The 72,089-nt window shown below is 36.5% G+C and overlaps 1 protein-coding gene, 1 long non-coding RNA gene and 2 pseudogenes across 2 annotated transcripts; 3 read left to right on the top strand and 1 right to left on the bottom strand.

Annotated features, from left to right (window-relative positions):
- Nucleotides 1–12,342: 12,342 nt before the first annotated feature.
- LOC141684143 (uncharacterized) lies at nucleotides 12,343–12,932 on the bottom strand. The gene is made up of 3 exons (XR_012560556.1): nucleotides 12,835–12,932; nucleotides 12,683–12,739; nucleotides 12,343–12,426 (listed from the first exon to the last, which is right to left on the bottom strand). It is a non-coding gene; the product is annotated as an uncharacterized LOC141684143 (long non-coding RNA).
- A 7,055-nt stretch (nucleotides 12,933–19,987) lies between these two features.
- LOC141684565 (glutathione S-transferase T1-like) lies at nucleotides 19,988–23,612 on the top strand (annotated as a pseudogene).
- A 139-nt stretch (nucleotides 23,613–23,751) lies between these two features.
- Nucleotides 23,752–28,163, top strand: LOC141684564 (uncharacterized). The gene is made up of 6 exons (XM_074489602.1): nucleotides 23,752–25,467; nucleotides 25,613–25,765; nucleotides 25,898–25,981; nucleotides 26,182–26,229; nucleotides 26,574–27,004; nucleotides 27,440–28,163. Exons 1-6 carry the CDS (start codon nucleotides 24,957–24,959, stop codon nucleotides 28,049–28,051), a joined length of 1,839 nt encoding a protein of 612 aa, XP_074345703.1. The 5' UTR covers nucleotides 23,752–24,956; the 3' UTR covers nucleotides 28,052–28,163.
- A 741-nt stretch (nucleotides 28,164–28,904) lies between these two features.
- LOC141685301 (uncharacterized) lies at nucleotides 28,905–32,336 on the top strand (annotated as a pseudogene).
- The last annotated feature ends 39,753 nt before the right edge of the window (nucleotides 32,337–72,089 follow it).

The following is a 72,089-nucleotide window of genomic DNA, read 5'->3' as shown; positions in this document are numbered from 1 at the left end:
CCTAATCTTATTCCTTGTGGGGGCATAATACTTGGAAAATTTTTAAGAATCTCTGGATATTTGTCTTACTTACTTTTCTTAAGTCTTTCCCTCGTTCAGTCCTTGCATGATTTGCAAATTATGAATTCTCAAGTTCTATAAACTTCATGACACTCTCTTAAGTGTTAATAGTGCAATTAACAATATGATCTTATCACAAACAAACTGATCTGAACTGAAATTAACGAATATATACATAACCATTTGTTCGAGGGTACAACAACTGAACACATTAAAGAGAATTACATCATTTGATCTGATCGCTTCTATCCCAAAAGTACTACCATAGATAATCATCTAGTCATTAAAACTAATCATTCATAACTTAGGCTAATCCTCCAAAAGCGTTGCTACATGAAACCCTTATCTGATCATTCTGGCTCTGTACACTACCATGGATCAAGAAATGCGGGCACACACGACATCCCTAACCTGCTCCATCACAGAGGTGATGAGGTCTAAGATAGTTGCAAGTAGAGCTGGATCAATCTGACCCTCAAGATGGCCTCTAAATGTAATTCGGGTGGTAGCCTCAATCCTTTCCATGCTATAAGCTAATCCTGCCGGAAGTACCCCGCCCTCAATTCTTGGTGCAGTAAGTCGGTCCAACAGATCACTTCTAACATTACGGGCCTCAGACAGGCCACCCCAAGTCATATGATAATTGGCGATAAGAGAAGCCTGAGTGGTAGCATCTAGCAGTCCATGGGTGCAGATGGTGCAGACCCAGGAGATCCAAATGGATAACCAAGCACGGTATCAGGTGACAATGGTGCAGGAGATAAAGGTGGCATTTCCTCAGTAGGTGTTGGACTCTGTACAGGGGAGGGAACAGGAATTGGTGGAACCTCATGGATGTCTTCCGGAACCTCTGGAAGAGGGTCTGATACTGGTATAATTGGTGTCGTGGAAGGCCCCACTCCTCCTGTCCTCATTAACCTTTGTGCCCTTGGTAACTCTTCATCCTCTAGTGCCACCCTCGCGGCCATTCTTGCTCTGGTAGTCGCCCTGACTACGGTCATTAATTCGTCAGCGGTCCTCTCTTCATTCTCGTCAGGATCCTCCACGAGATCCTCCTCAGCAACAATCCCTTCTGGGATAACATCCTCAACCGCAACATTCTCAATATGAATCTCATTCGGTCCCTCGTTAGGGTACTCTATCGGATTCACAATTTGATCTCCAACATGCAATAAAACATCCTCATGCTGATGCTCCTGAACCTCAGGGTTCGGTGCCCCGCTGCCCTATACGAGAATGAACTATGTTACTATCATAATATTTATAAGGTTCCCGTAAGGGTTTTAACTGTCAGTACTACGTTAGGTAGCCTGACTATGAACTTGGAAAGAGTTCTTATTATCTTAGTGAACTTATTATCTTAACGTCACATCATCTCGGAGGTTTATAACGCTTGGCTCTGATATCACTTCTATAACACCCCCAAATCCGGGGTCGGGGATTCGGGTTGTCACGAGTTCTATTTCCCTTAATAATACTTAACCTTAACAATCAATCAACTGATGCGTACTGTGACCCCACAATATACACACACACACCACAAGTTATAGTCTCAGAGATGAAAACCAAAAAGAACACAAGTCATTTTATTCAACAATTATAAACCATTTTACCTCAAAAGGGGTTTCTGAATAATTTACATATTCCTTGCCATTATTACAATTCATATTATACATAAGTCTGGTTCATCAATAGTTGAAAACCTAGCCTATTGGTAGCTCCTACCTCAGCTACGGCGGCATCAATGCTTCTAGAAAACTGCGGAATGTTTTCTAACCGCTTGCGAATTGGAAGCTTGGTCTTGTTCATCTTGTCTATCTGATGTTGTGTGATGAAAGAAGAAATCAAGGGTGAGCAACAAGCCCACTGAAATAATATGTATAATAATTAACAATATATGAGCATTCTCATAGTACTCATGAAAGTCTTGGTCAAGAAGAAATGAACCAAGCTGATATCTTAACGCGACCAAGTCGCAAAATATTCAGTATATATATACATATACTTTTCACAATCTTCGAAATCCTCTGACATGTATAATATACACAGAGTTCCAGTTTATAACTGTATAAAAAAATATCGTTGCAAGGTGATCTCATATATCTAACCTTGTCTCAACGTTTTTCTGAAAATCTTGGACATGCATAAGATAATCATTTACTAGATATAAGTTTAAAAGATGAAGTTACAAGATACTTCAATATACTTATATCTTTTCCGAATACTACTTGAACTACCACCGTTCAATGTATAAATAGTTCATCCCATAGATTAAGCTACGAGACAAAACTTGTATAAAATCAATCTTTAAAATATCATCAAAATCAAATGAAGTTACGAGATACTTCATTTGATGCAAACATCATTTTGAAAACTTGACCCTGCCAACACTCAACAATCGCCCAACCGTAGCCTTTCTATCAAAGTGCTCTGGGTAGTGTTGCAGAAATATCCAATTGGATGATGAACTCATAACAGGAGTTTACCGCGCCAGGAAGACCACTTACGATGATCAGTCGTAGTAGTGCAACCCCACCATTTTCTACATGTAGAGGAGAACCTGTTGGATTTACTTGTCAACCGAACACTGGACTCCTAAGGAATGGATCGTCTTAGCAGAACTTCCAGGACATTTGGGCCAATATAATTTGGCTGGGCCGGCGCCACTCGACCACTTACGCCACTCCTAGTTCAGATGAAATCCATGACTCTGAAACGTAAAGCTCGTCCCCACTTTCCCCAAGTAGAAACTTGTTGATACGGCTCCACCAAGAAGTCGTATCTAGTTGGAAAGGAAAACTCACCGATATTTCCCAGGCAATGCCTGTTAATGGATTAACTTGTTCCAAGAATATTACTTCCCGAGTATTGGGTAAGTAATCAAAAACTCTTTTATCAAAATAGCAACCTCTTTGCGAATATAAAACATACCACAGAGCTGGATCCCTCGGGTTTTGAGAGAATATTTAAATCCCCTTTGAAAGGAAGATTTTAAATATAAAATGAGTTTTGGGATCCGCTCTAACTTTTAAAATCATTTTGAAGACTCGCAGAACATTTTTAGGAATGTTGGGAGTAGTGCTGATTTAATAAAATAAATCAGTCCCAATTTATTAGAAAATATCCGAATATTATTATTTAAATAATATTCTCATAAAGAATAATCTTTATAAAAATAATTGAAGTAGAAGTTTTAAAACTTATACTTGCAATGAATATTAAATAACCAAAGATATACTTATACGAAAGTACTATCTTTATTTTAATAAACAAAAGTGAGTTTGATTATCGACACATTATTCCTTAATAAAATAAAGAATAATAATTAGTAAATAATCGGAGTCATAAGTCCTCGAATGAATATTCAAATAATATTCAATAGTAAAATAAACGGGGTCATAAGCCCTCGAATGAATATTCAAAATAATATTCAATAATAAAATAAACGGGGTCATAAGCCCTCGAATGAATATTCAAAATAATATTCATTAATAAAATAAAGAGGTCATAAGCCCTCGAATGAATATTCAAAATAATATTCATTAATAAAATAAAGTTATCGAATAAACCTTATTTGATTCATAGTTTTAAAAACTATTCATATTTATATATAAATATATATATATTATACTCGGGAGCATCGACTCCCGGTTTTAGAAAATTGTTCACCTTTGGGTCCCCTATACTAAGGGTATATGCAAATACCGCTTATCTCTAGCATAGGTATTATCAACTGAACCAACAGATATATGTATCAAGAATACGAAACATGCATGCATATACACCATATCACATGCTACAATATATCGCAAGAATTTGCTAAATAACCATTATGCATCTATCACAAGATAATGCATGTACAAATGTATACATCACAACAACAGTATAACGGGTAGAATACTTGCCTGAGTGCTCCCGGATAGACTTAAGCTTAGAGTGGGTCCGATAACCTATGAACAACAACATAAGTCGGAATTAAACCCCGGTCGCTTAAGAAACTAGAATTTAACCATTTAGAGTCCTAACGTTCGCTTTCGCGCTTAACGATTCACTTAAGTCGCTCGAGTACCCTTGGCTCCACCATTTTTAATAAATTAACCATTAAGGGTTTTAAGGCGATTCTTTCGCGAGTGTCTTACCAACTTCCTAATACACTTTAAATAAATGTTTCATACTCCAATTAGTCCTTTTAGGTCTTTAACCTATGTTTCAAAGTAAGGCGAGGGGTAATGGTTCGTTCGCGAAACGTCGTTACTTAAAACCCGTTTCTCCTAAACCATACATCGGAATCAAATGGACTACATATCAAAATGAAGCTCGTAACATGAACTATCTAATTATGGCAATGGTTAAAACCTAGCAGTGAGTTGACGGGTCCTAATGTTAAGATCAAAAACAGCCTAAAGTAAATCGGACATTATGACGGCTATGTTTACGCGATTACCCAAATTTAAACCACTCCAAATCATCTCACAATCAACTCACAATCAACATCCCAACCAAAACTCCATCCATACTTCATCATAAAAGCCCCAACAACTCCATATTATTAATTTATACTATTCTTAAACATGAATTTAAACTACACTTAAGTTCATTAATCAACAATCCAAGAATTACCACTCCAAAAACTTCGCAAAACCAACTAATCTCTACATTCACAACAAGCAAGCCTCTCATGAATTATAACAACATAACTAAACCTAATAATCAAGTAAAGTTAGGGTTTGGAGGGGTTATACCTTCCTTGGAGAGTGGAGAATCAAGTAATTAGCTTGGAATCACCCTTAAAAATCCTTATCCAAGCTTAATATAAACAAAAACTCAAGAACAAAAATTTTAGTTCTTGAAAAACACTATTCACCATCTTCTTCCATGATTTTTAGGAAGAGATTGTGAAGGAATTTGGAGCTTAGATTCATAGGATAACTATATCTAAGTACAAGGAACCTTGGATAATTACCTCGCGATTTAACAATGCTTGGAGCTTGAATTTGGATTTTCTTATCCTTGAAAATGAAGGAAAGTCGAGAGCTTGATGAAGAAATGAAATAAACTTTGTGTTTTGGTGAAATGATTTGTTGGTTGGTTGATTTTGTTTTGTTTTGTTTTGTTTTCTTACCTTTTACCAAGGTAACTTTTGTGTGGTTCTAAATCAACCAACAACACACTTGCTTTGGTCATGCTTATGTCACCAAGTGATGTCATCCTCCCACCTTTGTCCCCTTCTCATTGGTTTGATGACATCATCCCCACTAATCTCTTTTGATTAGCTTCTAATTACTTGGCTAATGACCGTCGAGCTGTTATGCGGTTCGCTTAACTTTCGTTTTCGTTTATCGTTTGAGGGATCATACCCGGGATCTTATTACTTGGGTTTCCTTAGCCTTTCTCAATACATTATATTCCTTTTATGATCCTCTCTTATAATCCTTGAATTTAAATCCTTTTTTTATCCTGTTACCTTATACTCAATTCTTTCGGTATCTGGTGTATTTTCGGGAAAAATTAAAGTGTTCAGATTTGAATTCTGACGATCTTTACATACACTTATATACCACATAAAGTACTAATAATATCCCAGAAGATCAATAAAAGAACCCCTACATAGTGTGGCATGAAAAGTTTTCTTATTCAGCATAATCAGCAAAACACTATTCATAAGGGTTTCAAAAATTCCAAAAATTGGGGTTATTACAGTCACCTTGTTTGAAAAACCTTTCTTTAACCCTTAGGTTGTAGTAGAACGAAGCTTTTTTCTGATATTCCACTATCTTCGCATGTGCCTCATCTCGCACTTCGTCAATTAGATCCAGGGCTAATCTTTGCCCTTCCTTATTCTCCTCAGCATTGAAAGCTTGAATCCTGGGAGAGAAATGTGATATCTCCACGGGAACAACTGCTTCTGCCCCATATGCTAACATGAAGGGAGTTGCTCCAGTCGTGACTCTACAGGTAGTCCTATAGGCCCATAGTATTGGGAGTATCTCATCCACCCAATTATTCCTCGATTTCTCGATCCTCTTCTTTAGTCCATCCAGGATTATTCGATTCGCTACTTCTGCTTTCCAATTGGCTTGCGGGTGAGCCACAGAGGTTAACCGTAACTCAATTTCATTTTCTTCACAGTACCTCTTGAATTTCTCGTTGTTGAATTATGTTCCATTGTCAGTGACTAAGATGCGGGGAATTCCATACTGACACATGATATTTTCCCACAAGAATTGTGCAACCTGCTTAGTTGTGATTTTGGCCAAGGGCTTGGCTTCAATTCCCTTACCAATAAAATAATCAATGGCTACAATCAAAAACTTCCTTTGTGTCATGGCCATGGGGAAAGGCCCAAGTATATCCATTCCCCACATAGCAAAGGGAATGGGTGAGTTGATAGAGGTCAGCATCTCGGGGGGTTGTCAAATGACCGGTGCATGTTTCTGACAGTGGTCATACTTCTTCACATATTCTTTGGCATCAGCCATCATTTCTGGCCAATAGAAGCCTAAGCGGGTTATCTTATGAGCTAAGGCCCTGCCCCCAAGTGTTGCCCACAAATACCTTCATGTACTTCTTCAAGACCCAAGCGTGCCTCATGGGGCCTGAGACACCTTAAGTATGGAATCACGAAAGATCTTTTATACAGAATCCCATCTATTAAAGAGTACCTTAGTGCTCGAACAACTAACTTTCGTGCTTCAGTAGCATCGTTTGGCAACCAACCGGTTTGAATGTGGGCCTTAATGGGATCTATCCATGACGTCCCCAGGCCTATAGGAGCTACAAGCTTAACATAAATGCTCCTTGTCTTCAAACGCGGAAGTATACACTTCCTAAACTTTCTTCTATCTCAGATGAAGCAAACTTTGATAAAATGCATCTGCCTTAGCATTTTCCTCCCTTGGAATGTGCTCAACATGGCATTCATCGAATTGCATCATCATAGCCCTTACGAGGCGGACATACTTAGCCATCATATCATCCCTTGCCTCAAACTCTCCCTTTACCTGGGATATGACTAGCTTCGAGTCTCCACAGACTTTTAAGTTCTTGACTCTAAGTGTCCCTGTTAAGCCAAGACCAGCTATCAGAGCTTCATATTCTGCCTCATTGTTTGTGGTTGGGAAGTCTAACTTCATGGCATACTCAATCAAGAACCCATCAGGGCTTTGTAAAACCAATCCTGCCCACCTAAATTTGTTTTTGATGCTCCATCAAAATAGAGAACCCAATATTATTTCTCCTTATCATCCTTTTCTTTGTCCCCCTTATCAACTTCTTTGTCCTGAGGTATGGTATCTTCCTGCCCCCTGACTTCTTGGTTGGGTATGGTACATTCCACCACGAAGTTAGCCAAAGCCTGGGCTTTTATTGTCGTTCGCGGCTTATACTTGATATCGAATTCTCCCAGCTCTATTGCCCATTTGATCAGTCTCCCACTAGCCTTAGGACTATAGATTATATTTCTCAAGGGTTGATTTGTTAGAACCTCAATTTGATGAGCCTGAAAGTAAGGACGGAGCTTTCTTAAAGACATTACCAGAGCTAAAGCAAACTTTTCAATGGTTGAATAATTCAACTCAGCTCCATGCAGAATTTTGCTGACATAGTATACGGGTTTCTGGATTTTCAGTTCCTCCTTAACCAACACAGCGCTCAAGGCATTTTCTGAAACGGCCAAGTACAAGTATAGAACCTCGTTTATAACTGGCTTGGCCAACAACGGGGCTTGAGCCATATATTTCTTCAATTCCTCAAATGCCTTATGGCTTTCCTCACTCCATTGAAAATCTTTGACCTTCTTTAAGGACTTGAAGAACGACAAGCACTTGTCTCTTGACTTGGAGATGAATTGTCCCAGCGCAGCAACCCTTCCAGTGAGCTTCTGAACATCTTTAACAGTTTTTGGTGGCTTCATGTCCAGGATTGCCTTTATTTTATCGGGTTGGCCTCGATCCCTCTCTTGGAGACCTCAATCCCAAAAAAATTCCAGATCCTACTCCAAAAGCACACTTCGTAGGATTTAACATCATCTTGTGGTACCTCAGGACCTCGAAAGCTTCCCTCAAATGGGTTATATGATCAGTCTTACTAGACTCTTGATTAACATGTCATCAACATAGACTTCCATAGTCTTGCCAATAAGATCCTTAAAAATTTTATTTACCAACCTTTGATAGGTGGCTCCAGCATTCTTGAGACCAAATACCATAAGAAGATAACAATAAACACCAAAGTTAGTGATGAATGATACCTTTGGAATGTCATCCTTATGCATCTTGGTCTGATTGTATCCACTAAATCCATCAATGAAGCTCAGCATCTCATGCCCAGCAGTGTCATCTATCAAAGTATCGATCCTTGGTAACGGGAACAGTCCTTAGGACAGGCATCATTTAGATCAGTGAAGTCGACACACATCCTCCATTTTCCATTGGCCTTCTTCACCATTACAGGGTTTGCTAACCACTCCGGAAATTGAATCTCCTCAATGAAACCAGCCTCTAATAGCTTCTCCACTTCATGTTTTATAGCTTCTTTCCTTTCTAGAGCAAAACTTCTTTTCTTTTGTTTCACTGTCTTCCGATTCGGGTCCACATTCAGCTTGTGAGTAATCAGTTCCGGGTCTATGCATGGCATATCAGCTGCTGACCATGCAAATAAGTCACTATTTTCTTGCAAAAATTTCACCAACTTCCCTTTAAGGGGCTCCTCGAGCGTGGCTCCAATAAAAGTCACCTTCTCAGGATCTTCGGGGGCTAAAGGAATTGAAATCAAGTCTTCTGCTGGCTTTCCTCTTTTCTCATCATTCTCTCGGATATCCAGATCTTCAATAGGAAGAACCTGCCCCCCAACTCCATCTTCCCTCAAAGAGGCCACATAACAGCTTCTAGCCATTTTTTGATCTCCTCTCTCTTCTCCGATCCCATCCCGGGTGGGAAACTTCATAACTGAATGGTAGGAAGAAGGGACTGCCTTGAAGGCGTGTATCCCTGTTCTTCCCATGATAGCGTTGTAAGTCGAACTAGCCTTCACCACCACGAAGTCCAACATCTGAGTTGCTTGTCTTGGTTCCTGTCATATGGTTGTTGGCAACTTGATTATCCCCTCTACGGGGCATTCCACTCCCACAAATTCATATATCGGCATGTCGGTTAGGGTTAATTGGGAGTCGTTATATCCCATCCTCAAAAAGGTGTCATGGAGCAAGATATCCACTGAAGCACCATTATCTACAAGGACCCTTCTCACTGGGATGTTCCCTATTATTGGGGTTATAACCAACGGGTCGTCATGGGGAAATTTCACACCCTCCAGATCAGAATCATCAAAAGACATTGTTACTCCTATCCTGGCCCTCTTCGGGGATTCCCCAACAATATGCATAACTTCTCGGGCATACGCTTTCCTGGAGTTCTTGGATAACCCAGCAGTCGTTGGTCCTCCAAAAATTGTGTTTATCACAGGCCCTCGGGGTCGTGGTCCTCCGAAGATTGTATTTATCATCGGTCCCCTAGGCTGGGGATTCCGTCCCTGATCGTCTTAGTCCCTCCTACGATCTTCAAAGTTCTTTCTTCCATTGTTGCTCCTATCTCCTCCATCTCCAGTGTACTTGTTCAATCTCCCTTTTCTAATAAGGAACTCAATTTCATCTTTCAGTTGCCTACACTCATCGGTGTCATGACCCACATCCTTGTGAAATCTACAATACTTGCTCTGATCTAACTTGGCAGGATCAGCCTTCAAGGTCTTAGGCCAGCGAATATCTCGATCTTTCTCTATTTCCATTACAATTTGGCTCCTTGGAGCATTCAGCTTAGCATACTCAGTAAATTTTTGTCCAGGTCCTCCTCACTTGGGAGTTGAATCAGGATTCTGCTCAGTTCTAGGATACTTGTCCTCAGCGATGTATTCCAGATCGGTCTTCCGCTTCTTGCCTCCAGCGGGCTCATTGCTCACGACTGTCTTCCTCATACTTTCTTCCACTTTGATATACTTCCCCGCCCTATCTTGGAGCTGCAGCATGCTTTCAGGGGGGCGTTTGTCCAAGGACATCTTGAAAAACTCATCTCTAGTTCCCTGCTACAGTGCTATCATGGCTACCTTGTCATCAAGGTCTTGGACTTTTAAAGCTTCCTTTGTGAAACGATTCAGGTAGTCTCTTAAGGATTCCTTCGCCCCCTGCATAATGCTCATAAGGGATGCTGAACTTTTCTCATGCACTCTCCCACTGATAAATTGCTTAATAAAAGCCTAACTTAATTCTCTGAAGGACCCAATAGAGTTTGGGGGTAAACGACTATACCACCTTTGAGCCATACCCGACAGGGTTTGAGGAAAGGCCCAACACTTAATAGCGTCATTCACGGGCTGTAGTAACAGTGCATTGGAGAATGTCCTGACATGATTGGCGGGATCTCCAATGCCATCATAAGCTTTAATATTGGGCATCTTGAACTTCCTTGAGATATGGGCATTCATTATTTCTTCAGTGAATGGTGGAGTAGGATCATCAGGATCTCCAAGGGGAAGAAGATTGCTCAGATCAGCCCTTGGGACAACAGCCCTTCTCTGTATCGGACCATCCAGGTCTATGATAGGGGGAGGATTCCTCCCCCTTGGGGGTAATGGGGGTCTGGTGTTCTGGTGTGACTCCAAGTCGCGCTTCAGCCTTTGAATCTCAGCCTCATGAGCCTTGATCCTTTTCTGCACTTCTTGGGAATTCATCCCTTGGGTGTTCCTAGGACGTTGGCGACCCTCAGCCATCAGCTCTTTGCCAACACGCCTCCTTCTTGGGGCCACTTCATCATCTGAAGATTCAGAGTCTCTCTCAGTGTAAGGACCAGAAAATTCCTGATCCTCAGGGATTGGAGCCAAACCTTGTATATAGGGGGCGATCGCCCTCGTGCCTCACTCCGCCCAGCATATCTGCTTCCTCCAATCTCGGGGTAAAGGGGCATCCCATATGGGGGGTTAGTAGTCAAAATAGTTGAATACTCATACCCAGTGGATCGAGAATTCACAGGTGCATGTAGTTGTTGAACTTGGGGATTCGTACCTTGAGTAGCCGAGGGAATCGTCCCTTGTGGCTGAGGTTCAGTTGCCCCTATCTGGGCTTCTCCTTGCGTGGCTGCATAAGTTGAATGAGGAGGTACCTCCACGGTTGACGAAATCACTTGGGTTGTCCCTGTTGGTGTTCCTCCTTCAAGGGCTCTAACTATTCTCCGTGTTCTCGCCATGGTTGTTGTTGTGCTGTCCCACAGACGGCGCCAAATGTTATGGATTAAAATCTAAGATATATAATTGTTGTATTTATTACTAAGGAACGTGAGCTTCGAGGCTCGATTTGACTGCTCTTGTATTTCGTGACTCAATTTGCCTTAACAAGATGCCTACGTACCTTGCTGATTGCTAAGGATCAAGTCAAAAAATGTAGTTCTGATCTGTGGGGTGAGGTCCCTTATATAGATGTTGGTGGTCCTTGAATTGGACTTGGTATTAGAATGAACTTTGGAGTCCTAAATAGTAGGAAACTGATTCCTTATCATTCTAGGTCCCTTAGAGGCTAATCTGCAAGGATTTATGTCCTTATTGGGACTCTTCTCAATAGCCGATTTTTCCATTATTAATTAATTACGAAATTAATTAATATTCAGGGTTTTTGGGCCTTCTTTGCTCCATCAGGCCTGATCTGGTCCATCAGGCCTGATCAATGTGTTAACCTTTTTGGTCTTAATGTCATACATCTTCTTATTGTACCTAGTAGCCCAAATCATGTATAATTAATGTAATATTTAATTACACAATCAGAATTTATTTATCCCTATCAGGGGAGCATGAGAATTTCTACAAAAAAGAGACGATGCAGGTTGACTCATTCATCCATGTTCGAAGATGGGTTTAGGTTTTGAAGATGCGTCAATGATATTTAAAGAGGACATACCACGTCCTTTACCTTTCAAAGCTGCAGAGTAAAAAAATACTTGATCAAACATTTTATTTGTTGAAGAAAACAAAATAACATACACTGCAAAAATGTATATATATTTTGCATAATGGAAGAAAGTGGGATTAACCAACTGTTTAATGGAATTTTTAAAAGTCAAAATAGGATACTAAAAAGTTAACGTACACGTAAGATTTGTATACATCTTCTCAATATTAGGACCACATACTCTACATTTTATAGCTGCAACAAAATACCACAATGGAATATTAATTGTTCTCGCAGCAAAAAGAAAGAATAAAAACTTTCAAATGTGAGAATGAGGTTAAGAGGTAACGTACCCGTGGTATTGGTCATATCTTAAAGCGTAGAAGATTTCTTTTGGATCTTGGCTGCTACACAGTTACTTTCTTCACCTGTAATCTCTGAAATAGATGATTGTTATAATTTGTTGAATAAAACAAATCAACTTACAAAGTTAATAATATTCATTTCTCATAGTGTAAGAAACTAAACATGGACAATAGTGTAATAGGAAATCATAAGAACTTTGTAATCCCCAAAATAGATGATTTTTATAAAAATATATATATATTTTGCGTAGTGGAAGAAAGTGAGATTAATCAACTGTTTAATGGTAGCATTTAGAAGTCAAAATAGGATACTGAAAAATTGACGTACACGTGGGATTTGTATACATCTTCTCAATATTAGGACCACGTAGTCTACGTTTTATAGCTGCAACAAAATACCACAATGGAATATTAATTATTCTCGTAGCAAAAAAACATAAAAACTTTCAAATTTGAGAATGAAGTTAATAGGCAACGTACCCGTGGTATTGGGCATATCTAAAAGCATAGAAGATTGCTTTTTATTCTTGGATGCTACACTGTTATTTTCTTCACCTGTAATCCCCGAAGTAGATGATTGTTGTACTTTGTTGAACAAAAAATCAACATACAAAGTTAATAATATACATTTCTCGTAGTTTAAGAAACTGAACAGAGGCAAAAGGGTAATAGGAAATCATAAGAACTTATTGGAAAAGGATTTATTAAAAGAAACGTACACATGGGGTTTGTAAAAATCTTCTCAATATTGCGACCACGTATTCTACGTCTCACGGCTGCAACCAATACCACAATGTAATGTTAAATATATAGTATTAACAACAAAACACACAAAGTTCCAAATTTTAATATGAAGTTATAATATAACGTACACGTGGTATTGGTAATATCTGACAGTGTCTGAGATTCATCCATGTTCTTGATAGCTGGAGTGTTATCTTCTTCAAGTGTAATCCCCCAAATTGGTGAAATTTGTACACCGCAAGGCGTGCTTTTTATCCAGCGGCAAGTTTCAATCCCACATTTCTGCTCATACATTTCAAATCTAGCTCGCAACAAACATCACAGAGAATAAAATTATACATAATATTATACATTTGCATGGGCCATTGGTACAGAAAAGTTAAATAAACTACACATATCTATGAAAGAAGACCGACCGGTTTTATTAAATGAAACATCAACAACAAAGATAGATGATTTGTATGTGGGGGAATCACGCAACATATTTGTCTTATTTGATAATGGTTGCAAAGGAGACCTAATTCATACTACAAAATGCATATGTAACACATTACTTTCATTATTAATTTATGCAACAGATAAAAGATATATAATCTGTAAAAATTACCAGACGATACTACAAAACTTGTTGTCTATATATTTGGAACCGTAACACTGGGACTGAGATTTGTGTTTCCAACATAAATGTTTATATGCTTCACAACTAAGTTGATGAAATAAATTTAAGAAAATGTTTTAGATTCAAAACTATAGACGATAAGAAAGACAAAGAAAGTTACAATACCACTGACTCGGGAACATTCAAACTTAAGATGGGCCGTAACATAGAAGATTGATTTGATGAATCTCGGCTGCGAATCAAACGTTTCAAACCTATGTATAACAATATAAACCAAAGAAATCATATAACACTTACCTATCCATAAATTCAAATCATAATGAAAATAAACCTATAAATGAATCCCTTGCAAAGTTTTCCTGAGAGCATGGATCCATTATTAATAGCAGATCAACAGAGCATGGAACAAAGGAGAAGATCAGAGGAGGCTGGTGTTCTGAGAGGAAATAATTCAAAAAAATTTAAATGTACTATTCAGTTGCTACAATCAGGGAGCAGTTTAGGTGTATAGACTGATATATTAGGTTAGTTTCTACAAGGGTCATTATGGATTTAAATGGGAAAGATCCATGGATATGTGTATAATATAAAGTTTTATGTGTAAAAAAATAAAATGGGTCATGGATCATGGGTCATGGGTAAATTAGTGGGTAAATTAGTGGGATGTAATATGAGCAATAGTAGCCATTAAGATAATATATATATATATTAATACATAACTAAAATAATCATAATAATATAATTTAATGTAATTTAATAGTATGATATATCCGATTTTTACTCCGATTAATCCCCAATTTTTAATTAATCCTAAATAGGTAACCCTACCTATCTTGTCATAATGTAGGTGTTATTTCCAGAAAGGATATTTTATTATCCAAATTTCCCAGAATATTCTCATAAATTTTCTTGAATAAAAAATAAGCCCATTTTTATTAGTGGTTGTATTTTATGGTTACTTTACTAAAGGTGATGTTTCTTATAAGTAGTTAGATTTTTTTTGAAACGCATATAAGTAGTTAGATGATGGTTAGAACTCGTAGAAGATTGATAAATACTTCTCGATCCTGAAATTTGAACTTATGGGGTGTGAACTTAAGGGGTGGTGTGTGGTTGTAACTACTTTCTTAGAGAAATTCCAAGAGCCTCTCTATATACTCTTTTTAGTCAAAATTTTAGGAGAATTAAACAAAAAATAACTCCAATAATCTTTTTCTCCCTCCCTAAAATGTTAGGATTTTTAAATCTCTCCTCAAAAGTGAGGAGCATTGATATAATATATATTTATGTATATTTTAGATGATTAATGTTCCCATATTAATTTTATTTTATATTTAATTAGATCTTTATTAATTAGTTTGTAATATTTTATTATAGTAAGTAAGAAATTTTAAATTGAAAAGGATTGGAGCTACATTAGAAGAAAATTCGGATTTTTTGAACTGTTTGCGCGACACTCATTGTTTGGGTCGTATCTTGAGCTATATATATCAGATTTGGGCGATTCAATAGCCCACGTGAAGATAACGATATTTTCTTTCATTGTAAATAGGCTCAAATATCAAATTTCAATTTGAGAAGCCCAGAATCAGAAGAGAAAAGTCAACTACGAAATGTGACCTTAAAAACCTTTTCAATTTGGGAAACTCTTGTATAGTCCTATAAACATTAAAAATAATTTGTATATATTTAGTTTATAATATTAGAGATAGAATATACGTATCTATATCCACCAAGAAGAGAAGCCAAGAGGAGAAGGAGGAGGACTTTATGGTTGAAGATTTCAATATCAACAACATAAGGATAAATCTTCGTTCTCTACACTTTCTATTGTATTCTAATATTCTCATATATCATACCACTTTTACCACGATTATGGTTGGCTAGATTTTTATTGTTGGATTGCTATTTTGAATCCCTAAACTTTATGACAATTATACAATTTTGATTTTCTGAGATGTGTTCTTGATTGTGCCTGTATATACGTTAATGCTTATAGAGATGCATGATTTAACTATGGCATATGGTCATTTAGTTATGTTTTGTGATTTCTACCTCTGTAAAGTCAATTAATCTTTCTATGTGGTCATGGGATTAGTTGTATAAGTTTGTAATTCGTTTTAATCTTTCTTTGTGGTCATGGGGTTAAATGAATTGCAGAGCTTGTTTCTATGTGGTCATGGAAATGTCTCTATAGGTATCGTTCGGAACATATCAAACGAATTTTAGAATTGTGTCATTGGTTTAGGGTGGATCCACGCTTTCTAATATATTTATTTAATTGTCTACAATTAACTTTTCCTGGCTTACTAGTTAATTTAGCTGTTAGATAAATAAAAAGAAATCCATTCTTGATACTGTTAGCGAAATAGAAGAAAAGTGAGCCCTTGATCCTCAGCGTTAATCGAAACCCAATTTACTCTACATTACAAATGGCACAAAAAGGGTTTAAGTTGAATCACATTAGTTTTTGGCGCCGCACCGCCGGGGATTGAAATTTGCTTTTCTTTTATTTTGTTATTTTTGTACATATTTTTTTTCTTTTTCTTTTCCATCTTTTTTTCGTTTATTGCTTGTTGTGTTTCAGGTATAGGTAAAATTCGAGTACATGACATGTATGCAATTACAACACTTCGTGATGATGTTGAAGTGTCGATTGCTAGTATTGGGAATTCTTGTATGGTTTATCCTAGCCGATCTGAAAGGAGGAGTAGTACTTTTGAGCTCAAGGAAAATCTTCTTTCGCAATTGCTAATATTCCATGATATTTCAACTGAAGATCCAAATACATATCTTATAGATTTTTGACCATTTTTTAATGTATGGGACCAGATATGGTAGATCCTGAAATTCTGAAGATGAAGGCTTTTCCATTTTCTCTCGATGGAGAAGCTTTGGACTGGTTTGAAGTATTATGCTAGATTTCAGAAAATTGCAAAAGAGATGCCCTCAACATGGTTTTAACAAGGGGAGTCTGGTACACTTTTTCTACCAAGGTCTTCATGAATGTGAGAAAAGACTACTTAATTCTGCTGCCAGAGGTGCTTTTGTGGATCTGACGCATGATGTTGCTGAACAGTTAATTGCGAAGACAGCTGCTAACGAGCTGCAAAATGGGACTCATCCATATTCAGAATCAATTTTGCATGTTGAATATGATAAAAGGTTGACAAAGATTAAGCAAGATCTAAAAAGGATGAGTGCACTATTCATAAGTGAAAGAACATCATGAGCTCAAGTATGTGGTATTTGTGCAACTCCTAGCCATTCTAATAACTCGTGTCCACACTTTATTGTACCTTATTATGAGCATGTCAATGCCATCGGGTACGGGTATCAAGGAGAAAATCTTTTCTTAGATTCTTACGATCCGAGATGGGGAGGTCATCCTAACTTGAGGCATGATGATCACAATCTAAATCGATTTCAGCAACATGATACTCCTTATTATTCTATTTTATAACAAACTGAATCTGTCTATCACGAGTCAGCTAGTGGAAGTAATATTGAGAAGCTATTGGCATGGTTAGCTGAAGAACGGTTAGAGATGCAGAAGCAGTGAGTTTTGTGCAACTTCTGTAACTATAGAACCACAACAAAAGTTTGAGTATGTGAATGTCATTACAACCAACAACCCATTAGGTGAAACAAGTCTGAATTCACAAGCTAATGACATACTTGATATGCCCATGGGAGAATTTGATCTTTTACATGATGATAATTATGAAGTGGTTGCAACAAATGTTAAAGATAAGTGTCTTACTCTTTCTTATCTGGTTGATGTTGATAGTCGCTTCGATTATGTCCCTTTTCCATCTAGGATTATACAAATCAAAGTGGATGAGGTGAAGAATAAAGACCACATGGATGCATAAATATGTTTCTTGGAGAGTATAAGAGAGAATGTTGCGCAAAATGATCTTACGGTTGTGAAAGAAGAGGTAGAAGATGTATTTTTTTATAGATCATGGAAAGGATTTATTAGGGAATGAGTTTGTTGGAATGGAATAAAGTTTTGTGCCATTTACAAGTTAGGTAAATGAACTCGAATTTGATCTTGATGAAGACTTCGCTTTTAAGGGTAGTTCAGAAGTTGTGAATGAGTTAGCATTGGATCCTCTCTTGCAAGATTTACAGAAGTTGGAGTGGCAACCTTCAGGCTAAAGATGGAGCTGATATCTTGTAAATATAGGCGCTTCTTGGGAGGAAAAGATATATCATACTGCTATTTATTTTTAATTTAGCATGATATAGCAAATTTGCAGCATGCTTCCGTCTGCTGATTTAACTTAAAAACAAATAACCGCCAGCAGGTTTTGAACCCCCGAGACCTTGCGGTGAAACAAGGGTTACTTCACTCCATCAACCACTTGTGCTAGATAAAGTTTATTGTCATAAGATGGACTAACAATATACTTGGGCCCTGAACTTCAATTATATGGAGGCAACATTTCTTTGCCATTTTCTGCGCAAATTCAAGTGAAGTATTCCTAACTTTCTTTATAAACTGTTTTTTCTTCATTTTATTTTTGTATTTTTTAGAATAAATTTTTCGTATTATATATATATGTTTTATTATATGTTCTAATTCATTGAGGACAGTGACTCGTTCAAGTGTGGGGAGGTGTTCTTAATATTACTATTTTATTATATGTATATGTATATTATTTTACTATATATGAATATTTTTTTAAAAAAAATAAAAATCAAAACAAATTTTGACTTGTAAAATAGCTAGAGCATGACCTCTTATGATAAATATTAGTACATTTCATAATTTTACATGTAAATTACATCAAATCATATAGTTGTATTATATGTTAGTTGCATAGTATTGCATAACATTGCATGATCTCGAATTAGTAGTATCCAAGTCAGTGACCTATGATGATATTATGTGTGTAACTTATTTTTAACTAAGTCTTGCTATGATCACTTGATGTTACAATACGTAGTGTCACTAGTGCATAACTTATTTCCCAACACAATCTTTTTGTGCTTAAACTAAGACTTAGATATCCTTGTTTCTTGAGGGAAAGTCGCTTGTTTATAATTAGAATTTTGACTATTTATTATGAGCTTAGTACGTAAATGCTAAAGTTTGAGGGAAGTTGTGGGATGTAAATGTCTTTCAAAAAAAATAAAAATAGAAAGAATAGAAAAAAAATAATATCAATAAGGTACACGTCAAAAAAGAGAGAAAGAATGGTATAATTGACTAAGTTGAGCTCATTAATATTCGAATAATTAAGTCTGAGGGTACTTTGTAGATGACACGATTGCATTGAACATGCGTAACAAGCCGTTAAACATCAAAGAAAAAACAATAACCTCTAAATTTTGACTATTCATTTTTGAGCTTAGTAGGTATCTTTTGGAACATATCAAATGAAATTTATAATTGTGTCATGGATTTAGGGTGGATATACATACTTTCCAACATATTTATTTGATTGTCTACAAACAACTTTTACTTGCTTACTAGTTAATTTAGCCGTTAGATAAAAAAACAAATCCATTCTTGATGTTATTAGCGAAACAGAAGAAAAGTGAGCCCTTGATCCTCGGCGTAAATCGATACCCTATTTACTTTAAATTATAAACGACACAAAAAAAGATTGAATTGAGTTACATCAAACATTTCTTATCTCATTTTCTAATTTTATATTAACATATATTGAATGCAGTGAAATACAATCAAAAACTGACGTACTGCTTTATTCGTATTTAATAAAATTAAGACAAACAAAATATTGATAGAGAAGAAAACTGAGGAGGCTTCTTGGAGTAGAAAGGAAAAAAGGATCTTCTGCCCATTTGAGAAATCTTAAAATAAATAACTTACGACTTAAAATTAATAAGCGAATTATAAGTGATAAGTAGAAGAATACTTATAAGTTAAATAAGTATTTGAATAATTTTACTTATAAGTCAGAATTTTCTTTTCTTAAATAAACTAAATTAAATAATTATTAAATATAATTATCCTAGTTCCTGAATTTTAAGTTAGACTAACATTTTAAAATATATATTTTAAAACTGAGGTTAATAAATTAGCAAAAAATTAAAATAAATTGAGAAAAAGTATTTCGTTACTAACATTCAACTTATCAACTTATAAGTTATAAATTCAACTTATAAATTTGATCGACAAATACAGGCAAATATGTTATACACTTATAAGCCACCCCTTATATAATAATATATTTTACATGGAGACTGATAATCAACTCTTGTAGTTGCTTTTACAGAACTTAATCTGTCGATGGTGTTTGTTTACTTAAAAAAGTCCTTGTACAACAGAATTACTATTATTCTATACATGCATAATGTTTACCAGCCACCCAAAATTGACTGCTATAATTTATTACGTAGAGTAAGCTAAGAAATCTTGTAAAGTTAAATATATAATGTTCTCAGCCATAATCGAATGGGATACAACAGTCGTAATATTTTATTGCGTTAGTACTCTCCTGCCGCAATAAAATATTGCAAAAGTCTGTTATAAAATATTGCAGATGGTGTACCCTAACCAAGTTCGGCTGGGAATAATTAGAAAGCCCATTTGTCTAGAAGAGTTTATGCGAAGTAGATGAAGCTGCAAATCTACAGCAATCGCCTTTCTCAACCTTGTCGTGCTGTTATCATCTTCTGCAAGTATATATAAACACACTTGTAGCTAGGTATCTTTGTTTGTCTGTGTGTATGTTAATATGTATCTAATGTGTATTTCTTGAATTTTCTGGATCAGGCTTCATGGGATTGAATTTGAAGAGATCAATATTTCCATTGCCAAGGGTCAGCATTTCACTCCTAAATATAAAGGTTCACTCTCTTCCTAGAATTGTTATTGTTTTTTCTTTGATGTTTGTATTTGCTTATGTGTAGGAGGTTTTATATTTTATTTATATTTAAGATAATTGTGTTGAGTTGAACTGAATTTTAAAGAGTTGGTAGTATAGCTCTTTCGGCCAACAAACTTGTTAAACCCGATTTTCATCCGATTATTATGTACTATGTATTGAGGAGCTAATTGTTTTGAGATTGGGGAAGAAGAGTCACTATAAATATGTTATCTTGAACTTGGAAGAATTTTTGTTCTTGAGGAATAATTAAAGTAAATTCCTTGCCCACTAACCAATAAGCCACAATATCATGGGCCAACATGATCGATTGGTTCTTCGTCGTTTCCAGTTCCTGGTATTTGATAGAATGTGGGGGTGTATGATAAGAGCTTTTGTACTTGACCATTGGCCCAATATCATAAAAAAGATCCCATGTTTTAAGGCTTAGCATCAGGAGATTATTCTCTACTCCTTAAATCATAAGGGTTTGGTAGAGTTAGCAACTTAGCATGTATGAAATAAGTTATAACGTATTTAGTGTATTAAAGTGTTTGTGTGACTTGATATTGCAGCTTTTAGGTAGAGCACTAGATCAGAGAACCTCTAGTCTTTGCAGTGTTAGTATTATCTTACAACACAAATACTTAATAATTCACTGTCTTTAGTCAGTTTATGTTTCATGTAATTGCTTGTAGACTCATAGAGTGTGTGTTTTGGTGCCTGTGTGTGTATTAGATTACTATTAGACCCGTGGTATATTCAGAAAGTTGATGTTATCATCTTTTAAAATGCTTCTTTCAGTAATCAATCCCATGGGGAAATTGCCGGCAATTGTTCATGGAAGTTACAAGCTCTTTGAGAGGTACCCTAACTAAATTGCCGTTGCTAATTGGCTTTAAACTTTTTTTTTTTTAATATGTTTCTTATTAACTCAACTTTTCACATTCAATGTTTTAATTGTCTTGTAAATAGAGGTATTTTTGTTTCCTCATATCAAGAGTCATGTATCTAATAAAAGACTTTGATCCTCCATCTAATAGACAATCTTATTTTTTAGCTTGAGCAGGTTAAGATTCTTATGTTACCAAGTTTTAATTAGTTGCATCTTGAAGTCATAAAACTTGAATAACAAAAGCCTGAATTTTTATGATGTGCAGCCATGCAATTCTTATCTATCTCGCTTCTTCATTTCCTGGAGTTGCAGACCACTGGTGAGTACTGAAATAGCATCTAGCTAATTTATTGCTGCTCTTTTATTATAGTTAGGATTAAGGAATGATGACTTCAATTATCTGCAATTTGAGTAAGGTTAATGCAAACCAGGGACGGATAGTAGATTTTCGTTTTTGAATTGAGAAGAAACATATGACCTGGTGAGATTGAACCACAGACCATTCAGATATCCCAAGCAATCCTGGTCATTGTTTGAAGGTCATAAATATATGTCTACATAATTTTAGAAAGACCAAAAGTTACTGACAAGAAGAATTGAACCTAGATTTGGCTATGGCTCCTTATCACTGAACCATTAGAATTCCTATTTCCCACAACTTTTTGAATGGATTATATATAATATACATGTTATTGGGCACTTGAAAATATACCCCTAGGATGTGAGTTGAGGCTGGGTAGTTATCTAAAATGACTACAAATCATGGAGGCAACCTATGTAATATGTTGATAAAAACCTAGGCCCCAGAAACATATACATACGTTAAGAATTAAGATCCACTTGGGGCAGTGTCCCTCATGCCTATGCCCCTTGTGTATACCATTATAACCATCAATAATATTGTAATATTCTTTTTTACCAAGTTTCGATCTTTAAGTTTTAAGCTTCAACAAATCTTTCAGATTTACTTTATTTATGTTAATAAGTAGTATTAAAATTTGTTTACAAAACAAACCGTGTTCGAACAGGCTCAGCATGAATTAGCTAATTTTGTATCTAAAAGTACTGACATAACTGGTACTAGATTTAAATTTTAATGGTAAATGTCTACCATGACTTCTTTCTATCTGAACTAATTCCGACTCATCTCAACTATTACAAGGTATCCATCTGATACACAAAAAAGAGCAAAAATCCACTCCGTGTTAGATTGGCATCATTCGAATTTACGACAGGGAGAAGGTGAATGATAATAAAGTAGTCTATATTTTTCACAATCTTACTTTTGTTCTTAACCTTTGTTTGTTTGAGTACATAGCCAGACACTTTTCCAGTTCATGCTGAGTAAAATATATGGCCACTCTATTATACTTCTATTTGAGTAAAATCTCCGTTACGTGTGGATTTAGCAACTGTAGTTAATGTTACACCTATTGAATATGCAACAACATCCGGCAGAATGGGTTATAACTTCATGCTTCGAACTTTCTTTCTCAGCTGGGTATGTTCTGAATAGTACACTTAGACCTCTACTTGGTGGTAAATTGGATCTAGAAGCTGCTTCTGTTAATGAAAAACTTCTTTCTAAATCTCTTGCAAAGATTGAAACTTTTTGGCTCAAAGGAGATGGTAAGTTTCTGCTGGGAAACTTCCAACCATCCATTGCAGATCTTAGCTTAGTATGTGAAATTATGCAATTACAGGTAAATCTTATTTTTACCTTTGTTAATATCGCTCTTTGAAAGAAGTACGGCTAAAATCTTATGAGCATTACTAGAAATTTAAAAAATTGAGGGGCATTGTCTAATATAATGTTCTTGAATTTAGCTTGTACCTGAAAGCGATCGTAATCGAATACTAAGTCCACAAGAAAGTTCTGCAATGGATTGAGAGTACTAGGAAAGCAACTAATCCATATTTCGACGAATTAGATTCATTCATCTTGGAGCTCATAGCCGTGCTGACACTGGAAAGCTCAGTTGGAGCAAACGAAGAGACTAAGCAGAGGAGACGAGTAGTGCTATCTAAGTTGTAAGGACAAAACACCTGTGATGTGGTTTGTGGCTCTCTTGGTTTAGAGCTCGGTTTTGTCAAGGTGGAGGACAATAAAAATAAACAGCTTTATATGCAACAACAGATGCTCTTGTTCCTAGTAATATACGTGATTGCCTTGGTCAAATCGAGAGTCCTTTTTCTTTTTTTAAATTGGATCAAGTTCTGGTTCTAAAAAAGCGGAAACCCAAATATAATGGTCTAAATGCATCCAACTTGTGAATTGTATAATTCACAAGTATAACACCGCCCAAAAAAAATGATTTGTTGGCGTACTTGGTGATTTTACTTTGTCTTAAATTTAAAAATTGAATAAATATCTCAATCTTCTCGATGCAGGATCGAGGTATTACAGTAGATGTTTGGCAAATGGTTAGACATACCAAATGATTTGCATACAGTTGTGTATAAGAAGCTCATAAAATAAGCTAAATTATTCGACGTCGGAGAACAAGTCCTCGAAGAAAAAGACAGAGATTTGTTATTTGAAAAAAGTAGTTCAGTCAAGGTTAGATTCCATTCTATATAAGAAGTTGGTAGGCATGTTTTGGAGCATGGAAACACTATCTCAAACAAATTTTGATCCGGTAAGTACCTACCTACCTACCTTTGCCCTCGAACCTACCAAGATGATACCAGAACTAACCCAGTACGTCTCACTTTGAATCAAACCTACCGTGAAGAGAATAAAAAATGTTGTATAAACCACTACCGGCCCTGCATCAATAACACTAAACAGCATCAGATACATATACAATTAAACACCGGCAATAACCCACCCCTATTTATTTAATTTAAATATTTATTATTATATATTTGTTATTGTCCGTTGTTGTCAGTCGTAACAAAATATATCATATATCATACGATTGAGGGATAATGTTAATGAGAATAAAATAATGTTCGAGTCTTCCATTGATACCTTAACATTTTAGATGGATCAATTTTGATGTTTTTTTCTTATCCTTAGTTGTGGTAAGGTTGTTTTCCTCGAAAAGTTGGTGAGAACTTTTTTTAGTTCTCACTTGATCGAAATTCTGTCTTCCTCGTAAAAGAAACTGCAAATCTGTACATATAAAAGTCAGAGCACTGTTATGGGTTGCAACTAAGATCACTAAAATATGTACTCCTATAAATTATGAGGGAGATGGAGCATATGTAGGTGTTAATTTAGTATATCACGATTAAACTTCTGATTAATTTTGTTGACATTTGTAAAAATAATGGCGGTCTTTGTAAATTAATGGTAGTGGTAGCAACGTATTCCTAGAGTAGTTATAAGAAGAAATAGAAAACAAAAATGGTAGTTGTTTGTTGGTTTGATTGGCTTAATTATACACACTTTTATAGTTTTATACAGGTCTATCTATGATGCTAAGTGTTTATCACAAGAACATAATTTTTTTTTTACAAATTTTGACATTATAACTGCTGAAGCTTGAGCTATTGAATGGCTTACAATTACGTGATCGACTGTATTCCGATCTATAAAGCTGCGATTGAAGGTGACTGGGAAACAGCAAAGCATATATTTGAAGAGGAAAAGATAGACTTAAATTCGTATATCACATACTACTGGGAGACCACTCTACAGATTGCGGTGGGAACAAATAGTTCTCACCACTTTGTAGAACAATTGGTGGAGTGGATTATGGAAGTAGGGGGTCCGGAGTTGCTCCGGACTAATAACTGGTATGGAAATAATGCACTTCATTATGCTGCCAAGGTCGGGAACACTAAAGCTGCAAGACTTTTGGTGGAGAAAGACCCCGAAATAACTCAGATTCCTAATCCAAGTGGGCATACTGCCTTGAAGTTGGCACCCTGGTATGGACGAGGAGAGACACTGTGTTATCTGCTTGAGGTGACAAAAGATGTTGTCGGAGAGAGTGGAACGAGTCCCTTCCAGGGAAAACATGGTGCTGATCTTCTCACGCTTACTATCACAGCTGGTTTTTATGGTAAGTCCTTGTCCTAGTTTGGATCATTTCCAAGTAATTCGCACTCTTAAATAATGGTTTGGCTAGTAATGCAAGTTTATTGTTGATTTGTTTCTATTTCTCCACATACTTCTATGTACTGATGTCCATGATGGATCTTGCATAGACGCTGCCCTGTATTTAGTGAAACAGTATCCAGACCTGGTGACGGAGAAAAACTATATAAGTTCACAGACTGGCTTACAAACACTAGCAGCAAAACCTAATGCCTTTCGAAGTGGATACATGCTTGGATTTTGGCAACGAATCATTTATTCTTGTGAGTCTGTTTTCTCTAGTCAACTGGTTCATGTAATTAAATTCTACAATCTGTTAGGTTGAATTGTCTCAATTGCGGGTTTTCAATTATGCTGCAGCATGATAAAATCTTTGATTTGTCATATTTTTTAAGGGATTCCCGTTAGCAGGAAGAAAGCACTGGAATCCCCTATTCCTGGACCATCACAGGTGATCACATCCCAAAACCAAAATAAAGGTAAATGCATAACTCTCGCTGTGAGTTTGTCCAACTCTGTTTCCAAGTAGAACTTACTGTTTAATTTATCTATTTCATTCCGAGAATCACACGGTTTGTTTAGTTTGCCTATGTAAATATGTTGTTGTGTGTTCGGTTTATCTAACTGAATTTGAGCTACAACCGTGTCTTACTAATCTTTGCTGTTTATTTATTTTCAGCAAACTATAATTTGAATGTTCCTGTCTGGAGCGTACTCCGATACTTAGGTAAGAAATGAAGCTTTAATTCTATTAACATCAATTATAATCTGTACCGGGTATTTTCAGAGGTGAAAGGTTTTGATAATTAGAACTCAATGGTTATGTTTGTTTCTGAGAATTATTAATATTCAATTCAATTGCAATTTTAAGAAAATATACATATTTTAATTTCATACCTTCACATAATTCAACTCATAAATCGCTTTTTACAATGACCACAATGTAATTTTTTAAGTAACATTTAAGCTTAGACAAACACCCCTAAAATATTACACAACTTAGTTCATACCAAGTAAGGTTAGTTATAGGTCTAGAGGTCTGGTTTCATTTTAAATACGATACTGCTGCAGTGCCACATATTCAGCAGATGTATGACGACAAAGTAAGGCATATACAAGCAGAAGAGCTTGTTAAACAGATGTGCTCGATAGTAATAAACAAGGTTGACCATGCCATAGCTTGGGATGTACTGGGAGAGGCACTATCGACAGCAGTCTCATATGGCATTCATGAGCTTATAGAGCAGTGCATCTATCACTATCCAGGCCTTGTCTGGTACAATGTAGGAGGATTTTACTTATTCTTGGCTGCGATTAAGCAACGTCAGGAGAAAGTGTACAACCTTGTATATCAAATGACAGGGCATAAGGTGTACGCAGCAACTGAGAACATTGATGGAGAAAATGCTTTGCATTTTGCTGGCAAGTTAGCTCCTCAGCATCGCCTCAATACGGTCACTGGTGCAGCTTTGCAAATGCAGCGTGAGCTTCAGTGGTTCAAGGTCATACTCATACAATCTATTTGTCATGTACCTAAAAAGCTTAACATACTTCTATCCACAGTTCCACAAACACAAGTACTAAGAATAACTAATCATCGCAAGTTATTTCACTCAAATCTAAGAAGATACTTCTAGTTTAATCTATAGAGGCACTCAAACTGCTAATACAATAAACTGACTCAATTGTGACTAATGTCCCGTCTGCTTAAGTTCTGCAAGGTCCTTTAGTGTGTGTTTGTGTGCTTAACGGTCGTGAAGGTTGTTTCATATCAATTGTAGAAGGTCCTCTATGAACTAACTTTATATTTTTAGGCTCTTATAAGCTGCTTAGTTTTTAAGTTTACCCTTCAAATCAAACTTCTGCCACTAACTGGTTAATTCCATGTGAGATTCATAATTTTGAACATAATCACATATCGTCCTCTCTTGGTTCAGGAAGTGGAAAAGTTTGTAGAACCTTCTTACAAAGAAGCCTTGAACAAAGAAAATAATACGCCAAGAATGGTATTCACTATTGAACACAAGGATCTACTTAAAGAAGCACAACAATGGATGAAGGACACATCATCATCAGCCACTGTTGTAGCTGCTCTTTTAGTTACCATGGCATTTGCGGCCATTTTCACTGCACCGGGAGGAAACAAAGATGATGGTAAACCATTGTTCCTAAACGAATCAGTCTTTCTACTCTTCGCCGTATCAGATGCAATAGCATTATTTTCCTCCTCAACCTCTGTATTGGTGTTCTTATCTGTACTTAATTCGCGTTTCGCTGAAGAGGATTTTTTGTATGCTCTACCAAAGAGACTGACAATTGGACTAATCTCACTGTTCATATCACTAGCATCTACAATGATTGCATTCAGTGCAACACTTGCGCTTGTGCTACGTGATAAAATAGCGTGGATTGCTGCTCCGGTTACTTTACTAGCTGCATTTCCAGTGACATTGTTTTTGTTATTGCAGTATCCTCTGCTCGTGGAAATGGTTCGCTCCACATATGGAAGAGGCATCTTTTACAAGCAGAATCGTTTGTTGCTTCATTAGATTCATTATTTTCTACTTGTACAAAGGATGAGAATATGGTCTTGATAAATAAGATTTACAGGGCTTTGCAGCTGATTGGTTTTGAATATTTCAGGGCATTGAGGTTCGTAAGAGTTGGTTAGATTCTAGTATAATGCCCTTGAAACTTTTTCTTATAAGCAGAAACTATGACAAATCTCCTTAACATTCTAAGCATTGATGATTTCCATACAGTTTTGGCATTTGAAAGCTTTGATGATGCTCTGGGTTGTAAAATTAATTGGAATATTTGTTTCAAATAAAAATTTGAAATTAAAAAAGAAATTTCTGTTTTATTATAAAAACATCAGCACTTTACATGTGCAGTTATATTTTATACACTTTTCAAATTCGTCTGCAGAAGTGATTCAATTAGAAATATAGTGAGTTGGTGCTTGTTAATTTAAATGGATTACAGAGACAGGTCTGCATTGATCCATATATGACCCCAAATGTGCATGAAAGAAATGTACATTGCCACACGTTTACACATAATTCACTTTGTAAGCTTGAGCTATCCAATGGCAGATGAAATCGGCTTGATGAATTATTCTACAGTCTATAAAGCTGCAATAGCAGACGACTGGGAAACTGCAAAGCGTATTTGTATTTTTGTAGAAGAAAATAATGAACTTAACGACTTGAATGCTTACTTGGCAGACTACTCAGATACCCCCTCTACACATAGCTGTGGGAACACAAAATTCTCACCGCTTTGTAAGAGAACTAGTGGACTGTATTATGCAAGTAGGGGATCTGCAGATGCTGAGGATTCATAACGAGTACGGAAATATTGCTCAAGCTGCAAGGCTGTTGATCAATAAAGGACCCAGAAATGGCACAGATAGGAAACTGGTCTGGACACACCGCCTTGGCTTTGGCAGCCCAGTGTGGACGGAAAGAGACTTTTGTGTTATTTTCTGGAGGTGGCAAAGGATGTAATTAGAGAGGGAGGTAAAATCATATTTGTTTGCAGTCGTACATTATCAATGACTAGAATTTGGAAGGAGTGTGAGTTTTAGCACTGTAACAGATTTTTTTACATTAAGTAATTGAAGCATAGCAACTTATGTTTACGCCTTATGGATCTTGGACAGATGTGGCTCTGTATTAAGTGCATAACTACCCAAACCTGGTAACCAAGAAAAATACTACAACGATCTTGTCACTGCCTTACAAAGTACTAGCCGCAAACCTACTGCTTTTCAAAGTGGAAGCTTGGATTTTGGCGATGACTCGTTTTCTCTTCTTCCAGACATGTATTTAAATGTTACGATATCATAGGTATCAAATTATTAGTGACTGTTTCATTATACAATTTCTGTAAAATGATATATTTGATTGGACTTGATCGGTTAGGGATTCCTGTCAACAAAGAGAAAGCATTGGAGATCCCTATTACCGAACCATCAGAGGTAATCACAATCAAGAACCAAACTTATGAAGGTTAATATATTTATCTTTGCAAACTTGGGTTACATTTTTAACTTCTCGATAAACTAATAACTTTACAATAATATGTTCAGCAAAGCTCCCGGGTTATCGTTTCCTTTTGGAGTGCATTGCAATATATAGGTAAAAAGCTTAAGCTTTAGAGCTAATACTCTGGAAAACCTTTATTCTGATTCATTTATTGTTTTGATAGGCCTGTATGATGATTTAATACCAGAAGTTTACTCTGTTTTACAACAATCTGATAGATTAAATTCTAACACATTTTAGTTCATTCTAATGATTGATAATAACAGACAATCAGAGAATGATATTGAAGAGTCTCCCTTATCTAAATATAAACTTCTAGTTGAAATTATTTGAAACAGAATTAATGGTCATATTTAAATTGTTTCATTTCTGACATGCTATCACTACAGCACCACATATCAAGCGGATGCATGAAAGCAAAGCAAGACACATTCAGTCAAAAGAACTTGTAAAACTTGTGTGCTCAACAGTTATGAACACGGGCGATAAAACACTAGCTTAGGATATATTTGGAAGGGCACTATCCACAGCAGTAAAATATGGCATTATGAGCTTATAGAAGAGTGCTGCCATCACTATCCAGTAGTTGTCAAGCACAGAGCAGGAGGATTGAATTTGTTCATGACTGCGATTAAGGAATGTTAGGAGAAAGTGTACAACCTTGTGTATCAAATGTCAGGGCATAAGGTGTTCTCATCAGCAGAACATGCCCATGAAGGTAATGCATTGCACATCGCAGGCAAATTAGCACCGCCACTTTGCCTCAATACGGTCATTGGTGCAGCTTTGCAAATGCAACGCGAGCTTTAGTGGTTCAAGGTGATTCTCGTATTCCACTCATCAAATTCTAGATATCTAGACTTACTTTAAATCCACTCACACATATTTGTCTTCTACGAGACTATTTTTAGGAATTGTCTCACATCATTTGTGGGAGGGCTAATTTGCCGAAATATAAGCAGTCTACTTTAGAATGAGGCCTACTGGGAGGTGCCCAAAAACAAAACCGTGCGGCCTCGACTCAAAATGGACAATATCATACCAATGTGAAGTTAGGTCTACTTAGCAAGTCCAACAAGTGGTATCAGAGCCTAAAATTATAAATGGTCTATAACAATCTCAAACGGGCTCCCAGAATTGAGCTAGGGGAAGACATGTGTACCTTCCAGTATGGGCCTCGGGGAGATTCGACAAGTGTTGAGCCCGATGTGTGAAGGAGGAGATTATTGTCTCACATCGTTTGTGGGAGGGACAATTTGCTAGTTTTTGCACCCCTTATATCTGACCAAAACTCAATTTTATATATCTATTTTCATAAATTGTAGTTTGCATCCCCTACTTTAAAATCTGTTTCAACAAACACCCTTTTTGCCTAATTTTTTAGCCAAAATTGTTGTCTCCGACAATATATCTCAACTTTTTTCTTCAATAATAGATTATATATGTTGTTAAAGACAATAATTTGGGTAAAAATATTAACAAAATTTGGCAAAAAAGGTGCAACTTGAATCGGATTTCAAAGTAGGGAAATGCAAACTGCAATTTATGAAAATAGATATACAAAATTGATTTTCGGTCAAATATAAGGGTGCAAAATGCAATTTTCTCTAAGTATATAAGCACAACCAGATAACTCCATTAGTATGGGGTCTTTTGAGAGTGAGCACAACCAGATAACTCCATTAGTATGAGTTCTTTCTTTTGAGAGTGAGTACAACAAAATAACTCCATTAGTATGAGTTCTTTTGAGAGTGACCCAAAAACAAACCCGCAGGGGCTCGGCTCAAAGCGGACAATATTATTGGAGTTAGACCTTCTTAGCAAGTCCAACAACTATTTACAACAACTATTTACATCCGATAAGCCCACTCCCAAACTGTTGAAAGTAATATTTTATCTTATGAGACACATAAATGCTAATGTGATTAAGAGTCTGCTTTGTGTCACTTTACCGCTACAAGGCCCTCTAGTGAGCTTATAGGCTGCTTGATATAAGTATGTGCTTCGTGTTTTTAAAATCTGTCTGCTTGAAGGCTGGAAGTTATTTTGACCTTTAAGATCCATGGGAGAGAACACCATCCCGAACGTACCTATCTTTGTGCAGGAAGTTGAAAAGTTTGTTTTACCTTCATACAAAGGACACTTGAACTTTGAATGGTATGCAGTAGTGAACACAAGGAGCTACTCAAAGAAGCAAAACATTGGATGAAGGATACATCCACAGAAGGAACTGACGAACTGTTATAGCTGCTCTTATTGTAACCATGGCATTTGCAGCTATATTTATAGCACCTGGAGAAAATGACAACAATGGCAAACCACTGTTCTTGAATGATGGGGTGTTTATTCTCTTTTCCATATCAGATGCGATATCATTATTTTCTTCATGAACCTCTGTTACGATGTTCTTGGCAGCACTTAATTCACGGTTTGCAGGAGATGATTTTCTTTATGCGTTACCAAAGAGATTGACGCTCGGGGTAATCTCATTATTTATATCAATAGCAGGAACAATGGTTGCATTCAGTGCAACGCTTTCAGTTGTGCTACGTGACAAAATACAGTGGATTGCTGGTCCGGCTATTTTACTAGCTAGCATTCCAATAACATTATTTCTGTTGTTACAGTATCCTCTGTTAGTGGAACTGGTTCGCTCTACATATGGAAGAGGCATTTTCTACAGCAAAACGATTTGTTGCTTCATTAGATTTTTCTTTTGTATGTAATGCTATGAAAGAATATCCCTTGTATTGTGACGGAAGGTGTAGAAAGTTGAGTTCATAATTTTGACATCGGAATAGCACAAAAAATTAAGTAGTCTGCTTGGTTGTAACAAGCGAGTCCCACGTTCAGACACGTAGATTTAGAGACTTTAGTTCAATACTTCATGCAAGCGAGTATTATTTAATAGATTTTCTCATGGAAAGTTAATCAAACATTTTGTACTTGTTTTTTATTCATCAGTACTTAAGTAATCCCATACATAGGTTGTCAATTTTACCAAAACTAACCGTATGTCTTTGGACACTACAAATATGGATGAAAAAGAAGCTACTATCAGAGTACACTCAGTTAGTAGTTAGTACATAGTTTCTTTTACTTAGCAAGTACATTTAACATGAATAACAATTTAAGTACTTAATTTCAGTTGGAAAAGACCACGGACGCTGTATAGTGATTCTTGATTCTAGATCAGATACTTGCAACATGGTCACGGGAGTAGCCAATAAAGACATTTGAACATTATGCAAGCGATAACAATGAAAATATAGGATGAGAGAATGTGCCAAATTGTATTTCACTCAATTATGCAATACAAACATTGAGTCCATAAACCTGCATACCAGGTCCTTTTAATTTCTCAGAATACCAGTATACTACTAACAAACTAGAAAGAAAAAGACTACAATGTCCTATACCAGAACAGTCGTAGATACTTGGAGACTACTACGAGTAAGACAAAGACATGGTCCCAACATTACACTAAGACATACACATCACAGTAATACACACTGCCACGATGCACATTACATTGCTGGTTTATTGAAACTAAACATGATTAACTAAGGATAACTTCAATACTCCCCCTCAAGTGGAGTGGAGGTTGAAGCCGAGACTTCAACCTTGCGAAGAAGGAAATTGTGTTGCTTCACTGGGAGAGGCTTTGAGAGAACATCTACAAGTTGAAGATGATATGATACATGAGTTGTCGTAATCACGCCTTCACTGATCTTGTCCCTAATAACATGGAAGTCGATGACACATGATTATTGGAGGTAAGTCTAATAATCTCATATCCTTCAATAAGCTGCTGAGCCAAGTCACTTCATAACAGGTCAATACCATGGCTCTATACTCCACCTCTGCTGTTGAGCGAGCAACTATAGACTGCTTTTTGGTCTTCCACGAGATAGGAGAAGTGCCCAGAAACATACAATAGCCAGAAGTGGATTTTCCAGTGTTGGGACAGCTAGCCCAGTCACTATCACAATATGCAGTGAGTTGGGCAGCTGATGAAGAAGCCAGGAGGATCCCTTGTGCTGGGTTATTGAGTAAGTACCTCAAAATTCGTCTTGCTGCTTGCATGTGCACCGTTGTGGGTTTCTTCATATATTGTGCCAGGTTATGTACCGGGAAAGAGAGATCAGGTCATGCCAATGTCAAGTAAATCAAATTCTCGAGGAGCTTTTGATACCCTTATAGGTTTGATAGCAGCTCTCATTTATCTGCTGTAATATTCATATGAGAATCCATCAGTAGCTTTAATGGGCTCGAGTTGGTCATGCCAAACTCCTTGAGTAAGTCCGTCACATACTGAAAGACATATGTCATAGCCTATTTATTTATTCGAGGATTTAACTCAACTCAAATAAGGATGTAACAAGTAAATAGTGGTTCTATCGTCAGAGAGATCTCTCAAAGTAACATGTGTCAAAGGATTAAGTAACATTGTTCGTCTACAGACTTGAGAACTTAATTCACTGGAAGAAGCTCAAGAAATTGATCAAGCCTCAGTGATATAAATCAAGATTGTGGATTTAATCAAGTGACAGAGATCTCGTCAGGGTATCAATTAATTACAAGAATTTAGTGTGAAGAAAATCAAGAGTATCAAAGTCAAGGCATGAAGAAACGTCACGGAAGTTAGTCACTCATGAACTAGACAGTACATCGAGTGTCAACATTGAAGTGGTGGAATTGATTCATAATTGACAGTGATTTTCAGAAGATTTTCAGAAGAATGGTTGCTGCTCAAGATTAGTATTAATTCTCTATTAATTAATTAAGTCATATAATTTAATTAAGAGAATAAATTAAATCTGCAAAGATTAATTTATTGATTAATTAAATTAATTGATTAATTAATTCAGAATTATTAGTTGATTAAAATCTGTTTTAATCCAGCAAGACTATCTTTTGTATTAGCAAGACAATCGGTATGACAATCAATAGTCATACCGAAAGTCATGCTAGTTCATTTAGATTGTCTTGCCGAAAGTTCTATTAGTTCAATGGATAGTCCTACCGAGAGTCCTACCAGTTAAAAGGATTGTCATGCTAAGCCAGAAGGATTGTCTTACCAGTTAAATCAAGGATTGATTTAATATAAAAGAACTGAAGCTGATTTTAAAGAGTAGCAGTGCATTGAATATCAAAAAAAGAAGAACACAGAATAGAGAAAAACAGTAGAGAACTTATTGCAAATTCACAGATCATTTATTTCTAGTATTTATTATTAAATCTAATCCACTAGAAATCCTTTTCTTGTTCTTGTGTAACTATCTAGCGGATCAAAATCTCTAGAACTTAATCTCAAATTGCATTTAGCATTTGATCCTTTTTATTACAAAAATAGAAAAAGTTCATGTCGAATTTATTCTAGATTTGGAATAATTTATTTGAGATTAATCCCATGTAAACGATACCGTTGTTGTAACACCTTTCAAGTTTAATAATAGTTTTATTTAACTTGAATTTTGTTTTACTTTTTTATTCCGCATTTTATTCGATTAAACGGTATTATTTGTATTCAACCCCCCTTTTACATACATATTGAGACCTAACAATTGGTATCAGAGCCTTCTGATTAATGAACAAATCAAGATCCTAGACTTTTGTGATTCTTTCACTCCTTGAATTTTTATTTACTCAAAAATTCATAATGACTACACAAAAAGTTGGAACCGTTAAAATTCCACTATTCGATAAAGAAAATTATGTTATATGGAAGAAGAAGATGCTATTGTTTTTACAAGTTGCAAATTCCAAATATCTGGAAGTGTTAAAGAAGGGTTCAAAAATTCCGATGGTTATTGAACCAGAGGTAATAGAAAATGATGTGGTGATTACCAAAGCTAGAACTTATGTAAAAAATCCTGAGGATTTTTCTCCTGCTGAAAAAGAAGAAGCCTCCCTAGATGCTAGCCTTCAATTAATTTTAGTAGATTCCCTTGATCCCTTGATGAATAGACATGTGATGAACTGTAAAGATTCCAAACACATCTGGGAAACTATTGAGGTGATTAATGAAGGCACAGAGGAAGTTAGGGAGAACAAGTTAGAAATCCTAACCTCTGAGTATGAATACTTTAAATCCAATCCAGGAGAAGGAATCACTGAAGTGTTTGAGAGGTACGATGCATTGATCAACAACCTGAACATTAATGGTAAATACTATTCAATCAGGGAGGTCAACAAAAAGTTCCTTTTAACACTGCCAACTCATCTCGAACATAGAATCACTGCCATAAGAGAAGCAAGAGATCTGAGTGAGATTTCTTTGGAAAGACTCTATGGTGTGTTAAAGACTTATGAGTTAGAGCAGATTTAACAGAAGGAAGTCTACGGGAAAGGAAGAGTGGTCAGCACGTCTACTGCTCTAGTAGCTGAAGAACAACAACAACAACCACAATATCAACAACAATCTCAACAGTCAGAAAGAATGGTACAGTCTTCCAAGGTTGAAGAAAATGTGATAGTAGCAGAATTTGATCCTCCTACTACAAATCAATCAGGAAATGATTTTTATTCCTTGGAAGAACTGTAGCAATTGGAAGATGAGTCAATGGCCCTGATTGTCAAGAGATTCTCCAATGTCAGATTCAAGAGGAATCCCAAGTTCAAGTACAAGTCCAACTACAACAGATTTCAGAAAGGTGGATCTTCATCCTCTAACACCAGCAGTGGTGGGTACAAAACAGGGATGGTTGATCGAAGCACCATTCGATGCTTCAACTGCAATGAGTTGGGATACTTTGCCACCGAATGCAGGAAGCCAAAACAAGTTAGGAATAACTCTTATGATTCTAATCAGAAGAGTAAATCTGAAAGGGCTTACCTGGCAAAGGGAAGAAGCTGGGATGATACTGACAGTGAAGATGAAGAAGTTGGGAATCTTGTTCTCATGACTAGTGATGCAAACACCTCATCGTCAAGAAAAGAGGTAAAATTTACTGATGTTGAATTAGTTTATCATCTAGGAGGTTCCTTGGATTGTGCTCGTCATGATAATGAAATGTTAAATCAACAAATCAAAGACCTTGAGAAAGAGGTCAATGAATTAAGAGTTGTGCACATTAATCAAGATAAATTAAAAGAATAAGTATCTTTTCTAGAGAATAAAGTTGACTGTTATAGACAACTCAAAACTATTCTCAAAGACAAGATCATCGGTCTTGAGGCTAAGGTTAAAGCTTACTTTAATTCTTGTTCGAAGTCCAAAGAGTTTTACAATAAGCAAGTTGTTAATCAAACATCTGGAATAGGTTATGATTACAATGCTGCTATTGGAAAATTAGGCAAAAACTCCCCTCTTCATGTCTGTGCTAAAGGTAGGGAAGAACCACATGTGCTTAAGGGTATTGATGAACCCCTCTATAAAGAATCAATTGCTGAACCATTTGATGAGACCTCATTTATTATTCAAGAAGAAATTCGTGCTGAAGATCTTGCTAATGAGAAAGTTGTTTCCAAGTCAAGTGTGTCAAAGGTTCCAGTCAAAGTTGTGAAAGCAACTGAGACTAACTCAGACACACATGAGTTGGATAACACAAATGCCATGTCTACCATGCATAAGTTGCCTATTGATAATCCCTCTCATAAAGCATGCGGTGTTCCTGATTGTATGTCTTGTACTTTTAATTTGATGTATGCTTATTTTAATGATAAGCATGTTTCTAATGATAAGACTACTCCTCGTCAGCATGTGAATAATAGGAAGCATGATAGGTCTAAGACTGCTAGTCCTCCTAAAGCTAGAAAGGAGACATTTGTGCCTAAGTCTAAACAGAAATCTGTCAAGGCTGTTTACAAGGTCAAATGTCCAGTCATTGAGAAAGTTGAGAACATTAAAACTAAGAATGTTGTTCTGCCTGATAAAGGCCAATTTTATAAGTATGCCGGACCCAACCAAGCTTGGGTTCCGAAGAAGGTCTAATCCATTTGTATTGCAGGGCATTAAATAGGTACAACCGGTAGTGTGGATTCTTGACAGCGGATCGTCAAGACATATGACCGGAGATAGAGCCCTGCTATCAAATGTGGTTGAGAAAGCTGGCCCAGTGGTTACCTTTGGAGATAACAACAAAGGTTTAAATGAGGGATATGGCTGTTTGCTAGCTGGAAATGTTATCATTGAAAATGTGTATGTTGTGCAAGGACTTGAACACAATCTGCTTAGCATTAGTCAGTTCTGTGACAACGACTATAATGTTTTATTCGACAAGCTGAAGTGTCAGATTCTGCACAAGAAAAATGAAAAACCCTCCTTGATGGGAATCCGGAAAGGAAATCTGTTCGTAGCTGACATGAACTCTGGAAGCAATCTTGAAGTCAATTGTTTCTATGCAAAGGCATCGTCAGATGAGAGTTGACTATGGCACAAGAGACTTTCTCATCTCAATTTCAAAACAATGAATTCTCTTATCAAAAGAGAATTGGTCAGAGGTCTGCCTCAGCTGGAATTCTCCCCAGAAGGACTGTGTGAGGCTTGCCAGAAAGGAAAGTCAAAGAAAGTAAGTCACAGAGGCACTGACACATCCTCCATAACTGGTGTTCTGCAATTATTGCACATGGATTTATTTGGACCAGTTAATGTTCTTTCGATGTCAAAGAAGTGTTACTGTCTTCTGATAGTTGATGACTATTCCAAGTATACGTGGGTTTTATTACTTCACTCTAAGGATGAAATACCACAAGTTGTGATTGATCATATCAAGTTGATCGAGTTAGATTCTAATGTCCCTGTTAGAGCAATAAGGTCAGATAATGAAACAGAATTCAAGAATTCACTTCTCAATGGATTCTGTACAGACAAAGGGATTACCAGACAATTTTCAGCTCCTAGAACCCCTCAGCAAAATGGAGTGGTAGAAAGGAAGAATCGTACATTGATTGAAGCTGCAAGAACGATGTTAAGTGAATCAGGTCTTCCAATGTACTTTTGGGATGAAGCTATCAATATTGCATGTTATACTCAGAATCGAACTCTAATCAACAAAGACTTCATGAAAACTCCTTTTGAAATTATGAGTGAACAGAAACCTTCTATCAAATACTTTCATGTATTTGGTGCCAGATGCTTCATGCTCAAGGATGGAGATGATCGTCGTGGTAAATTCGAGGCAAAGGCATATGAGGGTATTTTTGTTAGATATGGAAGAAGATTATACATGGTGTATATCATTGATCAACACAAAGTAACTGAAAGTGTCAATGTTACATTTGATGACACTAAACTCCCTAGTATCCAAACTGAAGATCCTTCTGAGAAACTGAAGTTTGATGATATGTCAGATTCAGAATCAGAACATGATCAAGAACCTGAGGTTGTTGCTGGTGAAGAACCTGTTAATCATAATGATACTCAAGGTAATGGTGATGGAAACTTTGGCAACAATGGAGATACCACTGCTACTGACGGAGAATCTTCAAGTCAACATGGCAACAACTCAGGGGGAGATGCTGAAGGATCAACTAGTAGGACACAACATCCCAATAAATTTCAAGGCGAATCATCAAGATCAAATCTTCCAAGATAGACTGTCTGGAATAAAGCTCATCCTTTTGAGTTGATTATTGGTGATCCAGATGTTGGAGTCAGAACTAGACGTGCTACTCAAAATGAGTGTCTGTTCTCATGATTTCTTTCTGAGATGGAATCTAAGAAGATTGAGGAAGCACTGACTGATCCAGATTGGGTGATTGCTATGCAAGATGAACTCAATCAGTTTGAACATCAATAAGTCTGGAAACTGGTACCTAGACCTACACACAAGAAAGCTGTTGGTACTCGGTGGGTATTCAGGAATAAACTAGATGAAGATGGTGTGGTTACAAGAAATAAAGCAAGACTGGTAGCTAAAGGGTATTCTCAAGCTGAAGGCATTGATTATGATGAAACCTATGCTCCAGTGGCTAGACTAGAGGCCATCAGGATATTTCTGGCATTTGCAGCATTCTCTAACTTTAAAGTTTATCAAATGGATGTCAAGAGTGCCTTTCTGAATGGAAAGCTGGATGAAGAGGTATATGTAGAGCAACCTCCTGGTTTTGAAGATCCAGATCATTTGGATTTTGTCTACTTTCTTTTCAAGGCTATCTATGGACTCAAACAGTCTCCGAGAAAATGGTATGACACTCTCTCTGAATTTCTTATTGAAAATAACTTTATTAGATGTGTCATAGACAAAACTCTCTTTTCTAAAAAGCATAAGAATGATACTATATTAGTCCAAGTCTATGTGGATGATATAATATTTGGGTCTACTAATGATAATCTCTGTAAGAGATTTTCTAAGTTAATGCACAGCAAATTTGAAATGAGCATGATGGGAGAGCTGAAGTTCTTTCTTGGATTACAAGTAAATCAAAGGTTAGATGGAACTTTTATTTGTCAATCCAAGTATCTAAAGGAACTCCTCAAAAAGTATAATCTAGAGGATTCTCCATCAGTAAGGACTCCGTCAACTACAGCTGTCAAGCTTGGACCATGTGAAAACTCCATTAAGGTAGATGTCACAAGCTACAGAGGTATGATTGGCTCGTTACTTTATCTTACTACAAGTAGACCAGATATTATGTATGCTACATGCTTATGTGCAAGGTTCCAAGCGGATCCTAGAGATATTCATCTCATTGCTGTTAAACGAATCTTGAGATATCTTAAGGGAACACCAAATCTAGGTATTTGGTACCCTAAAGAATCTGGTTTTAACCTTGTTGGATATACAGATTCAGATTACGCAGGAAGTGTTGTTGATAGGAAAAGCACCTCAGGGAGTTGTCAATTCCTAGGTAGCAGACTAGTCTCATGGTACAGCAAGAAACATCAAACAGTTTCCAATTCAACGACCGAGGCTGAATATATTGCTGTTGGAAGCTGCTGTGCTCAGATCTTGTGGATTAGGAATCAGCTACGGGACAATGGCTCAGTATTGAACAAAATACCTATTATATGTGACAATACAAGTGCAATAGCCATCACCAACAACCCTGTGCAGCATACAAGGACCAAGCACATTGACATCAGTATATTGGTCTTGCGGTTGTTTTCAATCAAAGGATCAATTTTGGCAAACTACTTTTACCCATTCTTCTGAGACATCTCACTACTGCTTTACGTGATCATTCTACAAATCATAGGGTTTCGTACTACTACGCTCGTTTTCTCATGCTCATAGCAGAACATCTTCTCTCACCTGAGCATAAAGCTCTTTTTGCTAACACTTCAGTAACCGAACCCCCTCCAGTAAGTAAAAAGATTTACACACGCCAAGACACAACCTTCAAATTCATTCTAGTTCCAGTACTTGTATCTGCTTTCATGGCCACTTACATTCCTTTACCTATCTTCAATCTTCCCGGTCATGAACAGCAACCTCAACCTCCAGTGGTTCAAACCACCCAGGCTCAAACATCAGATGCTCTTCCTCTGCAGGTAATAATTCCTCAAACTCAAACTATTCCTCCTTCTGTTGAAAGACCCCTAGTGGTTGATAGGACTGACCATGAAGTTGTAGAACCACAGCTTCAATCCCAGGTCATAGAGCCAAACACAGAGTCACAACCTATCTCAACCTCTCCCCCACTGTCTAAAATGTTGCCTAGAAGGTTAGTAGGAAGTAGTATGTTGGTGGATGTGAATGAACCCTCAGCTCTGCCTCCTCCCAAGAAAAGAAGAACATTTACTGAGGCATCTGAAAGCCCATCCTTGTCCTCCCAACAGGACATGGACTTTGATATGGCCAGTGAACAGTTACTAGAGACATTCTATCAACATGATGAATCTATTGAAATTCGCCATAGGGCCATGGCATCCTGTACTGAGTCAAGCACACTTCCATTACTCACAATGGAAGCATACAGACCAATAGATGATAATCAGGACATGGAGCGAGGAGTGCACATTGAGTCGGTTACAGTGCCTGCCATAATTACGGCAGAAGAGCAGACACATGCTTCTGAGGGAAAATCTGACTCTCAGCCACCTTTAATAGAGTCATTTTCTCCCCTCCCAGATCCAACACCTCTGGCTCCCTCACGGGATTCTCCACTCGCAGATTTATCTGGAGAAAGTGGAGGGCAACTCGGTCAATCTATCCCTGAAGCAATTCGGACATCTATTTCACATGAAAAGATAGGTTTGACTGAGGATCAGGACTCGCGAATTCCCATTGCACCACCACTGACCTCTCTTGAAGAGGCTAGGGTGATTTCAAATGCAGGTACAGAATATCAGCATCAGGAAGACTCCTCACGAGCAATAATATTGAGAGATACACAAGCACGTGAGTTGAGTGAATCAAACAGGAGAGATATTCAGGTGAGCGCACACACAGAAACAAACACTGAAAATCTGTTAGCTCAAATTGCTGAACTGAAAGAACAACTTGCAAAAAGTCAGGCTGAGGCTCAATCATTCAAAACACAAGTGGTTGAACGGTCTTCTTCTTCCACCTCTGTCAATAATCAGCTGGCTCTCATCAGGACTGAAATATCAGATTTGAAGACCTCTGTTGTACCAAAGCTTAACTCAATCCAGGCATCTCCAACTTTATCAGCTGAAGACATTTCAAACTTCTGCTCTCTCCATACAAGAATGACTTCTCTTAAAGACTTGGTTGAAATGAATCATTCACTGGATTCCTCCAGATTTCTAAAGATAGAGACGGGCATGGAACATCTCAATGAAGGGATGAAGCACTTGTACTTCATGATCAAAAATTCTCACTGCCCTAATGAAGAACAAAGGACTTTCTTTGAAGGGCCGTCTGGTGGAGGCTCAGGCTCTGGAGGTGATGGAGGTCATGGAGGATCTAAGGGAAAGTCTGTAGAGGATTCCTCGACTAAGGGGGAGAAGAAAGGGAGAAGTGGAAAGGGAAAAGAGAAAGATTCTTCTGCTCAAGACACAGGGAAGGCTGATGATGTCTACTATAGTGGAGAACAGGATGACTTTGATATTTTTGACATTCCCACTGAACCAGTCTTGGAAGATAAAGATGGTGTCTTTGAAGCTGAGGAGGAAAGTGATTTTGGAGAATGGGTAGAGGAAGCTCAAGTGGATCCTGTTTTTGAGAAAGAGTTTTAGCAGCAGCAGTCAGAGTTGAAAAGAAAAGAAGCTGAACTCAAAAAGGTATCCCAGATCATTGATATGAGGAAAAATATTGAACGAATAGAAACTATTGAAAAGCAACGTCTTCATGACATTAAAGCTAAAGAAAGGAGAAAATATGTCAGACTGAAGATTGGTGAAAAATGGGATGAAGCTAGGAGAGTACTTGATATGCCTCAGCTGAGCACAAACAATGATAGGCAGTTTCTACATCTTCTGGACAAGCTGGAGATCTCTAATCCAAACAATGACGTGTACATGAATGCTATAAAGACTGAAGTCTCAAGGATAACAGCTGCCTTTGACAGATCTCTAAATGAAATGAGCATATTTGTATATTGTCAGAGCGAAGGATCTTTCAAGGTATCACTTCATCTGTTTGAGAATCGTTCTTTATCAGAGATTTGGGTTCTTCTCAACAAAGTCAAAAGAAGCTCAGAATTGAATGAAGTTCTTCGAGAAAGGCTCAAAGAGTTTGCCAGCAGGGCTAGTCCTCAAGTGGTCAACAATTCTCATCAGGTAAGATTCTTTAAGTCTGACTGTCTTCAAATCTGCCAGCTCGATTCATAATCTCTTAAAGACTACTCAGCTAAGAATCTTGTCTGGATGGAACATCACTTAAGAACTGTTGGATATTCATCCATGTTGAAAACTCAAGCAGCTGATCTGATTCATGCTTATTGTGAAAAGAATATTAAAAGGTACAATCAGTTCAAGAATAAGCTAAAGTCAATTGGAGTTCAACCAGTCAGACCAGCGAGCTTCACTTTTGAAAAGGATCGTGTCTTTGACAAGGAATTGCTTCAAGATTTGGAAGAAGGTGAATTCGGAAGAGAAGACAATTGAATTCAATTAGCTCAAAACTTAATGTAATATGATTAGGGCTTTATGAATTAAGATAGACTAATGTAGTTATATGTTCAAACTAGAGGAACATCTATCTTATATTTACTTGTAAATTTCTTTTAGAATCTGGAAAATGTTAAATATAATCCAGAACTTTTCTGTTATTTACTTTGCATTACTGTTTATATCTTTTTCCTATTTGTTAGTTGAGTTATCCTCTAGGTATTTGTTGTTATTGTCTAACAAACAAATAGGGGTAGATTGAAAGGCATATTTCATAGCCTATTTGTTTATTCGAGGATTTAACTCAACTCAAATAAGGATGTAACAAGTAAATAGTGGTTATATCGTCAGAGAGATCTCTCAAAGTAACATATGTCAAAGGATTAAGTAACATTGTTCGTCTACAGACTTGAGAACTTAATTCACTGGAAGAAGCTCAAGAAATTGATCAAGCCTCGGTGATATAAATCAAGATTGTGGATTTAATCAAGTGACAGAGATCTCGTCAGGGTATTAATTAATTATAAGGATTTAGTCTGAAGAAAATCAAGAGTATCAAAGTCAAGGCATGAAGAAACGTCACGGAAGTTAGTCACTCATGAACCAGACAGTACATCGAGTGTCAATATTGAAGTGGTGGAATTGATTCATAATTGACAGTGATTTTCAGAAGATTTTCAGAAGAATGGTTGCTGCTCAAGATTAGTATTAATTCTCTATTAATTAATTAAGTCATATAATTTAATTAAGAGAATAAATTAAATCTGCAAAGATTAATTTATTGATTAATTAAATTAATTGATTAATTAATTCAGAATTATTAGTTGATTAAAATCTGTTTTAATCCAGCAAGACTATCTTTTTTATTAGCAAGACAATCGGTATGACAATCAATAGTCATACCGAAAGTCATGCTAGTTCATTTAGATTGTCTTGCCGAAAGTTCTATCAGTTCAATGGATAGTCCTACCGAAAGTCCTACCAGTTAAAAGGATTGTCATGCTAAGCAGAAAGGATTGTCTTACCAGTTAAATCAAGGATTGATTTAATATAAAAGAACTGAAGCTGATTTTAAAGAGTAGCAGTGTATTGAATATCAAAAAAAGAAGAACACAGAACAGAGAAAAACAGCAGAGAACTTATTGCAAATTCACAGATCATTTATTTCTAGTATTTATTGTTAAATCTAATCCATTAGAAATCCTTTTCTTGTTCTTGTGTAACTATCTAGCGGATCAAAATCCCGAGAACTTAATCTCAAATTGTATTTAGCATTTGATCCTTTTTATTACAAAAATAGAAAAAGTTCATGTCGAATTTATTCTAGATTTGGAATAATTTATTTGAGATTAATCCCTTGTAAACGATACCGTTGTTGTAACACCTTTCAAGTTTAATAATAGTTTTATTTAACTTGAATTTTGTTTCACTTTTTTATTCCGCATTTTATTCGATTAAACGGTATTGTTTGTATTCAACCCCCCTTCTACAAACATATTGAGACCTAACACATACTTTCTTTGAGAAATAAAGAACCCATCTTTAATTCTGTCCATCTCCAAGCCCAAAAAGTTGCTCTCTTGCCCCATGTCTTTCATGTTAAAATGATTCGAGAGAACTTTCTTCAGGTCACTGATTGAATTCATGCAATTTCCCGATATTAACAAATCATCCACATATATTAACACCAAAGTAATGGATTCCTTAGACACCTTTGAGTACAAACTGCAAAACAACAACTCACACTTTATCCAGACCCTCACACGCTGAATGAATTCTAATCAATGTTTTAAAATCTCACCAAACAACACTCTTTTCAAAAATATATCAAATATACGCTCTGATACCATAAAGACATTTGAACATTATGCAAGTGATAACAATGAAAAGATAGGATGGGAGAATGTGCCAAATTATATTTCACTCAATAATGCAAAACACACATTGAGTCCATAAACCTGTATACCAGGTCTTTTTAATATCTCAGAATACCAGTACTACTAATAAAGTAGAAAGTAAAAGACTACAATGTCCTATATCAGAATAGCTGTAGATACTTGGACACTACTACCAGTAAGACAAAGACATGGTCCCAACATTACACTAAGATAGACACATCAACAGTAATACACACTGCCCGATGCACATTACATTGCTGGTTTATTGAAACTAAATAGGATTAACTAAGGATAACTTCAATAGCCAAATAACAAAATTGTATAATCTGATTGACTTTAATATACACATTTCACTATAAATATATACCAAGATCTAGAAATTCCTCCAAGGTTTAGCAAAGTTCTAAAGCTTGAGCTCTCCAATTTCAAGTTACGACTACGTGATCAAGTGTCTTCCTCTCTATAAGGCAGCTAAAGTAGAAAGATGAGTGGGAAACATTAGAGCGCATCTTTCAGGAAGAAAACAAAGATATAAAATATAAATGGGTCAGCTGTTGGAATAAAGAATCTTATTCAAAACTTCCATAACTCAAATATTTAGAAAAAAGGTATTAAATAGAAAATATATTGTTTGAAAATAGCTTGATTACAAACAATCTGGCACAAGACTTTATACAACACTTAATATAAAAATCTATACACTTAGTTAAGTTGTTAGTCCCAAAGTATCATAGAAGGGGGGTTGAATACGAACCTACAATCTTTTCGATTCATTTACAAGTTCTTCGTTATAAGTGCGGAATCTAAATAGACACAAAACAATTTGAGCAATATATTATTTTATTAATATAATCCTTGAGGTTGCTACAATCTAATTAATGAGTTGATTAGCTACAATAAATTCAGTAGCACAACACTATGTTTACAAGCTTAATAAATGAGGTTCTTTAATGGAGCTCCCGTAAACACTTTTGTTGAACTGAAGAAGATAACCCAATGAATACTGATTCAATTTGCTGCTTTGTAGTCTTCATTCATTTGGACATGTGGCTTGATTTGAACCACTCATTTCATTTAAATTTGCTTCAATATAATTATGAAAAAACCTTCAAGTACCAACTAGCGACTAGGAAATTGATAACCTGTGACTGAATAATTAACCTGCGACTGAGAACTTAAAATTACCAAGTTCTTAACCTGCGACTAACTTCAACTTGCGACCAACAAGGCAACCTGTGACTTTAATGTTAACCTGCGACTAATCATACCAACCTGCGACTGATCAAATCAACCTCCGACTGGTATGACAACCTACGACTTATATGTTAACCTGCGACTAGTATTTGCCTTACAGAAATTTCTTTCTCTCCAATAGCTTTATCAACTCTATTTTTATTGTATTGCTGAATTAAATATCTTATGTATTGTTGATGTTTAGTGTACTACTATGGTTTACAAATAACTAACATGGGTTGATATAATTCAGTTCCTTTTGCACTGTAAAGATGATACATCCAGAAAGGTTATTTCTAGCTTCAATCACTGAACCCCTGATCTTCAATACTTCAAATAAAACATGTAACCGATATTGGAAGTCCTTTGATGTCTTATTCTTCATAGAGGCTTGAACATGTTAATGAACTTCTTCCCATGACCTGAGTGTGGACTTAGAGATTCATTTGCATCTTTTGATTCTTTGTATATATCATGTCTTCATCTTTAGGGTTCCTGTGCTTCACAGTTTAATATTGTTTATCTGTTTCTATTTTCAGGTTGAGTTATAATTTATCGATTACTTGTTACATTATATTATGCTTTACAATCTTCCCATATTTGATTGTTAGAGATCGACAAGCAAATCCCTAAGGATAACTCAACTGACAATAAGAAAAAGTACAACCTCAAAACAGATAAAGATATTAATTACATTCTGGATTACATATACAATTCCAGATTTCTTAAACTACAAATTACAAAGAAGTATTCCTCTAGCCTGAACAAATTATCTATGTCTTCTTTGTCTTTTTCATCTTGGGGTTCTTGCCTTGACTGCCTTCTCCTTCTTGAGTGGATTTAGTCTGAACAGACTTTCTCTTGGGAGCCTTCCTTTTATGATCAGTTGATTTTGTTGATTCTGGGAGAGATGATCCTTTGCTTCTATTTTGAAGAACATCCAGTCTAGCTTGAACCAAATCACGAGCTTCTATTTCCAGTGCATTAATGGCAGGTGGATTATTCAACTCATTAAGCATCATCTGAAAATATCTGACTTTGGAACACTTTGGAATAAGATCAAACAACATTGAAGATTTCTTTGACATTACGAAGACTGTTATCCTTTTAGGATGTCTTCGTAGTCTCTTGGTAACGTTGATTAATTCTTCTTCCACCACCTCATCAAGTATCCTTATGATTGGGATCAAAGCAATCTTGTCCTTCTTACATGTGGAGAGTTTGACGTTCATTAAGGCTTAATGAATTGCTTCTGACTCGCTTGTTCTGAAATCATTGATCTTAATCTTTGCTTTATTAATCTGAAAGACTGGTTTCCCTTCACTGTTAGCGCTGATAATAGGTTCACTATCTTTTAAAAGATTCATTTATGGCTCCCCATTAGTTAACATTATCTCATTATAAGCTCTTCCAACTTGCTTCATGTCCTTCTCTGTATCCCTGATCATTTTGTCATTGAGCCTATAAGTATATAGAACTTCAGCAACTTTAAGGTCTGCTTATGATCTTTTAACTCCCGATGCCTCCAGTTTTGCTCTTTTTCTCCTCAGTTGACTTTCAAGGAAAGTGAGTTGTAGATATCGAATGGATCTCAGATGTTGATCAGACATAGTGATATTTTGCATCCTGCCATCTGCAAATACTTTGATCACAAATGGATAAAGAAATGCTTGAGGAGATACATCTATCATCATTTTTAGAAGTTTGTCTCTAAATCATTCATTCTCATTCGATTTCAACTAGGGGATCTTTGATGCTAAGACAAACAGTTCCACTATATTTAGCTTCTTCAGGACACTCGAAGAGATCTTTATTTGGAGTCCATCTCTGTGGTTGACAGTAATGTTCCATCCATTCGTTAGAATATTCACAGTAGTGCCAGTGATTATCCTATTGAACTAAGAATATAACTCATGAATATTTGGGTAATCCTTTCTGTACTTCTCTATAGTGTTCAGAAGATTCCTGTTGCCAATGTCTAGCTTGTGATAGTTTTCTGACTTGTCTAATTTCCTTTTGATCTCATTCCATTCACTTCCTCTCCCGTTAGCTCGAAGATAAGATTCTTTTGCTTCTATGGCTTCTCTTCTTTGTATTGATTTTTGTACTCTGGCTCTTGATCTTTCAATATCCTCTTGAATTTCTTGATATGATCAATTGAACTTTTCAGACCATCCATAGTACAAACAATCATCCAAGAAAGCATCTTCATCTTCAAATTCTTCATCCTCAGTTATGACCTTTCTTTCTTCAGTAACCACTACTTCAACTCTTGCTTCAAAACCCTCAGGAACATCGCTTTCATCTATTTCTCCTTCCTCCATTTCATACTCTGAGAACAGGGGCTTTGGAGCATATATCTCTTATTTTAAAGTTGATTGCTCCCCCTGAGTTGAAGAACTCTTCTCAGCACCATGTCTCGCTCTTAACAACACTCTTTCATCAATCCTCTCTTCCTGAATCTCATCTCCAAATTCATCATAAACATAGTTAGCTGTTTGAAAAACATCCTAAATTAAGTCCACAACCGCAGCTACTTTTTCTTGCTCCACCCTTTTCTCTCCCTCAGTTGTGTTATCCTTCAGAGCTGGGGTTGATTTTGAAGGCAAGATCACGATAGGAAACTCTTGAGATGATGGTTCTGAAACAAACAGTTGCTTACTGACTGAGGTCTTTGGCCCAGTACTGGAAAGAGTTGTTTCAGTGGTGACAGGGATTGGCGCTTGCTTGCTAACAGAGATCTTTGGCTCAATATTGGCAATTACCTTTCCCTTCCCAGATTGAGTGAGAGATTGCCCCACGAATTCCCGTAAACTAGCAAATGATGCTTATTGAAGTTCAAGTTGTTCGGAAAGATGGGAAATCTGATGATCCCTGACAGACAATTCATTCTTGATATATTGATCCTTGAGAGCCATTTGTTCTTTGAAATAACTGTCTTTAAATGCTAACAGGTCTACAGGTGTTTGAGATAACAGGTCTATAGGTATTATTTGGGAGGTAGGTGTCTCACGGGTTTCTCACAGTGTATCACTCGATATTATTTCACTCGGTTTAGGGATTGGTGTTTCACTCACCCTCACGGGTACACTCCGCTCATAGCTCCGAGATCGATATGTTCTTGCAGAAAACACCAGAGCTATCCTTGAGGAGGTCAGCAGTGGTGTAATAGGAATTCGCGATTCCCCATCCTTGTTCAAGACAAGTTGCATGTCATCATGAGATGACTGATCCAGAGTTGGAATCTCTGGGAGGATCACTGAGGCGGTCATATATGGCATCTATTTCTCAGCTTCCTCTAATGCTTGTGAAGACAATTTCCCTTTAGGCTCACTAGTTGAATTTGGTTCATTGCCAATGGGTTGCCGATCCGCACCTATGTCGGATCCCCTATCCGCATATGCATCCAGGTTTATTAGTCCTGGGGAGGTAATTGATGTGCAAGATGTGGCAGCGATTAAAGCACTATCTCATAATACCTGTGAAGGCAGTTGATCCATTGAAGGACCTTGAACAGGATATTCTAACTGTAAAATGGTTGAATGCCCTATTTCCGTCAATACTTCCTCACCAAAAAACTCTTCTAATCGACTCATTTAAAACTTCAAAACCTTGAATATTGGAGAGTGTGTCTAACTCATTATAGGATACAATGGCCGACGGGCGAAGTTCAATAGAACCACCTTATTGAGAAGATGGATCCAGTAACTGTTTATCTGCCTTTTCAGCCATTATATCCTTTTGGGAAGATACATGGGAGGTTACAGTTGTCTCGGTGGGGATACTGTTTTGCTTCATTTGAGACAGAGCTGTGGGTTATTTGCTGCATCGTGTGTAGTTTCTCCCTATATATTCATGGGATCCTTATACGCCAGGGTTTGGGCTAAGAGAGTTTGAGATGTGTCTATGGGCCCTAGAGGGTGGTTATGAATTTGCGGGAAATTAAACTCATTGCCTCCTGACATTAATTGCTCCTCAGCAAGTTGTGTGTGAAATTTAGCAAGATCAAGTGAATTTATATCTACTTAATCATCGAAACTAGTGCTCATAGAAGATTCATTCATACCTGTGAAGTCTGGCCTGTAAACATTAGTCTCTGATTGGTGTGACTCAGCTTCAACTTGTTTTAGCAGCTTCAAGTTGAGAAACCTTTTCTGACTGTTCAGGAACTACAGGTTCTTGATCAACATTTATGGGTTGAGCAAGAGGAGTAGTCTGAGGATCAGCTTCTTGTTCAGCTCCTGCTCCTTCAGCATCCTCATTCACATTAACAGGGGCTTGATCCTCAGGGACTTGATCTTCTTCAGACTCAAAGGCAGGTGCTGCATCAATGGAGTCAAAGAATTCTTGTATAAAGTCCGTCACAAAGATGTCATTGTTGTTAGAATAGGGATTCGTTCTTATCAGAGTTAGACACTAGTTTGGAGGTCAATTCTGCAGACGGTTCCATGTCTTCACTGTGAACTGCTTCTTTCTGAGCTTTTGTGAGCTTGCCATTGAGAACAATCTGGAGAAACCTTACATAGAGACTGTGTTCTTGATGTTGAGCTTGCTTTTCTAGAATTTCTCTCATGATCATCCTCCCAAAGTTGATTCGGAGATTACTAACAATAGCCACACCGACAACCTTCATGAATTGTGTGATTCCATGAAATACACCAGTCTTGGGAGATAGGCAGAAAGAGAGAATATTGAAAAATAAGTTCCAAGGTTTGGTTAGGTGACTCTTGTATAGTGTTTGGGAAATGTGTTATTTGACATATTATTGTGCATGTCTCTGAAGAAAGTAAGCAGTTCCTCTTCATTTGGTGTTGGATCAAAATTATCTCTAGGGAATTGGAGATATTCATTAAGATCATCCTCAGTTATTTGTATTGCTTCCTCACCAATGAGAAATGAGAATCCTACCCTGTTGTCATCTGATATGTCTTGAGCTGTGGTGTGAATATGTCTTAGAAGCTCAACATTTAGTGGGACATTAGTAATCAATGCATAATGCACAATCGAATGCTCGTTTAGAAAACAGATCCATTTTTCAAAACCACCTAACTGAGATGGATCATGTTTTATAATCGAGATAAAATTTGTTTTTAAAATCTTAATATTATCTCCCATATTTTTTAAAAAATGAGAATAAAATTTTGAATATAAAACAAATTAATCGTTCACGAAAAATAAAGCCGTTAACTAATATCAATCACACAAAAGTAACAAACCCTAGAGAGCCAAACAACTAATTAATTACTTAATGGATTAAAAGGTACTAGTCAAACAAAGCCTTAACTAATATGTGCACAATTATGGATCTTGAATTTTAACCGGTGAAATTGCTTGTTTTTACAATCAAAAGAAAGATCTCCTTGTGAGCAACAATAATCTATGGTTCAAACTAATTTTGGAAGAGTGTTGGCACTATTTTAACAAAAAAAATGAACTCTCACTTTGTTGTTCGTACTTGCTGTGTGTATATACTGAAAAAGAAAGTGGCGATGGGGTATATATACATAGAGCACAACTGTGGACCAAACCACAAAACAAACAGAAAATGTATAAGTGTCAACCTGCGACTAATGATATGAATGTCGCAGGTTGGACACCCTAGCTGCTATATGCATCAACCTGCAACTAAGCAATTTAAACATCGCAGGTTTCCTGTTTTTAATTGTTGTAATCATCAACCTGTGACTAGTTGTTTGTACGTCGCAGGTTGGATACAAGAATTATGCCAAGTATCAACCTTCGACTAACAAATTGAATATCGCAGGTTGACCCCTAGAAACAGTCCAAGTCACAACCCGCGATAAACAAAATGAATGTCGCAGGTTGGCAGTTAAACTATTTTTAGATGTCACTGTAACACCCCCAAATTCGGGGTCAGGAATCTGGGTCGTCACACAATCCTTCAATCATGTGTAACCTGCACTAACTCAATAATCCAATAATTACATATCACAGATGTTGTGGATATGTTGTGAACTTGATGATTTCATTAACAAAACACCTTGGTAGATTTTACTTAGTGAAAAATGTATCACTCGACGGATAAGGATTATAGTCCCGACGGATGACTCAATATAGTCCCGACGGATGATGATTTATTATCCATCGAGTGAGTAGCTTGTGTAACAATAAGTCTGTAGCATATTTCTGCATACACGTTGTTTAGATTCTGTAGTAGTACTCAAGTCATGTTGACTTCAACTAGATATGCAGAATAGGTTGATTAATTGTACATATATGATGTCTTTAATTCTACATAAATGAAATGAAGTCAAGTTCCAGATAGCTACCCAACGGATAAACAACAATGCCACTCTACGAATGATCAACAAGGCAACCCGACGGATGATCATGAACCCGACAGATAAAGAATTCAAACATCTGTTGACAGTGACAACACAGTTACATGCGTCGAGTGTATGCAAATGGAATGTGGAAGCCTATTCAAATGGGTTTTAGAGAACCAAGAAGCATTGCCATTTCCATGCTATTATGAAGATATTCAAAGATGCTGGAATAGAGTAATGAAGTAGCACAGTATTAGACTTGATAGTTTTTGTTTTATTATTTTGTCTTATTACTTTGTAATCTTGGTGTTATATAAACCAAGAAGTAGCAAATAGAAAAACAAGCAACTGAGCAAGAATATAATTCTCAGAGAAATATTTGTAAGCTTTATGCTAGGCATTTCTCTGTAAACTTAGTTGTTCAAATTTGTAAGCAGCTGTGAGCTAATTGCTACACATAGTTCTCTTGATATAATATATATCTCTGGTGGATACAGTCAAATCCACCAAAATTTTTTTAAAGACTTGTGTTTTTAATTACTTGTGTATTGATTCATTCCAAGTTATTATTCTGCAGTTTGCAAATCAATTCACACAGTTATATATTATTAAGATAGAAAATTTTATATCTTTGTGAAAAAGTTTCAAGAATTCCATTCAACCCCCCTTCTGTAATTCTTGTTGCATTGTTAGGGACTAACAATTGGTATCAGAGCAAGCTCTTGATAAACAAAGAGTTTAAAGATCATAACAAAAAAGCAAGATGAACAAGAAGGATGTTGGAGTCAAGATTCCTTTTCTAGACAAAGACAATTACCATCACTTGAAGGTAAAGATGCATCTTCATTTACTTTCTCAAGATGAGGCCTATGTGGATTGCATAGAAAGAGTCCCTCATGTACCAATAAGAGCTGCAACTGGAAATGAGCCATCAGTCCCCAAGCCAAGGCATAAATGGTCTGATCCTGATATTGAACAAGTCCGGAAAGATAAGAAGGCCATGAATATCCTGTTCAATGGAGTTGATGGTGACATGTTTGACAACATCATCAATTGCAAAACTGCCAAGGAAGTTTGGGATACTATACAGATTATCTGTGATGGCACTGAGTCCTTGAAAAAAAAATCGAGATCTTGAAGAAGCAGCTTGAACGAGAACAGGAGGTGATTAAGGCATGGAAAACATCTAGAGATGTTCATGCTCAAATCACCAAAGTTCAAAGTATTGAGTCCTTTTGTGATGCAGCCTGGAAGAAGAATAAGGAGAAGCTGGAATCCAATTTGGTGGAAGGATTGCTAACAGATGTAGACTCGACGGATGATGAGGGTCATCCGTCGGATAACAAAAAGGGTTATCCATCGAGTGATATAAATCCTCATCCGTCGATTGTGAGCAAGCCTGTGAGTAAAGCCAAACTTGTCAAGTTAAATGAGAAATATGGATCAGTTTCCAAGAATTTTGTGCCAGGAGAATCCAGTCAAGTGAAGAAGGAGAAAAAAGCTAATGTTGGACATATGACTGTCAAGCAATTGAGTGACAGACTGGAAAAGATTGAGGTTAAAATAGAGGCTAAAAAGAAAAACAATAGAAATGGTAAAGTAGGAATTAACAAGCACAACAACTACACACCTGATAAATATGCTCCTAGAAAAATCTGTGTCAAGTGTGGTAGTGTAAATCATTTGTCTGTTAATTGCAAAACAGCCATGCCTACTTCCACATCTGTGCCACCTCATTTTCCCAACATGAATGCCATGCCTTCTATGCCTATGAATGCTATGTCTACACAAAATATGAATGCACAGTTTGCTAATATGCCATTTGCACCTAATCCTTATTATGCTGCATTTAGTATGCCATAAATGCCATTTAGCATGTCTTACTGGAATAACATGTTTACTAATAGCATGCCATTCCCTGTTAATCAAAATATGCATGATAATTCTGATGTAATGAATGGTTTTAAAGGTCCAACTCAAATGACTAAGGATGAATCTGATATCCCCAAGTCAAATGAGATCAAACCTAAGAAACAGAAAAAGAAAGCTAACAAGGCAGGACCCAAGGAAACTTGGGTACCAAAATCCACTGGATTTGATTTTGATGTGTGCAGGGAAACAGAAAGAATCTATCGTACTTGGATAGTGGTTGTTCAAGACAAATGGCTGGTGATTCTACCCTGCTCACAGAGTTCAAGGAGAGAGTTGGCCCAAGTATTACTTTTAGAGATGACAACAAGGGTTATACTGTGGGATATGGCTTGATTTCAAAAGACAATGTCATCATTGAAGAGGTTGCCTTAGTGGATGGTCTCAAGCACAATTTTCTGAGTATCAGCCAGCTTTGTGATAAAGGTAACTCAGTAACCTTCAACTCAGAAGCCTGTGTTGTGACTAACAAGAGGAGTAACAAAGTGGTTCTCACTGGTGTCAGAAAAGAAGATGTGTACCTAGCTGACTTCAACTCATCAAATGCAGAATCTGTTACTTGTCTTCTTAGTAAAGCAAGTCAGGACGAAAGTTGGCTATGGCACAAGAAGCTATCCTATTTAAACTTCAAGACCATAAATGAACTTATAAAGAAAGAACTGGTAAGAGGCATTCCTCAAGTGGAGTTTTCTAAGGATGGATTGTGTGATACCTGCCAAAAAGGAAAGCAGGTCAAATCATCATTCAGGAAGAAGCTTGATTCAATAATTGAAGAACCTTTGCAACTGCTACACATGGATTTGTTTGGACCAGTCAATCTGTTGTCCATCTCAAGGAAAAGATTTTTCCTAGTAATTGTAGATGATTTCTCAATGTTCTCTTGGACATATTTCCTAAAGTCTAAAGATGAGGCTAGTAAAATCATCATCAGTCACATAAGGCAAGTCAATAATCATCCTGATTTCAAAGTTAGAAGAATCAGGAGTGACAATGGAACTGAGTTCAAGAATTCTGTCATGAGAGCATTTTATGAAGAAAATGGGATTTTGCATGAGTTTTCAGCAGAAAGAACTCCACAACAAAATGGAGTAGTAGAAAGGAAGAAAAGATCACTTATTGAAGCTGCAAGGACAATGCTTGAAGAGTCTAAGTTACCAACATATTTCTGGGCTGAAGCTGTAAATACTGCATGCTACACTTAGAATATTTCTATGGTTAATCAAGCAAAATGCATGACTCCCTATCAATTGTTCAAGAACAAGAAGCCAACTCTAAATTTTCTTCATGTCTTTGGCTGCAAATGTTATATCTTGAGAAATCAAACTGATCTGAATGGGAAGTTTGATGCTAAAGTAGATGAAGGAATTTTTGTTGGATATGCTGTTGGTGGAACATATAGAGTCTACAATCTAAGAACCCACATTGTTGTGGAATCAATACATGTTATGTTTGATGATAAAAAGATTGAAGGACTGTAAGATGGAGATTACCATGAGAGCCTCAAATTTGATAATATGGAGATGATTAGTGATGACAGTGATGATGAAAGTGATCAAGAAACAGTATCAAAGGATAATGCAGAAAAATCTACTACCAATGAAGCATAAAATTCAACATATGTCGAGTTGAATAATGCCTCATCCGTCGTGAGACAATCTGCTTTATCCGTCGGGAGACAACCAGCCTCATCCGTCGGTACTCAAAACTCACCATCCGTCGGATCATCAAAAGAAGCTGGGAGTCAGAATAGATCACTTACAGAAAGCTCCCCTTTCTCAAATCAAAGATCCATTAACTCAAGGGGAGTTTCTAATGATCAAAACTCAATCACACATCAAGACAACAATGAGGCCTCTTCATTTAGAGCTAATCTACGTCAATAAAGGAAATGGACAAAGGATCACCCCTTTGAGCTCATCATTGGTGATGTTTTTTCTAGAGTTCAAACAAGGAGAGCAACTCAAGAAGAATGTCTATACAACAGCTTTCTTTCCAAGGAAGAACCAAAGAAGGTAGAAGAAGCTTTGTTGGATCCTGATTGGATTTTAGCTATGTAGGAGGAGCTAAACCAATTTGAGAGGAATAAGGTATGGAAGCTGGTGCCCAAGCCTAAAGGAAAGAATCTAATAGACACCAAATGGGTATTCAGAAACAAGATGGATGAAAATGGCATAGTAGTCAGGAGCAAAGCTAGATTGGTTGCTAAGGGCAATTGTCAACAAGAAGGAATAGATTTTGATGAAACATTTGCTCTTGTTGCAAGACTTGAAGCTATCAGAATCTTCTTAGCCTATGCAGCCCATGCCAATTTCAAAGTCTATCAAATGGATGTCAGAAGTGCCTTTCTGAATGGAGATTTGGAGGAGGAAGTCTATGTTAGTCAGCCTCCTGGTTTTGAAGATCCAAATTTTACATAATATGTTTACTATCTTTTGAAAGCACTTTATGGACTGAAGCAAGCACCTAGAGCCTGGTATGACACTTTGTCAAAGTTTCTTTTAGAGAATCACTTCACTAGAGGTACTGTAGACAAAACTCTTTTCTTTACAAATGTTAATGGCTCAAGTATACTTGTTCAAATTTATGTAGATGACATTATTTTTGGCTCTATAGATGATAAACTTTGCAAAAAGTTTGCCAAATTGATGCAAAGTAAGTATGAAATGAGTATGATGGGAGAACTAACTTACTTTCTTGGTTTGCAAGTTAAGCAAGTTAGTGATGGAATATTCATTAGTCAAACTAAATATATTTATGATCTTTTAAAGAAGTTTGATCTAATGGATTGCACATCTGCAAAAACTCCCATGACCACTGCAACTAAGCTTGAATTAAACACTAATGAAAAGTCTGTGGATATTTCAAGTTATAGGGGCATGGTTGGCTCACTTCTGTACTTAACAGCTAGTAGGCCAGATATAATGTTTGCTACATGTTTGTGTGCTAGTTTTTAGGCTGATCCTAGAGAATCTCACTTAGTAGCTATTAAGAGAATTTTCAGATATCTCAATGGAACACCAAAACTTGGCATTTGGTACCCTAGAGATTCTGGTTTTGATCTAACTGGTTATTCAGATGCAGATTATGCAGGTTGTAGAATTGATAGAAAAAGTACAACAGGAACCTGTCAATTTCTAGGAAACAAGCTTATGTCCTTGTTCAGTAAAAAGCAAAATTCAGTTTCTACCTCTACAGCTGATGCTGAATATATTGCTGCTGGCAGTTGCTGTGCACATATTTTGTGGATGAAAAACCAATTGCTAGACTATGGTCTGCAAGTGGAAAGAATTCCCATTTTCTGTGATAACACAAGTGCAATTGCCATCACTGAAAATCCAGTACAACATTCAAGAACAAAGCACATAGACATCAAGTACCACTTCATAAGGGAACATGTGATGAATGGTACTGTGGAACTATATTTTGTTCCAAGTGAAAAGCAGCTTGCAGATATATTTACAAAGCCACTGGATGAATCCACCTTTGTAATAACCCCAAAATTTTGAACTTTTTGTAACCCTTGTGAATAGTGTTTTAGGTGAATGAGAAAACTTTTCATGCCACACTATGTAGGGGTTCTGTTATGGATATTCTGAGATTTTATTAGTACTCTATATGGTATATAAGTGTATGTAAAGATCGTCAGAATCCAATTCCGAACACTTTGATTTTTCCCGGAAATCCACTAGATACGGAAAGAATTGAGTATAAGGTAACAGGATAAGAAGGATTTAAATTAAAGGATTATAAGAGAGGATCATAAAAAGGAATATAATGTATTGAGAAAGGTTAAGGGAACCTAAGTAATAAGATCCCGGGCATGATCCCTCAAACGATAAACGAAAATGAAAGTTAAGCGAACCGTATAACAGATCAGCGGTCATTAGGCAAACAATTAGGAAGTTAATCAAAGAGATTAGAGGGGATGATGTCATCCAACCAATGAGAAGAGGACAAAGAGGGGAGGATGACATCACATGATGACATAAGCATGACATAGGGAGGAAGAAGATGTGGTTGGTTTATAACCACACAAAGTCAAGGTTAGAAAGGTAATTACCCAAAAACAAATCAAAAACAACCAACCAAAGAATCAAATCAAACGAAAAACACAAAAAAATCTCTCTTTCTCCAAGCTTGCTCTCGGCTTTTCTTCTTTTTCAAAGAAGAAATTTCCAAAAATCAAGTTCCAAGCATTGTTAAATCACAAGGTAATTATCTAAGGTTCCTTGTACATAGATATGGATATGTTATAAGTTTAAGCTCCTAATTCCTTCACAATCTCTTCCAATAAATCAAGGAAGAAGATGGTGAATAGTAACCTTCAAGAAATAACTTTAGTTTTCTTGAATTTTTATGAAAGTTTAAGGTTATACAAGCAAGGATCAAGGTTCTTTAGGCATTCAAAGCTCTTATGTTGTGTTAAGAAGCTTCAAGGAAGGTATAATCTCTTAACCAAGCTTTGTTATTGACTGTTAAGAGCATAATATGAGTATTCTAGTTCATGAGAGGCTTGATGGTTGTCTATGTAGAGATTAGTTGGTTTTGGGATGTTTTTGGAGTTGTAAATCTTGGTTGTTGATTAATGAACTTAAGTGTAGTTTAAATTCATGATAAAGAATAGTATAAATTGTTAATGTTGACTTGTTGGGGCTGTTATAATAAAGTATGGATGGAGTTTTGATTGGGTTGTGATTGTGGGTTGATTGTGAGATGATTTGGAGTGGTTTAAAATTGGGTAATCGCGTAAACATAGCCGTCGTAATGCCCGATTTACCGTAGACTGTTTTTGTTCTTAACAACAGAACCCTTGAACTCACTGCTAGGTTTTGACCATTGCCATGTTTAGATAGTTCATGTTACGAGCTTCGTTTTGATATGTGGTTCGTTTGATTCCGATGAACGGTTTAGGAGAAACGGCCGTTTTAAGTAACGACGTTTCGCGAACGAACCCTTACCCCTCGCCTTACTTTGAAACATAGGTTAAAGACCTTAAAGTACTAATTGAAGTATGAAACATTTATGTAAGGTGTAATAGGCAGTTGGTAAGACACCCGCGAAGGAATCGCCTTAAAACTCATAATGGTTAAATTATTAAAAATGGTGGAGCCGAGGGTACTCGAGTGACTTAAGAGAATCAGTAAGCGCAAAGCGAGCGTTAGAGTCTAAGTTGGTTAATGTATAGATTTACAAGTGACTTTGGTTTAATTCCAACTTACTTGTTGTTTATAGGTTACCAGACTCGTCCCGAGCCATTCGTAACCCCCAGTCGCTCAGGCAAGTTTTCTACCCGTTATACTGTTGTTGTGATGTATATGTGTATATGCATGATCCTGCGATAAATGCATATTTGTTATTAGCAAATTCTTGCGATATATTGTAGCATGTGATATGGTATATATGCATGCCTGTTTCATATTCTTGGATTATATATCTGTTGGTTCAAATGATTATTCGTTGCATAATACCTATGCTAGAGATAAGCGGTATTTGCGTATACCCTTAGTATAGGGGATCAAAAGGTGAACTTTTTCTAAAACCGGGAGGCGAGGCTCCCGAGTATAATATATATTTATATATATATATATATATATATTGATATAGTTTTTAAAACTATTAATCGAATAAGGTTTATTCGATAACTTTATTTTATTAAATGAATATTATTTTGAATATTCATTCGAGGACTTATAACTCCTTTTATTTTATTATTTGAATATTATTTGAATATTCATTCGAGGGCTTATGACTCTTTTATATTATTTAATGAATATTATTGGAATATTCATTTGAGGATCTACGACTCCGATTATTTGCTGAGATATGTTCTTTATTTTATTAAAGAATAAGGTGTCGATAATCAAACTTATCTTTGATTATTTAAATAAAGATAGTACTTTCGTATAAGTATATCTTTGGTTATTTAATACTCATTTCAAGTATAAGTTTTAAAACTTCTACTTCAATTATTTTATAAAGATTATTCTTTATGGGAATATTATTTAAATTATAATATTCAGATATTTTCTAATATATTGGGACTGATTTATTTCATTAAATCAGCATTACTCCAAACACTCTTTAAAGTGTTTTCGAGTCTTCAAAATGATTTTTTTTAAAAGTTAGAGCGGATCCCAAAACTCATTTTTATATTTAAGATCTTCCTTTTAAAGGGGATTTAAATACTCGTTCAAAACTTGAGGGATCCGGCTCAGTGGTGTATTTTACATTCGCAACGAGGTTGCTGTTTTGAGAAAACATCTTGATTACTTGCCCATCGTTCGGGAAGTAAGTTCATCTATTTGAGTCGGCATAAGCAACATGGGCTCAGTGGGCGTCCATGAAAGTGTAAGTGGCTCAGTGGGAGTCCATCAAATGCGTAAGTGGCTGAGTGGCAGTCCAGCATAAGGTCCTATTGCGGCCAGGGTGATGACCAGTGGGGAATTCCTCCATCTACTAGTAGAAAAGGTTACTTATTGGTATCTTTGCCTGATCAGCAAGATATCAGGTTTATGCCAAGGTTTTCTCCTTTCCAAATTCATTGGATATTGCAACTCTGTTTATAATTTTCATAACAGAGGTTTTCAAGGAGTGTATGAAATGTATATATATAGGTGTATATATATATATCAGGATTTAATGAAGTATCTCATAACTTCATTATTTATAATGATATTCAAAGATTATATCTATTCAAATCTTGTCTTGTAGTCTCATCTATGTGATGAACTTTTGAACTGATTATAACTTGAACGGTGGTAGTTCAAGTAATATTTGGGAAAGATATAAGTATATTGGAGTATCTTGTAATTTCATCTTTTAAACTTATATCTAGTAAATGATTATCTTATGCATGACAAAGATTTTCAGAAAAACGTTGAGACAAGGTTAGATATATGAGATCACCTTGCAACGATATTTTTATACAGTTATACACTGGAACTCTGTGTGTATTATGCATGGAAGAGGACTTCCCATATTTTGAAAAGTATATATGTATATATACTGAATATTTTGCGACTTCATTGCATTAAGATATCAAACTTGGTTCATTTCTTTTGACCAAGACTTTCATGAGTACTATGAGAAGGCTCATATATTGTTAATCATTATACATATTATTTTGGTGGGCTTGCTGCTCACCCTTGCTTTTTTCTTTCATCACACAACATCAGATAGACAAGATGAACAGGACCAAGCTCCCAATTCGCGAGCGGATAGGAAACGTTCCGCAGTTTCCTATAGGCATTGATGTCGCTGTAGCTGAGGTAGGAACTACCAATAGGCTAGGCTTTCAACTTTTGATGTACCAGACTTATGTATAATTATGAATTGTAATAATGGCAAAGAAATGAAAATTTATTCAGAAACCTTTTTAAGGTGTATTGACATATAATTGTGGAATAAAATGACTTGTGATTATTTTTGGATATTCATCTCTGAGACTATAACTTGTGGTGTGTGTGTTTATTGTGGGGTCACAGTACAGAGTAGTTGATTGTGTATTAAGATTGGGTGTTATTAAGGGAAATGGAACTCGTGACAACCCGGATCCCAGACCCCGGATTTGGGGGTGTTACAGAATTGGTATCAGAGCTAAGCGTTATAAACCTCAGAGATGATGTGACGTTAAGATAATAAGTTCATTAAGATAATAAGAACTCTTGCCAAGTTCATAGTCGGGCTACCTAACGTAGTACTGACAGTTAAAACCCTTATGGGAACCCTTATAAATATCGTGATAGAAGCGTAATTCGTTATCGTATATGGTAGCAGGACTCCGAACCCTGAGGTTGAGGAGCAACAACGCGATGATGTTTTATTACTAATTGGAGATCGGATTGTGGATCCGATAGAGCGTCCTAACGCAGGACCGGATGATGTTGATATTGAGGATGTAACGGTTGAGGATGTTGTCCTAGAAGGGATTGTTGCTGAGGAGGATCCCGTGAAGGATCCTGACAAGAATGAATAAAGGACCACTGATGAATTGATGACCATGGTTAGGTCGACTACCAGAGGTAGGATTGGCCGGTCACTACCGGAGGTTCGTTCAAGTTTGTAAAGATAGTAGCCCCTTTGAAGCGGCTTACTCGTAAGACTAAGAAGTTTGAATGGACAGAGAAATACGAGAAAAGATTTTAACAACTAAAGCAAAGGTTGGTGGCGACCCACATGTTGGCGTTGCCGGATGAAAAAGGAGATTTTGTGAATTGTAGTGACGCTTCGCATAAGGAATTAGGGTGCTTCTTATATAGCACAGCAAGGTAATCGCGTACGCATCAAGACAATTAAGGGAATATAAAATTCGATATCCCCACCCATGAGCTTGGGCTCGTGGCAATAGTTTTGCCCTAAAGATTGGAGGCACTACTTGTATGGAGAGAAGTGTGAGATTTACCTAAGCCATAAGTGCTCTAGTACATTTTCACGCAGAAAGGGCTCAACATGCGCCAAATGAGGTGGTTAGAGCTAATCAAGAATTATGATTGGGAGATTCTTTATCATTCAGGGAAACCCAATGTGGTGGCTGATGCCCTTAGTAAAAAGGAGAGACTCAAGATGATAATGTCTTTTGGAGAGTTTATAAGAGATTTTGAGAAAATGGAAATAAAAGTGAAGGTAACCGGAGCCGGTACCAAAAAGCTGTTTGAGATTGCAATACAACCCGAATTATTGGAAAAGAATATATTGTGCCAGAAAAAGTGATGAATGAAGGCAGAAAGCCAACAAATAGATAAGAGATTAATACCGAGAAAGATGATAATGGAATAATGAGGCATTCCTACAGAATTTGGGTTCCAAATGTTCAAGAACTTAAAGATGAGATCTTAGATGAAAGCTAGTTTGAGGAATAAGATTTAGAGCAAACCCTGAACGTGATAGTCAGGGAGGTCGACATCAAGATAGAAGGAACCCATAACATAATGAAGTGGAAAATGAGGATTTTTAACGTATAAGATAACCCCGATTATGGGAGAAGTGGGAATATTTCATACTGAGAAAACAGAAGTTGAACAAGATAGGGAGAATCAGGATGGTACTCCTATTGGGCAATTCATGGACCTGCCTAAACAGAACTTATACTATTATCCCCAACCACCACCCTGAGGAAACAATGCGGTGAGAAATTCTTTCAGGACCCTTAAGTCGCTAAGCTCTCTGAGTTCTAAGGAACAAGCTGACCCAGTCGAGGCAAGAGCCTGGCTAAAGGAAATATAGGAATCATTTGAGATTCTAAATGATTAACGAATCTCAAAAGACTGTTTTTGTCACTTACCCTCCAAAGAGAGAGGCCACCCGCCGGTGAAAGGCCAAGGAAGGCACAGAGCAAGAGATTATAATAAACTGATTTAAGTTCATTCAATTGTTTTCAGGAAAGTACTTCCCAAGGTTATGGAGATAGTGTAAAAGCTTTAGAGCCAGAACAAAGGCAGACGAGTATGATGAATTGTGAATCTAAGTTGTAAAAGTTGTCAAGATTCGTTCTAAGGGCACGAATACAGAATGACGGGATGTTTGAAATCAATGCTTATGTTGTGTTGGTTCATGAAATAATGATAAGAGAAAGGAAAATAAAAAGAAACTGAAGTGGAAAGGAATATAAAGGCAATAGAGTTTGAGGTATGATAAGGGAGTTGGGTATGAGGAAACCCTAAAGACTCGTAGCAATAAAAATAGAAAAGTATGCATTCGTCGGGATGAGGGTGATTCACCATGAGTTAAAATTGATGGTTGAAGGCATAATAGATACATATATTGTACCCCCTTTAAGATGGGAGGATTCGAGGAAACCTTGAGATAGTTCGAAGGATAAATAATGAGACGCGGATAGACTGAGGAGACAAGGAAGTAAGAAAGTAGGAAAATTGGATGAAGGAAGTGACCTTCAAGGATGGGAAGTGTAAGACCGGTGGCTTGATACCCAGAAAGGGAGACGCCAGGTATTAAAGATATCCCAACATTGAGGTGACTGTTGAGATAAACAACAAAAGTAAATAAGGAATTATTAAGAAGAGGTTCACGTTGAACACGACCAATATCTTCCAGAACATCCTTGTTATCGTTACCAAACTAGGCAAGACAAGCGGATAACCGTTGTTATCTTTTGGAGGCCATATTGATTGACCCCCTTTTTAAGACAGATGTTATTGTGAAATTAGAAATATACTATCGAGGTGGGAATGATTGAATAAGACACCCTTATCAGGGATATATGACTTGATTTATCCATGGGAGGATGCATGTACCTTTTTAAAGGTGGAATTAAGGATATAACATCGGTAACTTAAAATGAATCCTCGGGGAATGCATAAAGGTTGGAATTTCACACTTAATAGGGATAGTATGAGTTTTGACAGTATGAATTGGAAAGGATTAAGGTAATAACAACCTTTAAGAATCAGTGGAGAAATTTTTTCAGAAGTATATAGACAATGGTTCTAGTATTAGTAAATGGTATTTTGGTATGCCCTGTATATAAGGAATACAGGAGGAACGATTGAAGGATAACCTTAGAGGTTTTACAAGGAGAAAGGAAATATTCGAAATTCTCAAGAATAAAAATGTTGATAAAGGAAATATGACATAATTATAATGATGCCAAGTGGGGCACGTGTTAAACCACGAGAAAGTATGGATCGAACCAGTAGAGGTCGAAATTGTTCAGGGCAATTAGGACCTAAGATAAAAGATGTTCTAAGTACGATTGAGAGTCAGTCATGACAGTGATTAACCTCTAAAGATTGAGGCAATAACTTATGGAAAAATGGTGATATTTTTTTATTTACTCATCAGATATTAAAGAAAAGCATTTTCATATAAGCAGTGATTGAAATGAGGTAGAAAATTTATTTGGAGGTGGTTAAAATGACATTGATTGTAAGGAAATTTTACTATCAGGAAAGGCCAAAGAGGTGGCCGACACTTTAAATTTAAGAGGATAATTATAGGCGCTCGTGCGAGAGGAATACGGTGTTGATGGTTGAAGCCGGGAAGGTTGTATTACGGTTCGGAAGATTGACATTCCTTCTGATGACTGTGCAATACTCAACCGTAATAGTAGTTGGGTAAAGGTTTAATTCGTGTAATCGCCATTAGCGGGCTATCTATCTTAGAAGATCCTATCTTGAGAATAAGCCAGGACCATATTTCAAAAAGGACTAAACAAACCTTTGAGTTAAGTCTTCTATCGAAGGCATATGATTAAGAATGGTATTAACCTGCTATCGTTGCTTTGATTGAAACTCTCCTGCAATTTTATCTGCTTCATGTCATGTATGTATGTTAGGATCAGGAGTGTTCTTCATTAATCATGAATGGTGATTGTGTTACCTCCTTAGAAGGATTTGATACGCCATGTATGGACTCTGTATGGTTAGATATTAAGATTTCATGGAACGTGAATGACGACAGTAGGTCAGTAGTGGACCATAGTAATGCAGCAACGATTCTGCGAGTAATGAGCTGATTACAACCGTGAGACTTATATTGGAATGGATGTTGAGATTGAGTACCACTAATCGGGCCGTGGTAGTGTATAAGTTATCATTGATAGACTAATTAAGTAGAGTATCTACCTATTGAATATTTATTCCCTCTTATGAATAGAGAGTCGTATTACTATACGAGGAAGGTTGCGGTGCAAGCATAGAATTCTAGTAACAATGATGTCTAGAATGAGATCCCAGCATCGATTTTCAATATCGAGGGAGTTTCAAAGGTGATTGTGTATAAGCTTGAGGAAGAGCATGGTTCCATAGAATGATGGATGGAATAGTGAAAATATTTAGGCATGTGAAATACGATGCTATAATACTTGATGTTGATATATACACATATGTTTTGTTCTCCTATGACAAACCTCTATAGTTCAGAGGTAGGTTCCAAGCCAGATATTTTGTGGCAGTATATTTTTTTTATATATACAATTCTCTTCAATTCGTTCTTTTCTCTTCTTTTTATTTCTTATAAACTGAGAAAAACAACCCTTCCAGAAGGGGAGGTATTGCCGAATGACTATCTATCTGTGTGATAGAAGCCGAGTAGGATACCAGCTATTGTTTAATTGCTTGTCAAGTACTAAAGGCTGGCCACCTTCTGTACTAACTATGCAATGTAACAAGTGTTCATGATCATAGTGATCTCTCAATGAATTCTTTTACTTCTATATGATGGATCAAGCTTTCAAAAATAGAAACAGCTGAAAAAGGAGTAGTAAAGTTGTGGTAGTATTCGGAATGGAAACACATTCGTGATACTAAGGTTGACGTGGTTATTAAAAGGTTATAGAACGCTAACGAGCAAAAGTATAACCAGTATAATATTAGGAACGGAAGGTAGTAGCGATTACGAACTGGAAAAGAATGGGTATTGAGAAGCAAAAGCTCTAATGCTAAAAGCTATAATGAGAGTCTGTGCAATAGACTTGAAAGAAATTGGAATGATCACTTAACACGGATTGGGTTTTCTTACGACAATAGATCATATGTCATTATCGAGATGTCGCCTTATGAGATCCTTGAGGGAAGACAATGTCGATCTCCCTTATGTTAGGATGAAGTTGTAGAACGCAAGATGCTCGGACCCGCAGTAGTCCAAAGGACCAAGGATATAATAGATCTAATCAGAGGACGGCTGGTAGTAATCCAAGATGGACATAAGAGGTATGCTGATTTGACTCGAAAGGACAAAGAGTATGAAATAGGGGACCTAGTGTTGTTATAGGTATTCCCTTGGAAAGGATTGATGAGGTTTGGAAAGAAAGGAAAGTAAGTCCACGAATTGTTGGACCCTTGGATATACTAAAACATATTAGGAAGATAGCATACGAGCTAGCCCTACCCCCGAACCTGTAGCAAGTTCATAACGTGTTTCACGTATCAATGTTAAGAAAGTGTAATTCGGATGCCAGATAAATAGGGGCATATGAGCGCATAGACATGCAACCCGACGTAACCTATATGGAGCAACCAGGAAGGGTTATAGAGTGAAAAGGAACAAGTGCTTAGGAGAAGGGTTATTAAACTAGGCAGAGTTTGGTGGTAGGACCACAATGTGGGAAAAATTACTCGAGAGTTAGAAAGTGCAATGCTAAGAGAGTATCCCTATTCATTTTCTATCTGATTCCGGGACGGAATCCTTTTAAGGAGGGAAGACTGTAATAACCCCAAAATTTTGAACTTTTTGTAACCCTTATAAATAGTGTTTTAGCTGAATGAGAAAACTTTTCATGCCACACTATGTAGGGGTTCTGTTATGGATATTCTGAGATTTTATTAGTACTCTATATGGTATATAAGTGTATGTAAAGATCGTCAGAATCCAATTCTGAACACTTTGATTTTTCCCGGAAATCCACTAGATACGGAAAGAATTGAGTATAAGGTAACAGGATAAGAAGGATTTAAATTAAAGGATTATAAGAGAGGATCATAAAAAGGAATATAATGTATTGAGAAAGGTTAAGGGAACCTAAGTAATAAGATCCCGGGTATGATCCCTCAAACGATAAACGAAAATGAAAGTTAAGCGAACCGTATAACAGATCAGCGGTCATTAGGCAAACAATTAGGAAGTTAATCAAAGAGATTAGAGGGGATGATGTCATCCAACCAATGAGAAGAGGACAAAGAGGGGAGGATGACATCACATGATGACATAAGCATGACATAGGGAGGAAGGAGATGTGGTTGGTTTATAACCACACAAAGTCAAGGTTAGAAAGGTAATTACCCAAAAACAAATCAAAAACAACCAACCAAAGAATCAAATCAAAGCAAAAACACAAAAAAATCTCTCTTTCTCCAAGCTTGCTCTCGGCTTTTCTTCTTCTTCAAAGAAGAAATTTCCAAAAATCAAGTTCCAAGCATTGTTAAATCACAAGGTAATTATCTAAGGTTCCTTGTACATAGATATGGATATGCTATAAGTTTAAGCTCCTAATTCCTTCACAATCTCTTCCAATAAATCAAGGAAGAAGATGGTGAATAGTAACCTTCAAGAAATAACTTTAGTTTTCTTGAATTTTTATGAAAGTTTAAGGTTATACAAGCAAGGATCAAGGTTCTTTAGGCATTCAAAGCTCTTGTGTTGTGTTAAGAAGCTTCAAGGAAGGTATAATCTCTTAACCAAGCTTTGTTATTGAATGTTAAGAGCATAATATGAGTATTCTAGTTCATGAGAGGCTTGATGGTTGTCTATGTAGAGATTAGTTGGTTTTGGGATGTTTTTGGAGTTGTAAATCTTGGTTGTTGATTAATGAACTTAAGTGTAGTTTAAATTCATGATAAAGAATAGTATAAATTGTTAATGTTGAGTTGTTGGGGCTGTTATTATAAAGTATGGATGGAGTTTTGATTGGGTTGTGATTGTGGGTTGATTGTGAGATGATTTGGAGTGGTTTAAAATTGGGTAATCGCGTAAATATAGCCGTCGTAATGCCCGATTTACCGTAGACTGTTTTTGTTCTTAACAACAGAACCCTTGAACTCACTGCTATGTTTTGACCATTGCCATGTTTAGATAGTTCATGTTACGAGCTTCGTTTTGATATGTGGTTCGTTTGATTCCGATGAACGGTTTAGGAGAAACGGCCGTTTTAAGTAACGACGTTTCGCGAACGAACCCTTACCCCTCGCCTTAATTTGAAACATAGGTTAAAGACCTTAAATAATAATTGAAGTATGAAACATTTATGTAAGGTGTAATAGGCAGTTGGTAAGACATCCGCGAAGGAATCGCCTTAAAACTCGTAATGGTTAAATTATTAAAAATCGTGGAGCCGAGGGTACTCGAGTGACTTAAGAGAATCAGTAAGCGCAAAGCGAGCGTTAGAGTCTAAGTTGGTTAATGTATAGATTTACAAGTGACTTTGGTTTAATTCCAACTTACTTGTTGTTTATAGGTTACCAGACTCATCCCGAGCCATTCGTAACCCCCAGTTGCTCAGGCAAGTTTTCTACCCGTTATACTGTTGTTGTGATGTATATGTGTATATGCATGATCCTGCGATAAATGCATATTTGTTATTAGCAAATTCTTGCGATATATTGTAGCATGTCATATGGTATATATGCATGCCTGTTTCATATTCTTGGATTATATATCTGTTGGTTCAAATGCTTATTCGTTGCATAATACCTATGCTAGAGATAAGCGGTATTTGCGTATACCCTTAGTATAGGGGATCAAAAGGTGAACTTTTTCTAAAACCGGGAGGCGAGGCTCCCGAATATAATATATATTTATATATATATATATTGATATAGTTTTTAAAACTATTAATCGAATAAGGTTTATTCGATACTTTTATTTTATTAAATGAATATTATTTTGAATATTCATTCGAGGACTTATGACTCCTTTTATTTTATTATTTGAATATTATTTGAATATTCATTCGAGGGCTTATGACTCTTTTATATTATTTAATGAATATTATTGGAATATTCATTTGAGGATCTATGACTCCGATTATTTGCTGAGATATGTTCTTTATTTTATTAAAGATAAGGTGTCGATAATCAAACTTATCTTTGATTATTTAAATAAAGATAGTACTTTCGTATAAGTATATCTTTGGTTATTTAATACTCATTTCAAGTATAAGTTTTAAAACTTCTACTTCAATTATTTTATAAAGATTATTCTTTATGGGAATATTATTTAAATAATAATATTCAGATATTTTCTAATATATTGGGACTGATTTATTTCATTAAATCAGCATTACTCCAAACACTCTTTAAAGTGTTTTCGAGTCTTCAAAATGATTTTTTTTAAAAGTTAGAGTGGATCCCAAAACTCATTTTTATATTTAAGATCTTCCTTTTAAAGGGGATTTAAATACTCGTTCAAAACTTGAGGGATCCGGCTCAGTGGTGTATTTTACATTCGCAACGAGGTTGCTGTTTTGAGAAAACATCTTGATTACTTGCCCATCGTTCGGGAAGTAAGTTCATCTATTTGAGTCGGCATAAGCAACATGGGCTCAGTGGGCGTCCATGAAAGTGTAAGTGGCTCAGTGGGAGTCCATCAAATACGTAAGTGGCTGAGTGGCAGTCCAGCATAAGGTCCTATTGCGGCCAGGGTGATGACCAGTGGGGAATTCGTCCATCTACTAGTAGAAAAGGTTACTTATTGGTATCTTTGCCTGATCAGCAAGATATCAGGTTTATGCCAAGGTTTTCTCCTTTCCAAATTCATTGGATATTGCAACTCTGTTTATAATTTTCATAACAGAGGTTTTCAAGGAGTGTATGAAATGTATATATATAGGTGCATATATATATCAGGATTTAATGAAGTATCTCATAACTTCATTATTTATAATGATATTCAAAGATTGAATCTATTCAAATCTTGTCTTGTAGTCTCATCTATGTGATGAACTTTTGAACTGATTATAACTTGAACGGTGGTAGTTCAAGTAATATTTGGGAAATATATAAGTATATTGGAGTATCTTGTAATTTCATCTTTTAAACTTATATCTAGTAAATGATTATCTTATGCATGACAAAGATTTTCAGAAAAATGTTAAGACAAGGTTAGATATATGAGATCACCTTGCAACGATATTTTTATACAGTTATACACTGGAACTCTGTGTGTATTATGCATGGAAGAGGACTTCCCATATTTTGAAAAGTATATATGTATATATACTGAATATTTTGCGACTTCATCGCATTAAGATATCAAACTTGGTTCATTTCTTTTGACCAAGACTTTCATGAGTACTATGAGAAGGCTCATATATTGTTAATCATTATACATATTATTTTGGTGGGCTTGCTGCTCACCCTTGCTTTCTTCTTTCATCACACAACATCAGATAGACAAGATGAACAAGACCAAGCTCCCAATTCGCGAGCGGATATGAAACGTTCCGCAGTTCCCTATAGGCGTTGATGTCGCTGTAGCTGAGGTAGGAACTAGCAATAGGCTAGGCTTTCAACTTTTGATGTACCAGACTTATGTATAATTATGAATTGTAATAATGGCAAAGAAATGAAAATTTATTCAGAAACCTTTTTAAGGTGTATTGACATATAATTGTGGAATAAAACGACTTGTGATTATTTTTGGATATTCATCTCTGAGACTATAACTTGTGGTGTGTGTGTTAATTGTGGGGTCACAGTATAGAGTAGTTGATTGTGTATTAAGATTAGGTGTTATTAAGGGAAATGGAACTCGTGACAACCCGGATCCCCGACCCCGGATTT

This window comes from Apium graveolens, chromosome 9 (genome assembly GCF_009905375.1).
Source record: "Apium graveolens cultivar Ventura chromosome 9, ASM990537v1, whole genome shotgun sequence".
NCBI lineage: Eukaryota > Viridiplantae > Streptophyta > Magnoliopsida > Apiales > Apiaceae > Apium > Apium graveolens.
This window is presented reverse-complemented; position numbering and strand designations above follow the sequence as displayed.

Excerpts from the sequence above, each read along its gene's own strand:
- LOC141684564 (XM_074489602.1), top strand. The coding sequence starts at position 24,957 with ATGGCTTACAATTACGTGATCGACTGTATTCCGATCTATAAAGCTGCG. Across the intron at positions 25,468-25,612 it reads TATCACAGCTGGTTTTTATG|ACGCTGCCCTGTATTTAGTG; the intron begins GTAAGTCCTTGT and ends GATCTTGCATAG. Across the intron at positions 25,982-26,181 it reads ATCCCAAAACCAAAATAAAG|CAAACTATAATTTGAATGTT; the intron begins GTAAATGCATAA and ends ATTTATTTTCAG.